This window comes from Labeo rohita, unplaced genomic scaffold (genome assembly GCF_022985175.1).
Source record: "Labeo rohita strain BAU-BD-2019 unplaced genomic scaffold, IGBB_LRoh.1.0 scaffold_542, whole genome shotgun sequence".
NCBI classification, from domain to species: Eukaryota; Metazoa; Chordata; class Actinopteri; order Cypriniformes; family Cyprinidae; genus Labeo; species Labeo rohita.
In genome coordinates this window covers 1-53128 of record NW_026129465.1, presented here as the reverse complement: position 1 = coordinate 53128, position 53128 = coordinate 1, and the positions used below count along the sequence as shown (strand labels likewise).

Below are 53128 nucleotides of genomic sequence, written 5' to 3'. Positions count from 1 at the left end.
AAACAAATTTACAATGACAGATTCTTTACGGAAAGGGAATGTACCACACACCGGAAGTGACGCAGTGAAATGTGTTGTGTTGTTGTTGTTGTTGGTGAGCGCGGTAAATTCGTGTTGTGGAGTAAATGGCGTAAATAAAGTTTATGGTGACCGAACATGGACTGCGGCAGAGGGATGTTTTGCCCGTTTTGTGGCAAACACATGAGCAGCTTAACGTGGTTTTGCTTTACGTGTGATCGGTGTTTGGAGTTTCTATTGCACGCGGACCAGACGGAAACACCAGACATACTGCATCAATGTGTTCAATATTTTAACGAGGGTCACTCACCTCCGTGAAGTTGGCACCCCATAAAAAGAAATAATGACCAAAACTATGCCATGCTCGATTTGTGAGCTTTGTAAAAGTGTTTCACACTTTGTAATGTTGTTTTGCACTTCCCGGCCACTGTAGTATTGACCATTTTGAACCGGAAAAAAACAGAGTTTACGCAGACTCAGACAAGAGGAGCATTAGACGTTAAAAAGTATATAAATTGTTTAGAAAATGACCAATCTTTTTGCTAGATAATACCCTTCTTCTTCGGCTGGGATCCTTTAGAGCCATTTGAAACCGCATTTAAACCACATTTTTTAAACCACATTATAGGGGCACCATTCGGGAATGTTCTTCCCAAGATACGTAATATCTTATCGACTGAAGAAAGAAAGACATGAACATCTTGGATGACAAGGGGGTGAGTACATTATCTGTCAGTTTTTGTTCTGGAAGTGAACTTCACCTTAACTGAATACAATTGATGTTAATTATGAACTGATCACAGAATGATCCAGTTTGTAATAGCTATCAATTGTGTTTATGCAGCAGTCAATTGCAATTGACTGTAATAATTTACAGATGTAAGCTTTTCTGAAGATCAAGAGTTGTATAAAAATTGCATCTATAACACTTTAGTATCAAATTAAAAGTGATAATGTCGATATATAATGTAATGTTTTTGAGTTGTATGATTTTGTTTTTGTAATCAGCATTACAATTACAGATTGACATTTGTAAATCTGACCTTTCTTGGAGTTTGGATGCACTCATCTGTAACACAACAGAGTCAACATTCAAGTTACACAATCCTACCATTTTTTTGGATTAAATGTAAGTTGCTAATAGTGGTGGTTTACTAGTGTGTAAGTCATTAGTATTGGCAAAGTGTTATTTAGAATTAAAGCTCATTATTGAAAAATGCTGGATTCATTTACATTTACATTACATTTAGTCATTTAGCAGACGCTTTTATCCAAAGCGATTAACAACTGAGGACAATAGAAGCAATCAAACCAACATCATTTATGCTTTTTTTCTCACTTAGAAATATAAAGACATTAAGACTTCTAATTGAATGATGTAAAAGCTTTAAAACATACTCACTGTTCTTGTATAACCTTGTAAAATCAAAAGATTCACCAATAACCACAACAGCTGTTTTCTCTCGGATCAGGTAGAAGATGCTCTTTTATAGGACTCTGGATTTCATCATGGAGGTGGAGATGATGAACATGGATTTCAGACAATAGAAAAACAAAAACTCTTTCATGAAATTTCTTTGTAACTGAAGGAGAGGGTGAAGCAAAAAAGCTTCATGTGAAAACGATGTCAAATGCTGGACAGGAAAAGTCATATTTATTCCATGATTAATACATTTCTGTGACTATTTACAATGATAAAGTTTGTACATTTATAATTTATTATTGATTGAATAATAATTGTATATTTAATTATAATTTTTAATTATATAATAATGATTCTGTTTAATAACATAGATATTGTATACAACAACTTTAATATCAGAGAGTTTATGTTGGAGTTAAACTAATAGATTTCAGTAAGTAAAAGTATATTAAGTAAAAGTAACATAAAATTTTTTGTAGCATGCATCCTTTGATACTCTTATATACTCTTGCTACAAATTAAAGTCCATGTGTGTTTGTTCAAACCGTATTTATTCTAATTTGCTGTTTTGATTTCGGCAGTTGTTCTGTTACCATTACTGGAGTTGTGAGGAACCTCAGCCTGATTGCAAAAGAAGAAATGCAAATAAGCAATTAAATCAGTCTCCTTGGAACTCTCACATAAGACTCGTGGACTGTATATTAACTCAGCTTTTTGATTTTTGTTAATCATTATATGTAGTTTTGAATTAAAGAGTTGATGTGGTACTTTAAACACAAAAGTGATTCTTGTTAAACAGTATGTTTTAGTAATGCAGTCCAAACACTTTAATTAAGAATTAAAGTTCAGTGAGGAAATACCAAATAAAAAAATCCTGCTTGTTTCCACAATCACACAGATTTTTGTCACTGAGCACATACTATTTTGCATTCACTGTGAATTCACAAAATGTCTACAATAAATGTTGCATCTGCGTATTATTGACAACAGACTTAGAATTATATTTAAATTTTAAATACATTTTAAATTACTGATTTCCCTTGGTTTCGTATTTTGTCTTGGTAAAATGTTGTTGTAAAATACATTTGAAAATATGCGTTGTCACCTATTCAAACAAATAATAATAATAAAAATAAGTTTAATAAAAGTATACTAAAAAAAATGAAATATGTAAAAATAAAAGTGCCACAATAAATAAATAAATAAATAAATATTCTAAGATCAATATTCATGGCACAGATATTAAATCAAATAAAATTTAATTGTAAGCATATACATTTTAACATTTTTATAAATTTTATAAATGTATATAACATTTGAACAACAAACTATTAGTCACCTATAAAATATTTAATTATTTTTCTAATAATTCCCAAATGCTTTAGAAACATCTTTTGAATCTTTCGCTTCCTGCCTCGGCCAGTTTTGGTCTCCACCTTGTGGGTCTCTTCAAACTTCCTAATAATTCTTCTCATGGCAGTTCTTGACACTTGAAACACTTTGATAGTGTGTATATTCTTCTCCTCCTTTGTGAGCATTATCAATTCTTTTTCTCAAGTTTGAGCTAATTTCTTTTGTCTTTGCCATGATGGCAGTACATATTATTTTATGAGCTGTTTTGCAAGATACTAATCTTCAGCTTAAAGTGCATTTAGAGGATTAATTAATTAGGCAAGTCATTGGACAACAGTGGTTTGTTCCATAGCCAATCAAAAAGATCATTTCTTAAATGGGCTAATATTTTTGACTTTAGGACTGTGGCTGTCCAGGACTGAAGTTGGCCACCCCTGGTATAAAAGGTCCATACCTATCCCCTCTAAAGTTAAATCTACTACTTGAAGATATCCGCCTACTTGTGGCATAAGCTCCTCCCACTTTTGTGAAAGCAAAAAGATGACGTGACATCAAATGACCAAAGTCCAACTTTCTGCTTGAACACCATAGATCAGAGATAAACTGTAGAATGGCAGTATTAATTTATTATTTTGTATGGATTTGTTTTTTGTCATGTTCATTGCAGTATATAGTGAAATAAAATGTTTAAAATGTTGATGAAATTAAAACATTTATGCATATATGTAAAAACAAACAACCCCACAAACACTATACAGTAGGTCAAGTGGTTTGGAGAATGGATGAAATGTAAAAATATATATATAATGGAATATCAAATGAAAGCAGAATATACAAACATAAAGAAAATACATTCATATATTAGCATATATGCCAGCTGCATGCCATCATTTTTAAATTAACCTTCTTGTGGATACTGTGTTTCAATTTGCGGTTTCATCTTTTCTGACCATCCTGTCATACTACTGACATATGGTTCAGTATAAAATCCCTGATTATTTCTGTACACAAAATCAACTGTTGTTTCCCCAGGTAGGGGTCTCGATACTGAACCCCCCCCCATCTTCCACTTTTAGGAGTTAGTATTAGCGGTTAGTAGGGGAGCGTGGGGCACAACCTGACACTTTTTGAATCTCTCAGTTTGTATGATATTGCTTGTTTTCTTGCCCTTCCTATTTCTCTTCCATGTTGTTGTCATGGTCGTCCTCCTTCTTCCTCTTTCACCTCCTACTCTTCCTCTTCGAAATAACACATTACTGAATGTGGGATATTAATTTAAAAAGGACTGGATGGGATTTACAGTTACACTTTTACTAATGGTCTGACAAAAAAAAAAAAGATCAAGATTACAGTTTTTCTCAATTGCTTAAACACATTTCTTGAAATTATGCCTCGCTTTTGTGAAACTCTAAACACAAATCAGTAACTTCTAACTCAATTCCCCGAACTTACTATATTCAGGTCAAAATGAAGTTCTCCACTCAAAACAACTCAATCTTGCTGAAAAAAACAAACTTTGCTTTCAGACATGAAACACAAACCCTCAAAAACACCCACACTACAACACAGTTTTACACACTGATGAGATCAATTCAAAACAACACTATGAAAACTGGTAATAAGTGTTGACTGGAAGAAAAAAAAATTCACATGATGAATACAACAAATGTATGCATTTGCAAGTGTTTTAATCCTTAATTTATTGTACTGTAGTGTACAGCACAGGACAGCAAACAACAACAAAAATAATTATTCTGCCCCAGCATCCTGTCTTTGGTCTGCGACAGGCCAAACAACCTCCTCAACATCACAGACTAATTGGTTATAACCCTGGCATGCATCAACTAAAATATATAAGACTGCTTGTTTTCTTGCCCTTGCCCTTCCTATTTCTCTTCCATGTTGTTGTCGTCGTCCTCCTCATTCTTCTCCTCCTCTTTCTCTTTCACCTCCTACTCTTTGCCTTTAAAATTGCATATTACTGTATGCGGGATATTGATTGAAAAAGACCAGGGCCCGTATCCCTAAAGATTCTGAGAATCCTCTCAGAGAGCTCCTAACTTAACCTAAAAATTCCTTGCCAGGAGTTTTAGCTTAGAAGTGATTCCAGAACATTTTCAGTGAACTCTGAGCAAGGAATGGATGGAAAATCCTATCTTAGTGAGGAGGTGTGGTTGACCCCGTTGCTTGGTATGAGTCATCATTTCAAAAGCCGTGATTGGTTGATCCTACAAGTTTGATGAAAATGAACTTTTGGTGATAATGAGCAAAGGATGTACCCTCAAATCAATAAACATAATTATACACTCTAATCTTATGCAGACTGTAATTGTAAATAATATTTCACATTCAAGAAAATATCTGGAAAATGAATAGTAAGCTGTAGGGGTTATAGCCTAACATTAGAATCTAAAACTTAAGATCATTACACCCTGTTCAAATAATGATTCGTATCTTATTTGCTCATATTAATATCCTAGCTGGCATATTTTGTACTTTCACTCCCATATGGACCCCATTGAAAACAAGATGGCCTATCTCAAGGGGCTGTCCTTAATGAAGTAGAAATTACAACGTTACAACTCATTGTGGTCTTACAGTTTTTCTCGATTGCTTAAACGCATTTCTTGAAACTATGCCTCGTATTCTCAAAACAGTAAACACAAATCCATAACGTCTCACCCAATTTCCCAAACATCCTATTTTCAGGTCAAAATGAAGCTCTACACTCAAAACCATTCACTCAAGCTGAAAAAACAAACTTTGCCCACAGACATCACACACAAGGCCTCAAAAACACATACACTACAACATAGTCTTACACACTGGTGCAATAAATTAAAAACAATATTTCCAAAACTGGCAAGTTATGTTGCTTGTGGTTCTTCCCCTCAAAAACCTTTTCACATGATGAACACAAAAGACGCAACCAATGTATATACACTGGCACATTTTTATTCATGTACTATACAGTACAAAAAAATTATTCCACCTCAGCATCCTGTCTTTGGTCTGGGTCAGGCCAGAGAATCTCATCCACATCACAGGCTATATTGGCCCTAGCCAGGCAGCGGGGGTAAAATCCTCTTGCATGCCTGATCCACCCCTGGCATGCATCTACCGATATGTCTAGGCAGGCTTCTTCCATGGCCTGGAGGAGGTGAACACGAACATAAGGTTCTCTGTCATACACTTTCCACCGCCATGCCGAAAAAACTCCTCTATCGGGTTTAGAAAGGGAGAGTATGCCGGCAGAAAGATGTTAGAAAACCTTGGGTTATTGGTAAACCAGTCACGAACCAGAGCAGCACGATGGAAGCTGACGTTATCCCAAACAACAACGTAGTGAGGCTGCTCTGGCTGTGCTGGTTCCCTGTAGTCCAGCTGGAACATATGTTGTCTTAGACCATCAAGAAAAGCAAGGAGAAGCATAGTGTTATAGGGTCCTAGAATGGCATGGCGGTGGAGTACCCCTCGTTGGCTGATGGCTGCGCACATAGTGACATTCCCTCCACGCTGACCAGGGACATTTACAATAGCCCGATGGCCAATTATGTTCCTCCCCCTTCTCCTCCTTTTGGTCAGGTTAAAACCTGCCTCATCCACAAAGATAATTTCATGGGGAACAGGCCGTCCTTCAATGTCAAAGATTCTCTGCAAAACACAAAACACAGTAGAGTAAATCGCTACCCTGAACCACAATTCAAGAGGGCACAAATGGCAGCATAAATTGCCATGCTGTGATGGAACACAATACTTCATACAATATCAAAACTCATACCTGAACATATTCCACTCGTTGGTTTTTCACTCTGTCAGAGTTTCGTTCAAAAGGGACGCGGTATGCCTGTTTCATCCTGAATTGGTTCTTTCGGAGGATGCGATCAATTGTGGAGAGGCTGATGGCATTTATCCCTCGAAAATGAGGATCATCCTCAATCACTCTCCTTTGAATCTCTCGCAGGCGGATTACATTATTGGCAATTACCATGTTTACAAGCTCCCTCTCTTGCTCCTCCGACAAAAGCCTTAACCTGCCTCCACCAGGTGGTCGTCTCTGTGTCCTACAAAAATAGAAGCACTCATTACTGTAACTGTCACACATCCTTTTTACAGGAAAAAAAGGAAACATACTGAAACTCGAGAAACTTGAGTTCAGTAACTCAAAAGTTCCTGTACAGAGCAGTCTTACTGCAAGTACACCTACCTGTTTTCCTCCCTGAAGGTTCTGATGATGGAGGCAACAGTAAAGCGACTCAAATTTGGCTGTACTCGTTGCCCAGCCTCCCTCATAGTCATACCATGGACAAGGACATGGTCAACTAAAGTGGCTCGAATTTCATCCGAGACCGCTTGTCTCCTTGCCCTTGCTCTTCCCCTTCCTTGTTGCCATCGTCCTCCTTGTCCTCCTCGTCCTCCTCGTCCTCCTCTCTGGTGTCCTTGACCTCCTTCTCCTCCTCCTCTACCTCCTCCGTCACCACCTCCTCTACCTCTTCTTCCTCCGCCTCCTCCTCTCTGGTGTCCTTGACCTCGTTCTTCTCCTCCTCTCCCTCCTCCGTCACCACCTCCTCTACCTCTTCTTCCTCCTCCTCCTCCTCCTCTCTGGTGTCCTTGACCTCCTTCTCCTCCTCCTCTACCTCCTCCGTCACCACCTCCTCTACCTCTTCTTCCTCCTCCTCCTCCTCCTCTCTGGTGTCCTTGACCTCCTTCTCCTACTCCTCTCCCTCCTCCTTCACTACATCCTCCTCCACTCCCTCCTCCTTCACCACCTCCTCTACCTCTACCTCCTCCTCCTCCTCCTCCTCTCTGGTGTCCTCGACCTCTTCCTTTGCATCTCTTTGAATCCATTGTTTCAAACCTGAACGAGCTGACTTTGGCCCTTTTATCTATCCATCAAAGGTTCTGATTGGTGTGTGATAAATTTTGACTCCTAGTGTTTCCACTTGGTTAATTGTGTGCTAACTGAGCTCAAGCTGTGCTGACTTAAGTTAACATTATTGAATGCTAGTGCTTTCTAAATGACCACATGGTGTAAGCACTGAAAAATGTAGGGATTTGTGTGTAGAGTTTTGCAGTAACAGTTCACCAAATCTGACTCATGTGTCAAAGCAGGGAATAGTGTTTATAGTTTAGGGAAATGGGTATGCTTTTTAAAAAATGGCGTTATAGTTTTGAAATTTTAGTTCAAAAGACTGGTTATAGTGTTTTAGCAATCGAGAAAAACTGTAACGAGGGTAACACGGCTCAGCTTTTATCAATGTCTGTGATTGCTGGCTGGTCTATTTATGAAGGCTTGTTAACAAATATCCTACAAACACAGAAAATGCACAATCCAGTCTGTAGCGTCTCAATAATTCCCTGTCATCCAGTGTTTGCAGGACATCTTTCCTGCCTCCTCTGTTGGCCATTTTGTGCAGCTGCTTAGGGGAACACCTAAGCCACTAAAAGTCCTCTTCCCTGCTCTTAGCAGATCTCGCCTTATGAGCCCTTTTAAGCGCTAGGAATCTTGAGGAATAGCTTTTATATTAACTGGGATTTTCGTGTCACTTTTAGGGGAAATTCTAAGAAAACGTCATGACTCTGAGAATTTTTTTTAGAATTTGGCCGCTAGGAGCCACTTTTTGCACAAAAATTCTTTAGGGATACGGGCCCAGATTCACAGTTACACTTTTACTAGTGGTCTGACAAAAAAAAAAATCCCCCGTCAATTCTTCCACAGTTTCGCGCAGAATAATAGTCCTCCTCCGCTGCAGTTGAACGGATAATTAACGCATTTATTGCAACTACATTTAATCTTTTTCTCATTAAACAACCACACTAACGAATAGCTCGACACAACCCTTACCGGGCACAGCTTTATTCTGTGTGCTATTCACAAAGTGCCAGGGGCTGCGCAAATTAATTTGCTATAGCCTACCGTATTTTCTGGACTGTGCGTCACGTTTTTTTTTTTTTTTTTTTTTTAAATCATAAAACATGCTGTGATTTATTCCAAAGTAACTTATATAATGCATTTAACGTCAAATAATCTTAGACTGTTAAAAGTAGACACGTCAGCTGTGTTATGGTTCATGTTTGTGGCATACGCCAGCAAGATGGTCAAGGAGAGGAAAGCAGCACATTCTATTGTTTTCTATATTTTTCAAAGGGTTAAATCTTGCCGTCATTTTGGTTTTACACAAATAAAAAGATTTTTTTTTCGTTTCGAATGATGTCCTGCTCTTATACGTATGACTTTAAATAACAGAGTATTAAGTTGTTTCCGCTGCTGAATAAAGAAATTCAACTGATGGCGCTGGTGCCTCGCGTGCTCACAATCAGAGCACTGTTTATTATCAAAGCAAAACGCCGTCAACCAAACATAAACGTTATTAAGCTTAATTAAATGTATCTGTTGTACTATAGCCTATAGGCTAAAGGTGTCATCACTTTTATAGCTGCTGACTGTTATTTTACTTGCATATTACTGGGACCCGACTGAAGAAGCCTTCTTTACAAAAATATTTTAGCAGGTAAATCGCATTTATTCTTGTTTGTTTTCTGAATACCATTAATTTAAGGATTTGCCATGAAGTGAGGTGAAGTAAATGGTAATGCTAATGTGTACAATGGCAGCGTGGAGAGAAGGCACAACTAAATAAACTCAGCAAAAACAAAGTTATGACTGCTGTGTAATTACACTTTACTACTGGTCTGCACTTGACAGGGTGCGTTTATCTGCTTAAAGTTTATTTGACCCACTGCAACTTATTGGAACTGTATGAACTATAGGTTAGGCCTACTCACCTTAATTGTTATTATGTGATTTATTTATTAATTGATTGATCTATTTATTTATTTTAAATAAATAAATAAATGTCCTGCTTGCACTTTCAGTGGCAGAGAATCATGATTTTCACTTTTTTTAATGTGCCATCAATCCCTGCCATTTAGCGGAGGACTATTATTCTGCGCGAAACTAAGGAAGAACTGACGGGGCATGGTTTGATCCTCGGCTGACCAATCAGCAGAAAGGGGCGTTTCGTTCCGCCCACGTGTAGAAATCGAATATTTAGGCTGTTTATTCATTTTTCCACCCCTGAACGAAAAACAAAAAATCTAGCTGAATTCTTGTTTTTCTTTTTCTGGAAAAAATGAAAAAACGAAAAAGGAGCCGTTTTCTCAGGTTTCTTCTTTCAATATTAAATCAAAAAACGAATGGACGAATGATACACGGATTCTTGTGTTGTCTTCTGTCTATATATGCTTTACAATTGAATGTTCATGAGATGTTGAGATGTACCTTTGAGCTATTTCAGAGAACTGCTTTATCATTGGTTGGTCTGTAGTCTCTACATTAGTGAAAGTCAATATTCACTTGAACAATTCATGGAAAATTTACAAAAAGTCTAATAGAAATGTATAGAATATGCTTGACAGTTTATGACAACTAGATAAAAAAAAATTAGCATTTACTGCAAAGACATATACGATGAGCTAATGACTTGATGTTTTGAGGGGAAAGACTATAGCAACATGACAATAGGAACTGATAATGTAGGAAACAGCAGACAAATCAGTTGCATAATCAGTTGCATGAATGTACCAAAGCAAACACAACTTGTTAAAAAAATTTATGGAGGTATGACATTAACGAATTTAGGTAAGTACCATGATCAACAACTACAGGAAATGAGGCTTCACTGGGTTCCAGTCCTCAGAGTTTGACATCACTGCAGCGTGCTAATAATTAAAGTATAGATTTATAGGCAGTCTGACTGATCCATTACTTATGTTGCCAAGGTCACATGACCTGAGCTCTCATTGGAATACCATGTAATCCCACCAAAGGTGCCAAAATAAGTTGTACATTATACAGTGGAGACTTCCATGGAAGTATTGCACTAAATCACAGGAATGATTATTTCATGATTCATTTCCCATTTGGGCTTTTGTTGAATTCGAGGAACACACCCTCTCTCACTCTGTTTCTCTCTTGAATTTTATCACCACAAATTGAAGATAAAAAGTGACTGACCCAACTAAAGGTAAGTCAGTTTCCACATTTGTAAATAACAGTTTTCATGAATTCCTTGTGTAAAATGTGAAATAAAATGGTACCTGTAACAGTAGACTTTAAGATTAGCATAATCAGGTCATCAATATACCGTACATGTGATCCTTAAATCACTAAACTCACCTGAAAATCTACAGTAAAGAGACATTCAATGATGTGCCTAAATAAAGCGCCTGAAAATTAAAAGACTGGTTATAGTGTTTTAGCAATCGAGAAAAACTGTAAAAAAAAAAAAAAAAAAAAAAAAAAAAAAAAAAAATGAAAATACATTAAAAAATCATTGGGAAAATAGAAAAGAAATAAAAAATATGGGCAAAGGTGGAAATATAAATTAGAAAGTGCACTGTCAGATTTTGTAACTCTTGTGTTGTCTTCTGTCTATATATGCTTTCCAGTTGAATGTTCATGAGATGTTGAGATGTACCTTTGAGCTATTTCAAAGAACTGCTTTATCATTGGTTGGTCTGTAGTCTCTACATTAGTGAAAGTCAATATTCACTTAAACAATTCATGGAAAATTTACAAAAAGTCTAATAGAAATGTGTAGAATATGCTTGACAGTTTATGACAACTAGATAAAAAAATTAGCATTTACTGCAAAGACATATACGATGAGCTAATGACTTGATGTTTTGAGGGGAAAGACTATAGCAACATGACAATAGGAACTGATAATGTAGGAAACAGCAGACAAATCAGTTGCATAATCAGTTGCATGAATGTACCAAAGCAAACACAACTTGTTAAAAAAAATTTATGGAGGTATGACATTAACGAATTTAGGTAAGTACCATGATCAACAACTACAGGAAATGAGGCTTCACTGGGTTCCAGTCCTCAGAGTTTGACATCACTGCAGCGTGCTAATAATTAAAGTATAGATTTATAGGCAGTCTGACTGATCCATTACTTATGTTGCCAAGGTCACATGACCTGAGCTCTCATTGGAATACCATGTAATCCCACCAAAGGTGCCAAAATAAGTTGTACATTATACAGTGGAGACTTCCATGGAAGTATTGCACTAAATCACAGGAATGATTATTTCATGATTCATTTCCCATTTGGGCTTTTGTTGAATTCGAGGAACACACCCTCTCTCACTCTGTTTCTCTCTGGAATTTTATCACCACAAATTGAAGATAAAAAGTGACTGACCCAACTAAAGGAAAGTCAGTTTCCACATTTGTAAATAACAGTTTTCATGAATTCCTTGTGTAAAATGTGAAATAAAATGGTACCTGTAACAGTAGACTTTAAGATTAGCATAATCAGGTCATCAACATACCGTACATGTGATCCTTAAATCACTAAACTCACCTGAAAATCTACAGTAAAGAGACATTCAATGATGTGCCTAAATAAAGCGCCTGAAAATTAAAAGACTGGTTATAGTGTTTTAGCAATCGAGAAAAACTGTAAAAAAAAAAAAAAAAAAAAAAAAAAAAAATGAAAATACATTAAAAAATCATTGGGAAAATAGAAAATAAATAAATAATATGGGCAAAGGTGGAAATATAAATTAGAAAGTGCACTGTCAGATTTTGTAACTCTTGTGTTGTCTTCTGTCTATATATGCTTTCCAGTTGAATGTTCATGAGATGTTGAGATGTACCTTTGAGCTATTTCAAAGAACTGCTTTATCATTGGTTGGTCTGTAGTCTCTACATTAGTGAAAGTCAATATTCACTTGAACAATTCATGGCAAATTTACAAAAAGTCTAACAGAAATGTGTAGAATATGCTTGACAGTTTGTGACAACTGTCACGAATCTGGTCGGTGGCTTGCGGTCCGCTCACCACCAGATGTCATTCTCACCTTATCACACACTGACTGCTGCATTACACCCCGGACTTCATATCCCAGTATCCATTGCGCTGATTGCGTCAGCACCCGTGACCAATCAGCAGCGCTATAAAAGCCCCGGTCTTTCCCCTCGCAAGCCACAGAGTATTGTGGTGTTATTGTTATTGTTAGCGTTCCTTAGTTTCCGAATTCCTAGTTCCCTGTGTTTAGTTCCCTCGCCTGGCTTTCTTGTCTCGACTGTTCGCCGCCTGCCCACTGGACTCTGCGCGTTTTCAAGGATTATTCTCTCGTCTCGCCTCTGACATTCCTGTCTGCTGTTGTTTGACCCTGCCTGTTCGACCATGTATCTGTCTCATCCCTTTAATAAAAGCTCGCAAGTGGATCCGCTCGCCTCCCGCTTCTCACTCACCGTAACAACAACTAGATAAAAAAAATTTGCATTTACTGCAAACACATATACAATGAGCTAATGACTTGATGTTTTGAGGGGTAAGACTATAGCACAGAGAACTATATACATGTAATACATTTTGAGCAACATGACAATAGGAACTGATAATGTAGGAAACAGCAGACAAATCAGTTGCATAATCAGTTGCATGAATGTACCAAAGCAAACGCAACTTGTTAAATAAAAAAATTAGAAACCTGAGCAGGTCACATGACCTGAGCTCTCGTTGGAATACCATGTAATCCCACCAAAGGTGCCAAAATAAGTTGTACATTATACAGTGGAGACTTCCATGGAAGTATTGCACTAAATCACAGGAATGATTATTTCATGATTCATTTCCCATTTGGGCTTTTGTTGAATTCGAGGAACACACCCTCTCTCACTCTGTTTCTCTCTTGAATTTTATCACCACAAATTGAAGATAAAAAGTGACTGACCCAACTAAAGGTAAGTCAGTTTCCACATTTGTAAATAACAGTTTTCATGAATTCCTTGTGTAAAATGTGAAATAAAATGGTACCTGTAACAGTAGACTTTAAGATTAGCATAATCAGGTCATCAATATACCGTACATGTGATCCTTAAATCACTAAACTCACCTGAAAATCTACAGTAAAGAGACATTCAATGATGTGCCTAAATAAAGCGCCTGAAAATTAAAAGACTGGTTATAGTGTTTTAGCAATCGAGAAAAACTGTAAAAAAAAAAAAAAAAAAAAAAAAAAAATGAAAATACATTAAAAAATCATTGGGAAAATAGAAAAGAAATAAAAAATATGGGCAAAGGTGGAAATATAAATTAGAAAGTGCACTGTCAGATTTTGTAACTCTTGTGTTGTCTTCTGTCTATATATGCTTTCCAGTTGAATGTTCATGAGATGTTGAGATGTACCTTTGAGCTATTTCAAAGAACTGCTTTATCATTGGTTGGTCTGTAGTCTCTACATTAGTGAAAGTCAATATTCACTTAAACAATTCATGGAAAATTTACAAAAAGTCTAATAGAAATGTGTAGAATATGCTTGACAGTTTATGACAACTAGATAAAAAAATTAGCATTTACTGCAAAGACATATACGATGAGCTAATGACTTGATGTTTTGAGGGGAAAGACTATAGCAACATGACAATAGGAACTGATAATGTAGGAAACAGCAGACAAATCAGTTGCATAATCAGTTGCATGAATGTACCAAAGCAAACACAACTTGTTAAAAAAATTTATGGAGGTATGACATTAACGAATTTAGGTAAGTACCATGATCAACAACTACAGGAAATGAGGCTTCACTGGGTTCCAGTCCTCAGAGTTTGACATCACTGCAGCGTGCTAATAATTAAAGTATAGATTTATAGGCAGTCTGACTGATCCATTACTTATGTTGCCAAGGTCACATGACCTGAGCTCTCATTGGAATACCATGTAATCCCACCAAAGGTGCCAAAATAAGTTGTACATTATACAGTGGAGACTTCCATGGAAGTATTGCACTAAATCACAGGAATGATTATTTCATGATTCATTTCCCATTTGGGCTTTTGTTGAATTCGAGGAACACACCCTCTCTCACTCTGTTTCTCTCTGGAATTTTATCACCACAAATTGAAGATAAAAAGTGACTGACCCAACTAAAGGAAAGTCAGTTTCCACATTTGTAAATAACAGTTTTCATGAATTCCTTGTGTAAAATGTGAAATAAAATGGTACCTGTAACAGTAGACTTTAAGATTAGCATAATCAGGTCATCAACATACCGTACATGTGATCCTTAAATCACTAAACTCACCTGAAAATCTACAGTAAAGAGACATTCAATGATGTGCCTAAATAAAGCGCCTGAAAATTAAAAGACTGGTTATAGTGTTTTAGCAATCGAGAAAAACTGTAAAAAAAAAAAAAAAAAAAAAAAATGAAAATACATTAAAAAATCATTGGGAAAATAGAAAATAAATAAATAATATGGGCAAAGGTGGAAATATAAATTAGAAAGTGCACTGTCAGATTTTGTAACTCTTGTGTTGTCTTCTGTCTATATATGCTTTCCAGTTGAATGTTCATGAGATGTTGAGATGTACCTTTGAGCTATTTCAAAGAACTGCTTTATCATTGGTTGGTCTGTAGTCTCTACATTAGTGAAAGTCAATATTCACTTGAACAATTCATGGCAAATTTACAAAAAGTCTAACAGAAATGTGTAGAATATGCTTGACAGTTTGTGACAACTGTCACGAATCTGGTCGGTGGCTTGCGGTCCGCTCACCACCAGATGTCATTCTCACCTTATCACACACTGACTGCTGCATTACACCCCGGACTTCATATCCCAGTATCCATTGCGCTGATTGCGTCAGCACCCGTGACCAATCAGCAGCGCTATAAAAGCCCCGGTCTTTCCCCTCGCAAGCCACAGAGTATTGTGGTGTTATTGTTATTGTTAGCGTTCCTTAGTTTCCGAATTCCTAGTTCCCTGTGTTTAGTTCCCTCGCCTGGCTTTCTTGTCTCGACTGTTCGCCGCCTGCCCACTGGACTCTGCGCGTTTTCAAGGATTATTCTCTCGTCTCGCCTCTGACATTCCTGTCTGCTGTTGTTTGACCCTGCCTGTTCGACCATGTATCTGTCTCATCCCTTTAATAAAAGCTCGCAAGTGGATCCGCTCGCCTCCCGCTTCTCACTCACCGTAACAACAACTAGATAAAAAAAATTTGCATTTACTGCAAACACATATACAATGAGCTAATGACTTGATGTTTTGAGGGGTAAGACTATAGCACAGAGAACTATATACATGTAATACATTTTGAGCAACATGACAATAGGAACTGATAATGTAGGAAACAGCAGACAAATCAGTTGCATAATCAGTTGCATGAATGTACCAAAGCAAACGCAACTTGTTAAATAAAAAAATTAGAAACCTGAGCAGGTCACATGACCTGAGCTCTCGTTGGAATACCATGTAATCCCACCAAAGGTGCCAAAATAAGTTGTACATTATACAGTGGAGACTTCCATGGAAGTATTGCACTAAATCACAGGAATGATTATTTCATGATTCATTTCCCATTTGGGCTTTTGTTGAATTCGAGGAACACACCCTCTCTCACTCTGTTTCTCTCTTGAATTTTATCACCACAAATTGAAGATAAAAAGTGACTGACCCAACTAAAGGTAAGTCAGTTTCCACATTTGTAAATAACAGTTTTCATGAATTCCTTGTGTAAAATGTGAAATAAAATGGTACCTGTAACAGTAGACTTTAAGATTAGCATAATCAGGTCATCAATATACCGTACATGTGATCCTTAAATCACTAAACTCACCTGAAAATCTACAGTAAAGAGACATTCAATGATGTGCCTAAATAAAGCGCCTGAAAATTAAAAGACTGGTTATAGTGTTTTAGCAATCGAGAAAAACTGTAAAAAAAAAAAAAAAAAAAAAAAAAAATGAAAATACATTAAAAAATCATTGGGAAAATAGAAAAGAAATAAAAAATATGGGCAAAGGTGGAAATATAAATTAGAAAGTGCACTGTCAGATTTTGTAACTCTTGTGTTGTCTTCTGTCTATATATGCTTTCCAGTTGAATGTTCATGAGATGTTGAGATGTACCTTTGAGCTATTTCAAAGAACTGCTTTATCATTGGTTGGTCTGTAGTCTCTACATTAGTGAAAGTCAATATTCACTTAAACAATTCATGGAAAATTTACAAAAAGTCTAATAGAAATGTGTAGAATATGCTTGACAGTTTATGACAACTAGATAAAAAAATTAGCATTTACTGCAAAGACATATACGATGAGCTAATGACTTGATGTTTTGAGGGGAAAGACTATAGCAACATGACAATAGGAACTGATAATGTAGGAAACAGCAGACAAATCAGTTGCATAATCAGTTGCATGAATGTACCAAAGCAAACACAACTTGTTAAAAAAAATTTATGGAGGTATGACATTAACGAATTTAGGTAAGTACCATGATCAACAACTACAGGAAATGAGGCTTCACTGGGTTCCAGTCCTCAGAGTTTGACATCACTGCAGCGTGCTAATAATTAAAGTATAGATTTATAGGCAGTCTGACTGATCCATTACTTATGTTGCCAAGGTCACATGACCTGAGCTCTCATTGGAATACCATGTAATCCCACCAAAGGTGCCAAAATAAGTTGTACATTATACAGTGGAGACTTCCATGGAAGTATTGCACTAAATCACAGGAATGATTATTTCATGATTCATTTCCCATTTGGGCTTTTGTTGAATTCGAGGAACACACCCTCTCTCACTCTGTTTCTCTCTGGAATTTTATCACCACAAATTGAAGATAAAAAGTGACTGACCCAACTAAAGGAAAGTCAGTTTCCACATTTGTAAATAACAGTTTTCATGAATTCCTTGTGTAAAATGTGAAATAAAATGGTACCTGTAACAGTAGACTTTAAGATTAGCATAATCAGGTCATCAACATACCGTACATGTGATCCTTAAATCACTAAACTCACCTGAAAATCTACAGTAAAGAGACATTCAATGATGTGCCTAAATAAAGCGCCTGAAAATTAAAAGACCGGTTATAGTGTTTAAGCAATTGAGAAAAACTGTAAAAGACAGTTGCATGAATGTACCAAAGCAAACGCAACTTGTTCAAAAAAATTATAAACATTTTATGATGTGCACAAGTGACTAGGTGATGTGGAGGTTGAATATGTAGTTTTGAGAATTTCATTACTGATCTGAGAAATGCACCAAACTGTAAGCTGACTTTGGCCCTTTTATCTCCATCAAAGGTTCTGATTGTTGTGTGATAAATTTTGACTCCTAGTGTTTCCACTTGGGTAATTGTGTGCTAATTGAGCTCCAACTTTGCGGACTTGAGTGAACAATATTGAATGCTAGTGCTTTCTAAATGATCACATGGTGTAAGCACTGAGAAATGTGGGGATTTGTGTGTAAAGTTTTGCAGTAACAGTTCACCAAATCTGACTTGTGTTAAAGCAGGGGAATAGTGTTTATAGTTCAGGGAAGTGGGTGTGCTTTTTGAAAAATGGCATTATGGTTTTGAAATTTTAGTTCAAAAGATTGGTTATAGTGTTTTAGCAATCGAGCAAAACTGTAATGATGTTTTAATAATGCTTTTTATATATACCTATATCATAATTTTTTAACATTGTAAAGTATGTTCTTTGCTGAATTTTATTCAAACAAATATATAATAATATATTTGAAATATATATATATATATATATATATATATATATACACACACATACAGTACTGTGCAAAAGTTTTAGGCCACTAGTATTTTCACCAGCTAAAAATGGTTTAAAGTAAGTTATTTCTATCTTTTGCTGTAGTGTGTCAGTAAAAAATATCGGTTTACATTTCCAAACATTCTGTTTGCCATTAATTGTAATAATCTAGTGAGATTTTTTGTTTGCACAGGCAGTCTGACAACAGCCAGTGCTCCACACAGATCTGATCTCACCATCATCCAGTCTGTCTCTGGAGTGACATGAAGAAACAGAAAAACTGAGACAGACTAAATCCAGAAGAACTGTGGCAACATCTCCAAGATGTTTCAAGTAATCTACCTGCAAAGCTACCTGAAAAACTCTGCACAAGTGCACATAGGGCAAAAGCTGCTTTAAACGCAAAGGATGGTCACACCAAATGCTTATTTATTTTAGTTAATAGAAGTTCTTTGACAAAGAAAATCTATTTATGACATTGTTTTTGACAGCATCCTCATTTTACGTGCCTAACTGCCTAAAAATTTTAACAGTACTGTAGCTTTGTAGGTGTAGGTCTCTTAAAGCATCTTGGAGACAGTTCTTCTGGATTTAGTCTGTCTCCGTATTTTCTGTTTCTTAAGACAGACTGGATTGAATGATGGAGAGATCAGATCTCTGTTTGCACAAGGAGTCTGACAACAGCCTGTGCTCCATACAAAAATATCACTGGATTATTATAATTAAAGGCAAAATGAATGTTTAGAAATGTAAACTGATATTTCCTACAGACACACTACAGCAACAGACTGACTTTAACTGACTTTAAACCATTTTTTAGCTGATGAAAATACTAGTGGCCTAAGACTTTTGCACAGTACTGTGTGTATATATATATATATATATATATATATATATCTTATATCTTATATTATAGAATATATTTTCAAAAAAATATATATAAAAAATACAATGAATGGTGACTGTAGAAAGCAATAGTTCCTCTATATATGGCATCTCACTGAATGTGTCTGTTATTAGATAAAGACAGACTATTTCTGTAAGTGTTCAGAAAGGGTAATGAAAGGTTTTAGGGAAGAGGAATCCAGTAACACTCAGTTTCCCTCCATCACAGGGAAGAGCCTGATATATCTTCACATGAACACACACTCCATCCCCTTTTCCACCAAGAAACATCTGATAGAGATAGAAATCAATTTTAATATAAACAAACACTTCAGGAGTTTGACAGTGACAGCTGCCGACTACATTTAGGCATGTCCAGCAATGCTACAAAGTTAAGAAAAGCTAAATAAAAAGCTGTGAAAATCTTAAATACAAATACAAGAAACTTGACTTGATGCATTTTAACTTAAAGTGAGGATGGACAAATTACTTGACACATCATAAATCCATGTGGCGTTCAGAGTATAATTTTTTATCCACGTTAATTTCACACTTGTCTAGTACAAATATGTAGATTTGTTTTATAATTACAGTGTGTACGTTGTTCGTTATTTACCTCAAAAGAAAGGAAGTGAAAAGTGACAACACGCCCATGTGGGGTACATTGTAACATGTGAGGGGCACGTTGTAACATGACCATATGACAGCTTAAAATGTTGTCTGATCAAATTAAAAAAATATACACCACAAACTAAAATATTTTGTCAATAAAATAAAATAATGGTGTTTTTTAAGAATTAAAAATCATCTAATTTTTTGAGTTTCACAATGAACACATCACAACCACGCGTGGGACGGCCCTGATCGCAAAACACAGATACAGTATAGTTGAAAACAATGTGTGCAAATAGATGAAACACATTCAGACATTCAGAAAAACACTCCCCTCCCTCCAAACACAGCTCTCATTGAACACGAGACACATAAACATACAATCCATCAAAGTAAATAGTGAAAATTACATAGCTAATGCCAGAGAATAGCATAGTTTGATAATAGCGGGGTAGATTGTAACGCAGTGTTACAGGGTTTCCCATCAGCGCAACTGAAATTTAAAACTGGTTCGTGTCTTCTGCTGGTTTGCCAAGCATTAATAAACTATCTAAACTGATAAATAACAAATTGGAGATTAAAATAATAGCAGTTTTGTCTCATTTTAAATAAATACTAAAAACTGAGATTAAAAATTTACTTCAGACAGAAATTTACTTTTACTATGGTAAAATAAATATTCAGCAATATCTTCAAAAGGGTTTTGAATTTTGGTGCACTTTTTTCTCTGTATGGTGTTGCTATGGCAACTAGTAAACACCGTATATTTGGTTACGCTAGTGTGTGTGGAAATATTTAAACCAGGCGTGTTACAACTAACCCTGCGTTAGTTTGTGCCCTGCGCACCCCTAAGTAGTGTAAATTTTCTGCACTCTATTACTCAACCTCAATTGTAGTACATGTATCGTATTGTGACTATGGGTGATGGTCCTATATTTTGGCTCACACAAGACTTTACGTCCTGATTGCCACTAAATCACCTTCTTTTGTTTGGGTGCTTATCTATTTCTTTTGGGCTCTCGCCAAACTGCATTCGGGTCGCCCCTAAAGCACCTTCTTTTATGTGTAACGCCACGCCAGCAGAGGGAGCCCTCACCCATTGACTGCCTGTTGCTGCTCCCTCTGCTGCTTCTCTGGTAACTTGAAGTAACTCTGGTAACAGCAAAACAATACTTCGCAGCTTCCTGTTTGGCATGGCCTGCCTTTTATGGCTGCCAAACAGGAAGCTGCGAAGTATTGTTTTGCTGTGCGGACTCTACTAAGTGTTTTCCTGATTTCATTGCCTTGTTTTGCTATTTCCACGGTTTTGTTTTGTAGCCATCGTTTTGTCTAGTTCTGTGCCATAGTTTTTGCCTAGTCTCATAGCCTTGTTCATTTGTTACTTTGGACTGCTCTCTCTGGTATTTTGACCCATTGCCTGTTTTATTGGATTTACGCTCTCGTCTGGCCCTGGATATTACTGTTTGTTTGGTGATCGACCCTGCCTGTCTTGTTATAATAAAGCTCGCATTTGGATCTTACACGCTTCCCACGAGTCCCGTTACATTGTCACAATATATCAACATGCAGTAACAATTGAAAAACAAATACCCACAAACATGTGAGTATTATTATTATTTATTTCCTTTTTTTAAATTTTTTTTTTATTATTATTCCCGCAAAATAATTTTACGCTGCCACGAACAGTACTGTATATCCAATCACTTTACTGTTGCCAGCCGAAGTGTGACAACAATGGAACAAAAGTTCCACTAACAACTAGTGATTAACCAATTAGGAACCTACAAGGGGCAAGCGCCGTAATTCCTTCAAGAAATATCCCAAAACACTTACCTCTTTTATCATAGGCTCTTGCCAGATCACCGGCGCGGTCACTCAAAGGGTACTTTATCTAGAGAGGACTCGAATATATATAGTAGATACAGGGAAGTGAAAATATTGCTTGTCAGCAGAAATATAGAAAGATAAAACATCACATCCATTTATGTCTCATGTCTCATGATTCTCCAGATTAGACTTACGTCTTGTCTGCTGTCTATCTTCCCAAGTTAGTACGAGAGGGACATAGGGGCACAGGATGTTAGGATTCTTACAATCTCACACTACTGTAAAGCCATATTTAAATTATTATGGGATCTCATTCAAGCAGTGTATGACGTTTTAATGATCATTTTTTTGTTGATTTGTTTTGTATTTTTAAAATGAACATTTTAATGTAATACTAAAGTGTATACTTTAAACAAACATAAATGAATTTATAAAATACACAATAAACAGAAAATGGTACAATCTTTCATGATTGTTTTGCACAGGTAGCTTTTAACTTAGGATATTACACAAAACTTTACTTTTATTATTTCTTTACCCACAAAATGTGTTGCTCCATCAATGTTCAATAAGAATATTATATATTTTATTCCATTAATGTTTCAAGTTATCATCAGATGATGATCAAACAGATTTTTTTATGTGATAGGTGTAAACATGATGGAAAAAATTAAAGAAATTGTGAAAGTCTTTTCTAAAAAAATCCACAGGGTCAAACACCTGTAAAGATATTAAAATATGCACATATAATAACTTTATATAATAGTAATATTCTAAATAATATATTTAATAATATTTATGTTCTTACATTTTCTCTATATAATAAATAAATAAATTAATTAATACATTATTCCTATTTTCTTTACATTTATTTCTTCTACTGTGACTTGAATTCATTTGAAATAAAAATTTTTTGGTGTTATTGTGAAATAAATGTTCTGCATCATCATCACACTCTGACTCTGAAATCTGACAACACAATTCATAACTTCTTACACAATTCACAACATTGCTCCCCAAAAAATTCATTATTTTAAAGTTTTTGACAACTATTATTGTTTTAACCACCTTCAACAAAACTTGGAACAATGTGAACAAAAGTTTGGAATATTTCATTTTAGTTTTTTTTTTTTTTTTAAATTAAATTTAAACAAGGCTGCATTTATTTTGTAAAAAATAGAGTAATTTTGGTAAATATTATTACAATATAAAAAGTATGCTATAGTAATATTGTAAAATGTAATTGATTGCTTAATTTTCAGTCTTTAGTGATACTCCAGTAATACTCAAGTCTTTAGTGATCCTTCAGAAATCATTCTGATATTAAATATTGACAAAATATGAGCAAAAACATTTGTGCTGCTAAATGTTTTTGTAGAAACCGTGTAACTGTCAAAAGTTTGGGATAAGTTTTTTTTTTTTTTTTTTAAGAAATTAATACTTTTATTTAGCAAGGACTTTTAAATGTATACAAAAAACCTAGTGTCTTTAACCCTGAGTACACAAAATTAGCAAAAAAAGATTGTGTAACATAACCGCCACTGCAGGGAACAGATCGTGCATCTGATAGAGAGACAAACACAGAGATTGAGGTGTTACTGTAACACGTTTCAACATCTGTAACATCTCGCCTTTTTTTTCGGTGCAACAGCAGATGTGTTAAAAAACAACACCCACCCTTGTGAGGAGAGTGTTCTGCAGGGCAGATTAAAGCAGAGTTGATCAAACTGAGTTCTAAAACATTCTGTTGGATTATTTTACAACGTTATCTTATTTTCTGAAATATGTTTTAAAATTATGTTATTTGTTTTCTTTAAATATCTGTCAATGGAATCAGAAAAACAATCTTGTTTTTTCTTTGACTTAATTAAATTTTTCTGACCCCACAGGCAAATATTTGTTCTTGCTCAAAGTTATGTTGCATATAATGTTTACATATTTGCACTGAAAAACAAGAAAAAAAAAAAAAATACTGAGGAAGATTTTTTATCTTTCTGTTTCACTTTAATTTTCTTTTTATTAATTACAAATAGGTTTAATATTTGTGTAATATTAACACATTAATAAGTAGTTTCTGGTCATGTTCAGTAGCACATAAGCAACACTTAATGCATTAAAATGATGTTTCAGTGTTAATATGGCTCACTGATTGTGTTAAAATTCTGCACAATGCTTTGATGTGTTTATATTTTTAATATGTACATTTGAAATGCTTTAATTTTACTGTATTTGTGCATTTTATTTGATTATACAGTTTACTGAACATTGACAAAATGAATTGCTAGCAAAAAATGACTTATATTTATGTTTATAGTTAAAAGGCAATGACATGAAATATCACAATCAGCTATTTATTAGTTCCTAAAATAAAAAAAAATGTTAAAAAAAAAAAAATAATAAAAAATGTTGTGGCCTTCATTTAACATCAAGGCAAATGCTGAAATATGTTTGTTTAAATCTAAATTAAACTCTGAGAGATAATGTTATACTACTGTCTGTTGACCTGGGCAACATTTGAGATCATGTTTTACTGTAAACAAGTTTTTCCTTTTATAATATTTTATAGGAAATTTTCATTTTTAGCCCTTACCCACACATCTGGTGGCTTGACCTTCAGTAATTATTTCTAGATACAAGGACATTTTAGAGAAGAAGGTTGTGCGCTCTCTATGTGTGATTATATATGTTCACATTCATCCAGTGCCGGCCTGTAGGTTTGTGGGGCCCGAGGCAAGATAATGAAAATGGGCCCCACTAGTGTCATAGTCAAACTGTCATAGAAATTTGACTAGTGAAGAGAAAGCACATAACATGACTATTTCAATATTAAAGTGTGAATGTGTATTAATTGTAACACATTCAACAAACATATGTAAAAATATTTATACAAAAAAAAAAAAAAAAAAAAAAAAAAAAAAAGGAGTGCAAGTGAGTTTGAGTAAACAGATACACATGCATCACAAATAAATAAAATATAAATAAAGTATACACAAAAAGAGCATAAACAAAATAAACACAGGCCTACTGATATTCATAAATGACAAGAAATGCAGGCTATTTTGACTGTTTTGTTTTGTTTTGATTGATGAAAAAAACTTTATTGCGTTAGACACTGAATCTGGGTCTGATCATGGGCATCATTGCATGTATAAAACAAGCACTACAGCAATAAATATTATGTATATAGCAGTCAAAACATCTTTTTTTTCCAGCTCCGGAATGATATCGTTTGTACGGTGACCGGGAGGGGACACCTTCGGTTCACTTGTTTGTCTTGGCCACGAGATATAAATTCGTGGGAACGTCATATCAACTCGTGGGAACGTGATATTATGTCGTGGCCACGAGATCATTTTGTCGAGGTACCGACATCCTTATGTCGTGGCCACGAGATGCTATGATGAGGAAACGACATGCGCTTCTCGTGGCCACGAGTTTAATGCGTAAACAAACCTGCGTGACCATAGTAACCCGGGATTATCAGAGATAGATTTATTAATATTTTATTTTGAATTAAGAAATTATTATATTAATTATTATAGAAATTAATACAATATTAAATGATAATATTATGCGATGCTGTCTATGTGAATGTTGTCTGTGCCCGATGTAGACAGCATTCAAAAGAAGTTGATCATTAATAAATATTACATAAAGTATATCAGATAGTCCTACAAACATTTCATGCATCCCACAGTCTTGTAAGTCCATTAACTGATCCTCTTTTTTTTCTGTAATATTTGTATCATTCCAGTAAAAATCCCAGTCGTATAGCATATTCAAATTTTTACTGTATCATTTACATTCAAAACTTTAAGTAAAGAGAAAAAAAACGAATACAAAGGAATGATACAAATATTACAGAAAAAAAGAGGATCAGTTAATCCCGGGTTACTATGGTCATGCAGGTTTGTTTACGCATTAAACTCGTGGCCACGAGAAGCGCATGTCGTTTCCTCAACATTATAAGACGTGGCCACGACATAAGGATGTCGGTACCTCGACAAAATGAGCTCGTGGCCAAGACATAATATCACGTTCCCACGAGTTGATATGACGTGGCCACGACAAACTTAAGTGAACCGAATGTGCCCCCTCCCGGTCACCATACGTTTGGATTCCATTTCTACCACAAATTCACTTTAATCTCTCTATCATGCTTTAATTTCAAATCATTTAAAAATGATTGTGTAACAAGACTTCATTTCGAGAGACTATTCTGAGAGGCAATATTAAGTGAATTCAAAAATCTGAACCTTAACAAGAAAGGTTTTCAAAAATAACCAAAAATAATAAAGAACACTGAGTTTGTTGTGCCTGATTGTAGGGCTGCACAATTAGGCCAAAATGTTGTTTTTATTAATATGACTAATTCTGATTATTGTTAGTACTAAATAAAAACATTAAACAAAACAATATTGTTTTATCAATATATTTTGCAACTGCAGCATGACCTGTTAAATGTTTAGAACTATAAATGTTTAGAAAGGTATAAGCATGTATTATAATATTATGATTAAAGATCTTTGACAAAACAAAACAAAACAAACAAAAAAAAAACTTAGAAGTATTATCATTATTTTTACCCCAAATGTGTTGTGAGCATTAGTGAATGCACACATGTAATATAATATTTCATTCTTCTTCTTCTTCTTTTAGTTTTATGGCGGCTCACTTATGTCCATACCTCTATAATGTTTCTTTCATATAGGGAATTCCTAATATGGACAAAGGAATACACTTTCACATAGCTGAATAAAACTCAGATAGGCGTTTTAACTGATGAAACATGGAGACATATCTGTAAGATTGCGACTAAATGCTTTCTCTCTGTTTTTCAAGGCACATCGGGTATTTTTATATGAAGAAACTACAGATGCAATGCAATCAACAGCCTTTATCACTTTATAAAATAATAATTTTGCTTCATTCAGGGATGTGAAACCACATCAGATCACAAAAGGAAGTTATTTCAAACGCTCTAGGCGACCGCCTGTATCGCCTGTTGGATGGGCCGGCACTGCATTCATCACCTCCACCCTTCGTGATGATCCAGAGCCTATAAAAGAGCATCATCTGCTCGGTATGAGACACAACGGCTGCTGTTGTCATTGGTGAATCTCAGGATTTTACAAGACAAGTCAAGAACAGTAAGTACATGTTTTAAAGCCTTTACAACAGGCAATTAAATGTTTTAATGTCATTATAAGTGACAACAGTAGCATGAATGACTTTTAACTCTAATTAATATGTGAGAAATAGTGAAAACTACACTACCAAATACACTTCAGAAGTTTGGGATAATTAAGATTTTTAAAAATGTTTTTTTTTTTTTTTTTTTTTAAAAGAAGTCTCGTCTGCTCACCAAGGCTTAATTTATTTGATCAAAAATATAGTAGAACAGTAATATTATGAAATAATATTGCAATTTGAAATATGTGTTTTGTGTTACTATCTGTTGAAATGTGATTTATTCATGTGATGCAAAGCTGAATTCTCAGAAATCATTCTAATTTTCTAATTAAGATTTCTAATTATTTTTTCTTATTACAAACCATCATATACTATTCATCTTCATCAAATAATCCTGAAAATATATATATTGCCGTTTCCATAAGAATATGAAGCAGCAATAATAGATTTTAACTTTACAGTTAACTCTATTGTTTTTTTGTTTTTTGTTTTGTTTTTTTTAGATGGGAACGTGTCCATCTCATGAAAGGTATGTAATCCTAATGTAAAATAAGATAAAAATCTTTCATTCTGTCCCAATTAAACAGGATTCAGTAGAATTTTACAGTATCGTACATTTAAAATGATTTCATTTAGTTTGTAACCCTTTCTCTTTCGTGTAGAAACCCTTTTTTGTACAATGCATCTAATTACACATTCTCTTGATTTGTAGGAGAAATATATATATATATATATATATATATATATATATATATATATATATATATATATATATATATATTGAACTTAAATCTCTCATTTAAAAATATACAAAATATGAGCATGTGATGTTCAATTCAGTCTATTTTTTCTTTTTTTTGCTACAGCAGTGGTAAGGTGAGAATCAGTCCCTCTCTACATAAGAAGGAAAAAGAATTTGTAGCCAAAAGAAGAAAATTTGTTCTTAAAAGCCTGCAGAAACTCAACATAAACTGCAGTAAGGTAGAACATCTCATATACTTCACATCTATGACTACTATTCTTTCTCCAAATGGTGTTTTAAGCTGATGAACAATGTTTGCAAAATCAAATTGTGTGTGTTTCAGGATAAAGTGCCAAACATTGCATTGCTGGGTTCTGGAGGAGGACAAAGAGCCATGGTGGGTTTGCTGGGATCTCTGGTTGAGCTTGATAAAGCAGGTCTTCTGGACTGCATCCTTTATCTGAGCGGAGTCTCTGGATCCACCTGGTACGAACCCTGAGAAACAACAAACACATAGAGATTAAATTGGGTTGAATGTCAAAAATGACAGCAGTATGTTCTTCTCTGAAGGTGCATGGCCTCCTTATACCATGAACCAGACTGGTCCACCAACCTAGACACTGTGAAAGACAAAATCATCAAGAGACTCAATGGACCAGGAGTCAACGCGGGAGATGCATTTGCCCAATTGTGTAAATATCATAGGAAAGACTTCTTCAGCTTGACTGATGTCTGGGCAGTGATGGCTGTCACAGAATTTGTGAAAAAGGTCTGTAAATAGTCATACCACAGCCAGACTTAAAAATTAAAGTTCTTTATTGGACTTTATGCTTGCATGAAAAACCTTGAAATTTTCTAAAGAAATTGTACCCAGGCATGTACAATAACATAATGCTGCAAAAAAAAAAAGTATTTTCTCTTCAGATCGACAACTGCACACTCACAGATCAATGGAACAAGCACAAAAAAGTTCCGTTTCCCATCTACACAGTGATCGACAAGCGATTCAAACAGCAAGGAGAAGAAGATCTCAGCGAGAAAGAAACTTTCGGTAATATGTTACAATACGCATGCACAAATATGCATTAATTCATGCTTAATTAATTCACAGATAATCACGACTTAATGTATAATTCATGAAGAGCTAAACCATTTAATAATGATTACTACATCAGCAACTAATGAACATTCTATATGATTCATAGATTAAGTAATCAATAAATTGTTATTAGTTAAATGTGCCATAATGTATTAATTCCTTAATAACTTATTTTATTAACTAATGATGTAAATTCATATGTTAATTACCAGAGTGGTCAAAGCTATGTACTTCAACTTCCAGTTGTCTGCTTTAATTAATCATTAGCGAAAGATTAGCACATGACTGACTAAATAACTCTAAATCCATAACCAATGACATATTACATAATTAGTTAATAGTTCTGTGCTTCAACAAGTAAAGTCATAACATAATGATTTGGTGGCAAATCATTAGCTAATGATTAATTAAAGCAGACAACTGGAATTTGAAATGCATGGCTTCAACACATTGTGGTAATTAATACATGAATTTACACTATTAGTTAATAAAATAAGTTATTAGGGAATTAATACATTATGACACATTTAACTAATTACAATTTATTGATTACTTAATCTATGAATCATTTAGAATATTTATTTGTTGCTAATGCAGTAATTATTAATAAATGGTTTAGTTCTTCATGAGTTATATATTAAATCATGATTATCTCTGCATTAGTTAAACATGAATTAATGCATATTTGTGCACCCATATTGTAAAGTGTTACTAGAGTTTCTGTGCTCATATCAGCTGTTATATGTGTTTTTTGTCTGCAGATTCCTGGTTTGAGATCAGTCCATATGAAGCAGGTTATTCCCTCATCGGAGCATTTGTGGACACCCCCAGCTTCGGCAGCCAGTTTGACAATGGCTGTAAGATCAAGAGCCAGCCTGAAATGGACATGCTGTACCTGCAAGGTAACAAACACTGTCGGAGGAGAGTTTACTAATGTTTGCAATATCATCTTACACTGTACACTCTGAACTCTGTACACTACTGAGCTGCTGCTGACCTGAATTTCCTGTTTGCTGATATCATGTAGCTCTGTGTGGCAGCGCTATGGCTGATGGTTATAATAACATGAATTACATCTGGGAACAAATAAAAGGTGCAACTGCATTTGTTCAGAAGATTCAAGTCATTTTATTATCACATGAACTCTAATTTCATTCTAATCCTCCCCAACCCTCACCCCCACAGTTTACCTGTCTGATTTAATATCTAAGATCAAAAACTGGTTACCTAAGGAAATAGACGAAGGTAAAGTATTTCTTATTGCTTTTATTTAAGTATTTACTTTTATTCACCGAGAGAGTTAATCTATGTTTCATATTTTCACGCTACCCAATGGCAAGCCCATATGGCGCAAAAAAAAAAAAAAATTGTGGACAAAATATATTTTACATTTATGCTAAATAGTATTATATACCAAAATATATTTCTAAATGTATTTCTGTGGTAAGAAAATGCATTTTTTTTGGCTGAAATATACAGAGGTCAAAATATATATTTTTACATGCTTTTTAAAAAAATATTTATATATAGCCAAAATATATTGCTGAAAATATATGTATGCATTTTTTTTTTTTTTGCCATTTTCTGTATATTTTGAAACATTTGAAAAAAAAAATATATTTTTTTGCTGTATGGGACATAAAAGAAGTATATTATGATTAAGATTATCTTTGATTTGATTTTAAAGACAGTGACCTATACCACAGCTAGAATGAATACATCATGAGAAATGCTTTAATTATACAAGATAAGATTTGTAGATTTGTACATGTACATTACTAGTCAAAAGTAAGATTTGGAATGTTTTTTTTTAAAGAAGCTCACCAAACCTGCATTTATTTGAATTATTTATTATCCAAATCACAGCAAAAACAGTAAAATTCTGAAATAGTTTTATTTAAAATAACTGTTTTCTATTCTATTTTTATCATTACTGCAGTCACATCCTTTTGAAATCATTCTAATATTCAATATAATAATCATTCTATGCTGCTCAAAAAACATTTATTATGTTGAAAAGAGCAGAGTAGATTTTTTTCACGTTTGTTTGATGAATAGAAGGTTCAGAAGAACAACATATATCTGAAATAGAAACCTTTTGTAACATTATATATGTCTTAATGATCACTTTTGATCAACTTAAAGCAAAATAAAAGCATTAATTAATAAACATAATAAAAAAATATATATACTGACTCCAAGTTTTTGAATGGTATAGTGTATAACATTACAAAAGCTTTTTATTTCAGATAAATGCTGATCTTTGGATCTTTCTATTCATCAAAGAATCCTAAAAAAAAGTACTCAATTCTTTTAAATATTATTATTAATAATAATAATAATAATAATGATAATAATAATAATAATAAGAAGAAGAAGTGTATCTTGAACAACAAATCTTCTTATTTGAATGATTTCTGAAGGATCATGTGACACTGAAGACTGGAGTAATGATGCTGCAAATTCAGCTTTGATGTCAGAAATAAATTACATTTTTAAATATATTCAAATAGAAAGCAGTTATTTTAAATAGTAAAAATATTTTACAATTTTACTGTTTTTTAAGAATGTTTACACTAATCTGGTCAGGCCGGGAGGCCTGGGAGAATGGAAACGCAAACGAACATAAATCTGACAGGGAAAAGTGATTGCATTGAAGGCCTTTTTTTCAGTATTTAGTGTTCATTGTGTGTTTTCTTCAAAAGTTTTAAACTCACTTGTACAGAAGGGAACCAAGGTGCTCATGGATCTTGTGGACATGAATCTCTCTGTTTTGAGTGGCAAAGATCCTTCTGAATTTCACGAATCCATCAGAACAAAACTGAACGGTGAGGTTTTTCTAAAGTGTGATAGAATAGAGGATGATATTTTTTAATATTTGTCACACTTAATCCAATGAAAACTTCTCAGGGGTAGAACTGACAGTGTAATTTAAATGCAGTGTAACATTTCCACCACTACAGTCCATGAAAAAGATACAGTGAGGGTAAACATCATAATTAATTTGTTATATTATATGCATTAAGTTACAATGAGAACATGTTGTTTATGCTTACTGATGCTGAGAATGCTTTAAAAATATTAAATATTATCTTAAATTAAAAAGGCCATATTTCACATCTCTCTCTCGCTCTCTAGCCTATAATAAACTCTATCAGTCAAAAGTTTTTAGACAGTAAAATGTTTTATGTTTTTTAAAGAAGCCTTTTCTGCTCACCAAGCCTGCATTTATTTAATCCACAGTACAGCAAAAACAGTACAATTCTGAAATATTTTTACTATTTAAAAAAGCTGTTTTCTATTTAAATAATCATGTAATTTCATTCATGTGATTTCAAAGTTGAATTTTTAGCATCATTAATTCAGTCTTCAGTGTCACATGATCCTTCAGAAATCATTCTAATATTTGCTGCTCAAAAACAGTATCATCACTTTTGAACAATTTAAAGCATCCTTGCCAAATAAAAGTATTAATTTACACCCCAAAATAAATAAATAAAATACAAATAAAAATATTGCACAGGAATAAACTACATTTTAAAATATATTCAAATAGAAAGCAGTTATTTTAAATAGTAAAAATATTTTACAGTATTACTGCTTTTGCTGTATGTTGGATCAAATAAATGCAGACTTGGGGAGCAGAAGCGATTTCTTTAAGAAACATTAAAAATCTTACTGTCCAGAAAAGTTCGACTCGTGTGTCATTATCATGATATGTAATTATCACAGTGGATTTCTGGGAAACAATTTCAGCTGTATAACATATACAACATGCAATAATATCTATTTTAGTCAACAACAACAAAAAAAGTAATTAAAATAAGATACACACATTCAGTAATGCTCCCCTTTTTTGCAGAGATTGCTGAAAAAGGACAGCAGATGTTTCAAGTGAAAATACTGAATTTTGCTGACAAAGAAGCTACAAAATGGCATATTAAGAACTACACCTTGGATTTAATTGACTATTTTAATGGTTGGCTCAATTTCTGGCCATTCGGTAAGTTTCCAGTCAGAATTTAAAATGCCATCACAAAGATCTAAGAAGATTTATTTAGAAGAGTGTTTTTATATTACAGATGTTTTCTTGAGCACATGTAGGTGTGTGTCTCTGTTCACCTGGGGCAGAAAATATGACTTTCTCCACAACATGAAACGTAAGAATAGACCTGTTTGTTACCTGGCAAATAAATTAATAATAAACACTGATTTCAAGTTGTGATTTCTCAGATAAAGCAGTGCCTGCTGCTCTTCTGGAAAGTGAGACGAGAGACTATGAAGATGCAGGACTGTTGCTGAACTCACCCTACTTCTCAGTGCTGAGAGAAGAAAGAAACATTGACCTCATCATTTCCCTGGATTTCAGTGAGGGCGATCCTTTCGAGGTAATATACTTGTATATAATTCACAATGCATACATACTCTTATAAAAGGCTATTCAAAATGGATCCCCAAGAAATGTTAATTCTTTTATCATTTCTTTCCTTCTGAACTTGTGTGACTTGTGATGGAGTGCTTGCTTCTTGCTTCTTTTTCTCATGACATTTAAAGTGACCACCTGAGGTCCCACTAATCTAAAATACACAGAATGAACTGAACTGAAATGTTTTATAACCCTTTTAATCAAATCATTTCTGTAATTTTTTCACTGTAGACGGTGAGAAAAGCTGCCACGATGTGTGAAAACCAAAACATCCCTTTCCCTGATGTCCAGATTCCCAGTGAAGACCTGGAGAAACCAAAGGACTTCTATGTGTTCAAAGGCAAAAACGCTCCAACTGTGATTCACATCCCTCTGTTTAATAAGCACAACTGTGGAGGCAAGTGAAGATTGTCTAGTTAAACAAAACTGAAATATGAATCATGTTCTGATTTAAGTGTGTTACTGTTTCTTCAGACCAACTTGAGACCTGGATGTCCGACTATAAGACGATGCAATTTTCTTGTTACAGTGCTGAGAAGATCACTAAACTTATGGAGGTCGCTGGAAAAAACATCTCAAAAAACAAAGCCCATCTGATTGATCAGATTCGTGCCATCATCTAGGAAAAACTTAGACATGAATAAATTAAACACAGTGACTAAAGAGAATCTAAATGTAGACTAAACTGCATATCAGCCATTGTACAATGCATTTTTCACTTTCTTTTTCCTGTCCTAATAATCATGATTTTTTAACCTAATGATCAAAAATCAGCACTATTACACTTTTTTTTTCTAAATATGATCTGTGTGGCAGTATAAGAACATCTGAGGTTAGTCATGTTTGCGTTTTATTTCTGATGTTCAAAATATTTTTGCTGTTTGTCTGTTTTTAACCTTTTTTTTTTTTTTTAGCAATAAATAGCATCATTAATATTATCAGCACACACTGCACTGAAACCATGATTGCTTAATAAAATAATGTACTACTTCTATTTTGTTCCAATCAATTAACAAACTTCTCTAAAAATGTTTTTGTCTTAGTACTTTGATATAAAACAGCACAAATGCTAATTAAAACTGATAAAGAAAAATGTTGGTATAAATTTTACAAGGATCAAGAAATGTAGCAATGTTCAATTAGAAATTTTGAAAGCCACTCAAATATAATAGAAGGCAATTAGAAAAGCAATATTAGCAATATTATTAAAAATAGAAAAACACAATTTTGAAATGTAATTTATTCCCATGAAAGCTGAATTTTTTTGCATCATTACTCCAGTCACATGATCCTTCAGAAATCATTCTAATATTCTGATTTGCTGCTCAAAAAAATATTTATTATTATTATGTTGAAAACAGGTGATTAGAAATGTTCAGGTTTCTTTGATGAATAGAAAGTTCAGAAGAACAGCATTTTATCTGAAATAGAAATAATAGAAATAGAATTGTAACATAATAAATGTCTTTATCATCACTTTTGATCAATTAAAAGCATCTGTAATGTTACAAAATCTTTCTATTTTAGATAAATGCTGATCTTTGGATCTTTCTTTTCAAAGAATCTTGAAAAGTAATGTACTCAACTATTTTAAATATTGATAATAATAATAATAATAATAATAATAATAATAATAAATATAGCTGCAAGCAGCAATTGCGGGGCCAAGCACTAAAGAGGCAGAATGAGGACCTAAGCATGGCAAGGAGCAGCAGACCGACTACAACAATGAGTAATTAAAAGCCATTTTAGGATGATATCAGTTGAAATGGCTGAAAAATAATAAAGACAAGCACTAATAATAGAATTTATTGGCTTATCCCTTTTGACCAATAGGTGGCGCTCTTATCAAATTGATGTCGTGTGTTCAGTGTGAGTTTACAATGACACACAGAAAGTTTGGTGTCATTATGTCAAAGCTTTACAGAGATACAGCCTCAGAGTCATTTTGGCATCAAGTCTAAAATTTGTGGTGGCGCTGTACGAAAACAGCTTTGTCTATCGACACGAAATCCATAACTTTGTGTCAGGACAGTCTGAAGATGATGTGAGTCAAAATTGGACTAACGGTCTAAGAAGAGTTTAAACAATTAGGTGTTGTACATTAATCAAAATGGTGGAAGGAAGTTTGGTCAACTATGGTATAATTGGTATGTATGTTGTCAGCATTATCCAAGGGATGTTTTGGGACCATGTTTTCATTACAATAGGCTAATGCAATCAGAAATTATTAGCATTTTTGGAAATTTCATTATTAATGTTTAATGAATGGTGTATTACTTTTGACCAATAGGTGGCGCTGTTACCAAATTAAAATGGCATGGTCAGTGGGAGGTGACAATGGCACATACAAAGTTTGGTGCAAATATGTCAAAGCTTTGCAGAGATACAGCCTCAGATGCAGTTTGGCATCCTTCAAGCAAATTCGTTGATGCACTAAACGAAAGCCGTTTTCTACTAAGCATCGACACAAAATCCATAACTTCTTGTCAGCACCGTCTGAAGATGATCTGAGTCAAATTTGGTGAACAGTTTAGGAGGAGTTCGCAAAAGTAGGTTTTCCACATAAATTAAAATGGTGGACAGGAAGTTCATCCAATCATGGATGATTCATAATTGGTATCAATGATCTCGGCATGATCCAAGGAATATACCAAGACTAGTTTCATTAGAGTAGGCCAATTAATAGTGTTGGGTTCGAGTCCACCTAAGTCGAGTCCGAGTCGAGTCCGAGTCTTTAACCAGTCGAATCCGAGACGAGTCCGAGTCCAAAATGGGCCGAGTCGGACTCAAGTCCGAGTCCCAAAGGGCCGAGTCCGAGTCGAGTCCGTCCGTGTCCAAGGAAACAATACTGTTTGTCAGTAACTTAACATTGTTTTATCCCAGGGGTGCCCAAACTCTGTCCTGGAGGGAGATGTCCTACAGATTTTAGATCCAGCCCCAATTAAACACACCTGAACCAGCTAATCAAGCTTATACTAGGCATACTAGAAACCCCCTGGCAGGTGTGTTGAGGCAAGTTGGAGCTAAACCAAGGACCAGGACTGAGTTTGGCTCCCCTGTTTTTAACCTTTACAACTAGAAAAATGCAATGTCAGTTGAAATGTAAGAAAAGCAAACCTCTATTGGATCTTGCTATTTTGATTTCACAATATGTCATAATTAGTGTCCATGCACTGCTTAGCAAACTTAAAGTATGCAACAGAAGTTATGGCTGATCTATGTAATGTGACATATTTTAGAGTGAAACAGGTTTTAGAATGTGATAAATTATAGGGTGGGACTTGACTTTATTCATCAATGTAGTAAATGTATAAATTCAAGGGTGGGGGTAAAGGAGTAGGTATATTGGTGAATGGGATCTTAAAGGGGTCATCGGATGCTAAGTTCACTTTTTCATGTTGTTTGAACATTAATGTGTGTTGTCAGTGTATGTACAAATCTACCCTATAATGATAAAAATCCATGCAGTGGTTTTTAATTAATCTGTAAAAATATTATTCCCTTTTTTACTAATCGAGCTGTTCTCAGATGTCTGTCGTTGTGGCGTCACATGACAGAGGCCACTCCCACAATAGTTGATTGACATGAGCGTCTTACCTCAGATCAGCTGTAACAGTCCGCCCTCTTTGTTTCGATATTGGAGCAGGGATGTAAGTTAGACAAGAATATCTCAGATTGAGCGATTGAGGTGTTGTGTTGCTGGATGTAATAATGAACATAGTGGTCGTCATTTACTCCCGACATCTGAGCCGCTGAAGATGCAGTGGATTATGTTTGTTTGTGAAGGGAATGAACCTCCTGATCTACATATATCCGTCTGTGTTCACGCAAATCATTCGTGATCCAGCTTCACTTACAGCAGAAGTGAGTATAAGGGTTTTTTTTTATTATGAATCTTTGCGATCACCTTTCCTTATAACATGGTAGTTATGAAGTTTAGCGGCTAAACGCGGCTAATCTAGACAATATTGTCTTTCCAGAGAGAGAAGAGAGGGGCGGGGTGAGCAGAGCTCATTTACATTTAAAGGAACAACCCCTTAGAATGAGATGATTTTTGCTGAGCTCATTTTGACAAGGTAAAAAGTGTTTTGTTTTACAAAACCATTGAGAATTTTTAATCAAAGTATATTAGAGGCTTTTTATTAAGACCCTAAAGAATCATATCAACTTGTGGAAAATGGGCATCCGATGACCCTGTTAAGAGCAGAAAATGCACCTCTTTTATTTCTGATTGTGCTGTGTGTGTTTTGGTTTGTATATGACTTTTTTTTTCTTGAATGAAAATGAGGTTGTGAGGGAAAAACCTAGTCTTTACAATGGTACACACAGTGTGTATAAAGCCCTACCTATACTTTCCATAAGTCACAGCAAACTCAGACCTGTTTTATTTTTTAATGCATTTATAGTTACATTAATTACAATAAATTACATTATATAAGGAATAATTGATGATGGGCCATTTAATTATTAGAAAATAATGCACACCCAAGATGGTTTTGGACCCATAAAAACTATTGCTGCAAAGATGTTTAGAAAATTATTTTTCTTTCAAGCTAGAAACTGCCACCATGTTTAAATAATAATAATTTCAATGCAGAAAAAACTAATCAACTAATGTAAGTAAAACATTCTCAAGCTCAAGGCAAGTAACTCCAAGTATTACTTACAAGCAAAAGTATTAATACATATATTAATCTACATTTTTTATGTAGGTCAATATAAAGGCTATTACAGAAATAGACTACAGATATTTCATGAAGTAATAAATGTTAAAATAAAAACTGCCAAATCTTCACTGTATACATTAAAGATAATTCTTATTACAGTTAATAAGTGATTCAGTCAAGAACAGTGAGTGATTTTCTCTTTTTCTTTTGTTGTTTGATTAATATTTATGACGCGGTCTGCTGCTGCAGGTTTACGCTGCTGTCGCTTTAAGATCTGACGCACAGATCAAATATTTTGACGCATCAGTATTTCTACCAGCTGTTCAGGTTTACTTAAGACAAAACCGACTTCATTTACATGAATAGTCTCCAATACGAGCATGCGTGTGGCAATAACAGAACCTATTAAAAGCGAAAGAAAACTCGGCATTCGTACACTGACTGAGAGGCGCGTTCTGTGATCGCATAAGTCAGTGACATTTCCGTCAACTGTCTGTGGACTCGGACAGACTCGGGATATTTTTAGAGTCCGAAAGGCTTGAGTCCGAGTCAAGTCCGAGTAAAAATGCATCCGAGTCCGTGACAAGTCCGAGTCGCGTAAAAATTGTACTCGAGACCGGACTCGAGTCCGAGTACGAGTCCGAGTACCCCAACTCTAACATTTAGTAAAGTGCTGTATTTTTAATACACTGACCAAAATTATAAATGGAACACTTTTGTTTACGCCCGAACTCTTATATATAACTTTTTCTATGTACACAAAAGGCCTTTTTCTCTCAAATATTGTTCAGAAATCTGTCTAAATCTGTCTGTGTTAGTGAGCACTGCTCCTTTGTAGAGATGATCCATCCACCTCACAGGTGTGGCATATCAAGATGCTGATTAGACAGCATGATTATTGCACAGGTGTGCCTTAGGCAGGACACAATAAAATGTGCAGTTTTATCACACAATGCCACAGATGTTGCAAGTTTTGAGGGACCGTGCAATTGGCATGCAGACTGCAAGAATGTCCACCAGAGCTGTTGCCTGTGAAGTGAATGATCATTTCTCTACCATAAGCCATCTCCAAAGGCATTTTAGAGAATTTGGCAGTACATCCAATCGGCCTCACAATCGCAGACCATGTGTAACCACACCAGCCCAGGACCTCCACATCCAGCATCTTCAGCTCCAAGATCGTCTGAGACCAGCCACCCGGACAGCTGCTGCAACAACTGGTTTGCATAACCAAAGAATTTCTGGACAAACTGTCAGAAACCATCTCAGGGAAGCTCATCTGCATGCTCACATTCGATGGCATCTGGCACTTTGGAGAGGTGTTCTCTTCATAGATGAATCCCGGTTTTCACTGTAGGGCAGATGGCAGACAGCGTGTAAGGTGTTGTGTGGGTGAGCGGTTTGCTGATGTCAACGTTGTGGATCGAGTGGCCCATGGTGGCGGTGGGGTTATGGTACGGGCAGGTGTAGGTTATGGACAATGAACACAGGTGCATTTAGAGATACTGTGATGAGGACCTGAGGCCCATTTTTGTGCCATTCATCCACGACCATCACCTCATGTTGCAGCATGATTTTGCATGGCCCCATGTTGCAAGGATCTGTACAGAACTCCTGGAAGCTGAAAACATCCCAGTTTTTGCATGACCAGCATACTCACCGGACATGTCACCCACCGAGGATGTTTGGGATGTTCTGGATCGACATATAAAACAACGTGTTCCACTTCCTGCCAATATCCAGCATCTTCGCACAGCCATTGAAGAGGACTGGACCAACATTCTACAGGCCACAATCAACAACCTGATCAACTCTATTTAAAGGAGATGCGTTGCACTGCGTGAGGCAAATGGTGGTCACACCAGATACTGACTGGCTTTTGGACCCCCCGGACACCCCCTAAAACAGTGTCCTTTTATTGGGGCCAGTCTAAGGCACACCTGTGCAATAATCATGCTGTCTAATCAGCATCTTGATATGCCACACCTGTGAGGAGGATGGCTTATCTCAGCATAGGAGAAGTGCTCACTAACACAGATTTAGACAGATTTCTGAACAATATTCGAGAGAAATAGGCTTTTTGTGCACATAGAAAAAGTCTTAGATTTTAGAGTTCAGCTCATGAAAAATGGGGGCAAAAACAAAAGTTTTGGTTTTATAATTTTGGTCAGTGTAGATTGATGATCGTGGGATGCCAAGGAACACAAGACATATAAACACTCACTGCAACATTCTTCTGATTGCAAATGACTGCAAATCTATCTGCGATAGGAAACATGCAGTGGTGTCTAAAATCTGAGATTACATTGAAAATAAGAGATTCTAAAGTGGAACTAAACAAAATTGTAGGACTTATAAATGATAAATAATTTATTTTATAATAATTTGTTAATGTACATTATCCCATATCATACATGCCACAAAAGTAAATAATTCGACACAAAATATTTAAGTTGAAATATTTTATTAGCTTATTAGGGAAAACTTTCCATGAAGAAAAAAACACTCTAGCAAGTGGTTTGCAAGCTAGACAAACAAACACACAAGACAGTAAGTGACAGATATAATTTCCTTTTCTAAAGATTGATGAACACACACTCACAGATCAGTGGGACCATCTCAGTGAAGACCCGTTTCCCATCTACACAGTGATCGATAAGAAATGCAAACAGAAAAAAGATGGAGGTCTGTGTTGGTGTGAGTCTGAAAGTATTAAAGTTAGTTACTGTGCTTATGTCAGCCGTTATATGGTTGTGTTTTCCGTCTGCAGAGCCCTGGTTTGAGATCAGTCCACATGAAGCAGGTTATTCCCTCACTGGAGCATTTGTGGAAACATCCAGCTTCGGCAGCCAGTTTGACAAAGGCCATAAGATCAAGGAGCAGCCTGAAATGGACATGCTGTACCTGCAAGATAACAAAATCTGTCACAGTAAAGTTATTTAATATTTGTAATATCAATGTACACTGAACTTATAATGTGTGTTAAATCTGAAATATACATAATTACAATTAGGAATATTAAAAATAATTTTTAACAGCACATTGTTTTTCAACATAAAACATCTCCATACACAATGATATTAATAAAAGATCAATCATGCTGAACAATTTTAAGGCTCAAATCTGACAGTCGAACAATGTGATGCTTTAGACTATTATACATTTTGTTTCAAAAATTATTTTCGTTTATTGAAAACATTGTTGCGTTTATAATTTTGGTCAGTGTAGATTGATGATTGTGGGATGCCAAGGAACACAAGACATATAAACACTCACTGCAACATTTTTCTGATTGCAAATGACTGCAAACCTATCTGCAATAGGAAACATGCAGTGGTGTCTAAAATCTGAGATTACATTGAAAATAAGAGATTCTAAACTGGAACTAAACAAAATTGTAGGACTTATAAATGATAAATAATTCATTTTATAATAATTTGTTATCCCATATCATACATGCCACAAAAGTAAGTAATTGGACACAAAATATTTAAGTTGAAATATTTTATTAGCTTATTAGGGAAAACTTTCCGTGAAGAAAAAAACATTCTAGCAAGTGGTTTGCAAGCTAGACAAACAAACACACAAGACAGTAAGTGACATACACTACCGTTCAAAAGTTTGGGGTCAGTAAGACTTGTAATAGTCTTTAAAGAAGTCTCTTATGCTCATCAAGGCTGCATTTATTTGATTAAAAATATAGAAAAAAACAGTAATATTGCAAAATGTTTTTACAATATAAAATAATGTTTTTATTTTAACATACTTTAAAATAGAATTTATTCCTGTGATGAAAAGCTGAATTTTTATCAGCTGTTACTCCAGTCTTAAGTGTCACATGATCCTTCAGAAATTATTCTAATATGCAGATTTATTATTAGAATGATCAATGTTGGATAATATCAACTGTTGTGCTGCCAAATATTTTTTGGAACCAGTGATTTTTTTTTCTTCAGGATTCTTTCATGAATAACAAGTTTAAAAAGTACAGTGTTTATTTAAAATATAAATATTTTATAGCAATGTAAATGATTTATTATTAACTTTTAATAAACTTTTAATTATTAACTTAATACATCCTTGGTGAATAAAAGTATTAATTTCTTAAAAAAAAAAAAAAAAAAAAAAAGAAACAATAAAAATGTACTGACCCCAAACTTTTGAACGGTAGTGTATATAATTTCCTTTTCTAAAGATTGATGAACACACACTCACAGATCAGTGGGACCATCTCAGTAAAGACCCGCTTCGCATAGATGGAGGTCTGTGTTGGTGTGAGTCTGAAAGAATTAAAGTTACTGTGCTTATGTCAGCCGTTATATGGTGGTGTTTTCTGTCTGTAGACTCCTGGTTTGAGATCAATCCATATGAAGCAGGTTATTCCCTCACTGGAGCTTTTGTGGAAACATCCAGCTTCGGCAGCCAGTTTGACAAAGGCCGTAAGATCAAGGAGCAGCCTGAAATGGACATGCTGTACCTGCAAGGTAACAAACTCTGTCACAGTAGAGCTATTTAATATTTGTAATATCAATGTACACTGAACTTATAATGTGTGTTAAATCTGAAATATACATAATTACAATTAGGAATATTAAAAATAATTTTTAACAGCACATTGTTTTTCAACATAAACATCTCTATGCACAATGATATTAATAAAAGATCAATTATGCTGAACAATTTTAAGGCTCAAATCTGACAATTATAGATTATTATACATTTTGTTTCAAAAATGATGTGTTTTTGTTTCACTTATTGAAAACATTGTATATGTATTTTCTGCAGCTCTGTGTGGCAGCGCTTTAGCTGATGGAGAGGAGAATGCAAAATTCATCTGGGAAAAAATAGAAGGTGCAGCTGCATTTGAAGTTTCAGTTCTGCCTAAATATGACAGTCATTTCATTATCATGTGAACTCTGATTACATTTGATTTTTTCCCCCTGATTTTTTGCAAGATTTAATGCCTACAATAAAATCAGAAATGATTGAGGAACTGAGGAAAGGTAAAGCATTTTTTGCATTTATGCTTTTATTTATTGTCAAGTTCTATCTTTTGCATCTGTTGATCTACTGACAGTACTAAATGAATAAATGCTGTAATGTATTGCTCATGCACCTTACTGTAAAGCATTACCAAATAGATAATGAGTATTGCATCAGTTTCTTTTTAGCTTCAAATCAAAACATTGATTTGACACTGTTGTGTACTTGTTTGCTTGTGGGAAACACCCCGTATCTAATAAATTTAGGGTTGAAAAGCACTTACATTCAATTTTGCATTGTGCTGTTGTTCATGTTCATGATGTTTGTTCAATGTGTGTTTTTTTTTTCAAAAGATCCAAACTCCCCATCTGTTTACCAGGTGCTCATGGATCTTGTGGAGATGAATCTCGCCTTTTTGAATGGCAAAGATCCTTCTGCTTTTGATCAAAAAATCAGAGAAACACTGACAGGTGAGCTATTTTTTTTTAGTTCATTTTAGAGTCTACAGTGAATCTGTTCACTGGGTTAATGATCTGAGGATTGAAAATTTCTTTTTATATATAAAATACTCTTTGAAATATAGGCTGTATTTTATATCTACCTGTATTTAAAATGTATCAAAGTCTTTTGGCTACATAGACTAAAGACAGATGTGTGCCGTTGCATTGATTGCGAAACACAATCAGCCAATTACGGTTACCACATAAAAGAAAGAAAACAGAAACTAAAAGAGTGATCAAACCAGATCTTCGACAAAACAATAACTCAAAATGTATGTTTGTTTTCTTTTGCAGAGCTTGCTGGAGACAAACATCACATGATTTTTCCAGGGGAAAAACTGAATGTTGCTGATAAAGAAGCTGCAAAACTGTATATGAAGCGATTCACTGAGGATGTATGTACTGATTTAAATCAGTTACCTTCGGAGACTGCAGGTACATTGAAGATTAAATAAAATTATAAATTTCCAGAGAAACTGACTGGTGCCACAAATCTTTGCTTGAGATAACCAATAAAGTATGAATCATAAAACATCATGATTATTTAAAGTTCACCCTATCATCATTTACTCATCCTCATGTCATTCCAAACCATAAGACTTTAGTTCATCTTCTGAGCACAAATCAGGATCATTTATAATTTTAGTGAAATCTGAGAGATTTCTGTCCCTCCATTTAAAGTCTAAAACTCACCTAAACTCTGATGCTTCAAAACATTTATAAAGAGATCACAAAATAAATCTATGAGTCTTCTGGAGAGACACGATCACTTAATGCCATGAATATGAACATGCCAAGCCAATGAATGTACGAAAGAGCAGAGCTGTAAAGAAAAGCAACTAAATGTGGCACAATAATCATTTTGTCTCTATTATTGTGTTTTCGTAATTGTCGAAAGCCAAAATTGAAATTGAAACTAAAATTTGATTCAAAGCATAAATGCTGCATGAGAAACTATAATGAAACATCAAAAAAATAATCTCCAAAGAACCAGTCAACTGAAAAACAAGATACAGAATATAGAACAAAATAATTCACTACATTTAAGAATCACTGTGTATTTGTATTTCAGATATTATCTTGAGAATTTTTGTATGCATATGTCAATGGATCTGGGGCAGGAAATATAACTTCCTCTACCAAATGGCGGGTGAGAACATCTTCAATGTGAAATTGTGCAGTTCAATGTGAATAATATAATAGAGTGATTTCATACTGTGATCCTTCAGATAAAGCCGTGCCTTCCGCTCTTCAGAAAAGTGAGACGAGAGACTATGAAGATGCTGGACTGCTACTCAGCTCATCTTACTTCTCAGTGTTAAGGGAAGAAAGATACATTGACCTCATCATTTCCCTTGATTTCTGCAACAAGGAAGCGTTCAAGGTATTACACACATTTATAAGACAACATACTCCATTAAAAGTTGAATGTTTAGTTCACTTCACAGTGAAAATTCTGTCATCAATTACTCACCCACATGTCGTTCCAAGCTGACAAGACTTTGGTTCATCTCCGGAACACAAATGAAGATGATTTTAATGAAATCTGAGTGATTTTTATCCCTTTTTATCCCTCTGTTGAAAGCCTGTTCATGAAGAGAGATCATAAAACAAACCCATATGAATAAAGCAGTTTAATTCAAGTCTTCTTCTTCAATAGACATGATCAGTTCACATGAACAGATTTAAATCTGGCTTCTGTTTATATATAAGAATTGATTAGTGAACAATGTTTATACACTGTAAAAAAATAAAAAACACAATTTTTGAGTCAACTTAAAATAATTTGTTACCCTGCTGCCTTAAAATTTTAAGTTCAGTCAACTAAAATAAGTTTAGTCAACTAGAAACGTTAGATATTTGTGTTTGCTAAACTTAACAGATGGGTAAGTAACCCAGCTGCCTTAAAATTTTAAGTTGATTCAACTCAAATATCTAATAAATAAGTTGTCACTTAGTATAATTTAACCTTTCAAGTTGAATAAACTTTTTTTCCGAGTTGACTGAATTTAAAATTTTATGGCAGCCAGGTTTCAAATTATTTTAAGTTGACTCAACAATTACAGTGTAGCATTAAAATTTGGTGAGGAAAGCTCAAGCGTGTTTGTTTGACCTCACTGATTCTCGCACGCAAGTTTGCACAAGAACCAATGAGGTTTTTCTCATAGTATTGTTGAGCTTCAGTTTATGTTTGCTGGTCAGTATTTAAATGTGAAAATTAAATCTGTTTATCATGTAAAGTGATTGTGTCTCTTCAAAAGATTCATAAACCACTTGATTCGTATGAATTTATTTGGCAGTCTCTATACATCAGAGTTTGGGGTGAACAGACTTTTCATGTGTACTCGGAAGATGAATGAAAGTCTTATAGATTTAGAACAACAGGAGGGTGAGTAAATGATGACAGGACTTTCATTTTTGGGTGAACTGACTCTTTAAGAGAACAGATCACTACAAATGATCACAGAAATGATCAAGACTTTCTTTCTTTACTAGAAAACGCTTTTTTTCTTGTGATATGCATCATAATCACCAGAGGTTGCACTAACCTTAAAAACCATTGACAGATAATTTCAAATGCTGTGTATCATTTAAACAGATAAACATTTAAGATAAGAGCACATGCTTTTATTTTAACAATATTTATATACAATACCTGGACAGAGCATCCACTAGCATTCCCATTCATCTCAACCTGACAGTTTCAGTGAATAACAACTTTAATTTAAACTGAAATGATGCTTTTTCACTACAGACAGTGACTGACGCTGCTGATATGTGCAAAAAACAGAACATCCCTTTCCCTGAAGTCAACATTCCCGATGAAGACGTGGACAACCCGAAGGACTTCTATGTGTTCAAAGGCCAAAATGCTCCAACCGTGATTCACATCCCTCTGTTTAATGTGGTCAACTGTGGAGGCAAGTTAAGATTGTCCAGTTGAATAAAACTGAAATACCACCTGTTCTAATATGTCTATTCTAATGTTTCTTTAGAGGCTCTTAAGGAAATGAAGCACAAATATGAGACCTTTCAAGCTCCTTACAACACTGAGAAGATCACTGAATTAATGAAATTAGCTGGAAAAAACATCTCAAACAACAAGGAGAAACTGCTGGAACAGATTGGTGCAGTCATTGAGCAGAAAAGGCAACAGCTGGCATCTGAAAATCAGTGGTGCACAGCGTTCTGAGATGAGGCAAAGTCCTCACTGTTTGTTTTAATGTTTTTCTTGATGTAAAATTATGTTTCAGTTACTGCTGGAACATTTTTCAGGTTAAATAAATGAACATCACTTACACTTTCAAGGAAACAACAACTATGTAACTAATGTTCTCTTTATTAAAACAAAATATAATTATCATCAAGCTTTTTAAGCATGGGTCATATTGCATGCATACTTTATACTGTTCTTACCAATAGTCAACTTATTTTGGAACTATTAGTTTTCAGATTATGTTTTCTAGTTATTTCAAGTCTGAATGTGATTTTAAGTGGTGATATCTAAGTGAGTTGCTGGCTTACCTTTTAATTAATCTTGTCATGAACACATTATTTGTTCATTCAGATGGATTTGCAGATGCAGAACGTGCATGGAATTGAGAGGTGGGGTTTAACAGGACAATAACAGCGTGATTTGTTTAATGTCTTGCATGTTTCAGTCTCTTCCTTCATGCACAACTTTCATTAAGCAAACATTCATAATCATTAATAATCAAATCAGCCATAACACAGATGTGATTACAGTTATGATTGCTGATTCAAATATTGTATTACTCCGTTTCTGTACCAATTAATTAATAAATTGTTCTTTTAAAACAGGATTTTGTCCTGCCATAAATCTGATAGTTGTAGTTCTGGATAACATTTGGTCAACCCAGAGCTCTGGTGAATAACTATAACCTGTTTCTAGGAGCCTGATGAAGCTCGTTTCAAAATCTGTCCAACACAAACACATAGATTTCAATGAAATAAAAACAAACAAACAATACCTTCATCAACAGAGCAAAACCATATGCACGTTTTGAAACACTTAAAAACAAAAGGTTAAAAAAACAAACAAACAAACAAACAAACAAAAAACAATAAACCAGTAAAAATCTGCTGAGAAGAGCCACATTTAAGCCACTGTCTAAAGTTGCTGATATAAAGGCTTCTGTGTCAAATCAACCAAACTTAAAAAAACTTCCCCCGGAAAATGACTTCAGAAAGATGGCAGCATCATAATGTTATTTTTACACAGAGATTGTTATTCTATTAGTAAAATCTGTTGACTTTATCAATCTTTCTTGCTCTATGTGCCAATGGTGGCCATGTAAAAAAAAATGGGGAAACTTCAGGTTTGCATGCCTGTAACTTAAGAGGTATTAAAGATATCTTACTGCCCTTTTACATATTGGGTCTTAACAAATTTTCCTTTCGACATCTTTATTTTTAATGCCCTATGGCAGAGGTTCTCAACCTTTTGGAACTAAAGCCCCCCCAAACCTCCCCTATCATTCCTTCTTTGCATTCTTCAAGCATTCGCATATCTGCCCTAAATAATATTCAGTACTATTTAGGGCGGATGTTATACGAATTTGGAAGGTGTGGGGGGTCTATAAAGTCTGTAAGATTGTACATTTTACATGCTAGTCTACATTTTAATATTAAAACAATATTAAGAGTATAGTTATTAGTTAATTATTTTATTTTATTTTATAAATTAGTCCATTTAAAATGTTATAAATAAGTCCGGGCTTCGGGACAATTTTCAAGTTATAGTTCAGACTCAGGCCGGGCCTCGGGTCTGTTTTAGGCTTCTCCTTATTTTGATGTTTTATACATACACCAATTATGGTGATGAAAACAAATTTCCGCGCTGGTGGAAACACCACGAGACTTCACTTTTGCTTTCATTTTCGAGACCGACTCGGAAAGCGTTTAGTGTCTCCGCCAGCAGCAGCAAATCAGCGCAGCTGGAAGATCCGCAAACGTAATTACAATGAATGTTTCGGGGGAAATTAGGGGATATTTTAATTATTTATTAATAAACCAGTGTTTTCAGTGTCGCAAGGATGAAGTTGCCGATCCTGACTCGGACGCGCCTTTAGAGAAATGCATCTTTACAGATTACATATAAAAAGAGTTTTTGTGACAGAGTATTTGTTTTATTTCGTTAATTAATCATTTTAAGCTTTCTATAGATATATGTATCATGTCTGTGAGGTATGCATTTGCTGAGTTTCGGTTCATTTTTGTGAAGCGCTCCTGTTGAGGCAACAGAAAGCGCATCATGTTTGTTTTCTTTATTTAATAAAAGCACCTTTTGCAACGTTTTGTTGATGCTGTGAGTGCACACAAATAAAAGTTGACCCTTAACAGTTGCGAAAGATGTATTATGAGCAAAAAATGACGGAATATTTTAAATTGTTTCCACTGAAAAAAAAAAAAAAGCAAGTCATCACGCTGGCGCCTCAGTGTCCTGCAATGCGCCTTTAGCTTCCACTCTCCACACAAATTTGGGTATGAGTCTAATAGCGCACATTTCTCTAAGTTTAACATTGTTTTATACTTGAACTCTTTTGGGTCTATATCTATAGATTTTATTTTAAACAAGTCGTGATGATTTGAGAAGGCAAAATTGATCAAACAGTCATTACTTTAAAAAACAAAAACTTTAGGCTATATTTAATGAACAAAAATGCTCCAAACGTTTTTTCTAAATTAACTTAACAAAAAAATGAAACGAAATAAAATCACTTTACCATTACATACGAAAACTGAACTATTTCAATAGTTGAAACAGTAGTATAAGTTGTTTTGGGAGAAGGGGGGAAAGACGGGCTCGGGCCGATAATTCTGATAAGCTGTCGGACAAGGGCCGGGCTAGGAAATATATATGAGGCCCGTGCAGGGCTCTAATGAGCATTTATCTGAATACTTTAATTATTATTCAGTGTTTGCAACACAGACATGTAACCTATACCGTGTATCCTGGTCGTGAAGCTTGTTCAAACAAAGCTTAACTTACATGAGCAGAGCTCTCTCTGAATCAGCGGTTGCGCGAAAGCAGGTTTCAATATTCCGATGTGATTGCGATTTCAAAGGTTTTATAGACATGGCGAAATCATCATCATATAGCAATAAGATTGCGTGTGTTTGAATCGAGATCGCGACCTTTCAATGAATAATCCATATGACTCTATAGCCTATGTATTTTTGTATGTCATAATTTGCACCGGACGTCAAAAGTTACCCGCGCCCAGGCCCAGGCGGCCCACCGGTTCCACGATCCATGATTTGCGCCCCCCCTTCCGATCCCTCCGCGCCCCCCCTGTTGAGAACCACTGATTTAAACCTATTACTATTAACATTTTACCGAACTTTTTTCTCACAGTTCTGACTTTTTTCCTCACAAATGCAAGTTTATATCCACTAATTCGGACTTTATAACTCGATTTAACAAAACTAATGAGTTTGTTAATTATGAGGGGGGGTAAAGCCAGAAGTGTGAGATATAAGCCGAGGGGGAAAGAGAGAATGACGAGTTGTTTTTGTCCATGGCTCCATAGACTGCCAACTGAACCCATAACATCGTCATCCCTGTTTCGGATCTGTAAGACTATCCCACTATCTAACGTCAATTTCTTTGAATAACAGTGCATATCGCTGGGTGACAAGCTCTTGTAATATGCGAATAACATTTTGAAAATGACATCTAATCAATATAATCTATACTCTTATTAAATCTAAGTATTTTGTGCCTTATTCTTGTAATTCTCTAGCCGTAAAGGCGAGCTCTCCTGGGGTTTTTGCAACCATGCTGCGCACGCATCCCGAATGTTTACAAACAGATAATAGGTCTATACAAATTAAAAAAAAGTCGCCCACCAGAGGAAGCATTATGTCAGCCTTGGTTTGCAAATGCCATTGGCTCTTACGTGTCTGCTGACCGATTGCGTCATGCTAATGTTCGGGAGTATCTTTTTAAATGAGATGTGAGCGCGTTAACGGAGCACGATCATTTTCAGCGATTCAAAACGTATGTTTTCTTCTCTTCTTCGCATAAAGATATCGTATGGCTTCAGAAGACTCGGAATGCAACATGACTTGTTTGTAATGCTTTTATACTGCTTATGGTCAGTTTCTACAATAAATACTTATATTTGCCTGTTACGTGTTTTATATTGTTCAGAAGTGGGTAAGTTTAGTGTTTAGGTGCTTCAATTAAAGTATAAATTTATATAAAATTATTTAATTTTTTTTTTTAACAAATGCATGCAAACCATTAAATTAAGGCAAACAACTGAAATCAATGGAGGACCCTGCACGTCCAGAAGTTACTCTAAAGGGGTACCTTAAACGTCAAAAAGCGACGCCAAGTGGATATGACATGTATACATGTGTCTGCAATGTGCAGAAGTGAAATGCATTGTTGTCCACACCCGAACTAAAGCACAAGAAACTCATTTAGCCCTTTCCAAAACACATCTTTACAAAACACAGACCTCTGGGAATCCATGGTCTCATAAGACCAATTCAATCATTTTGTGGATATAATGGCATCTAAAATGATACAGAGTTGATAAAAGAAGAGCTTTAAGTGAAATTCGGTGGTAGTAAAGTTCTTATGGCATGTATGAGTGCTGAAGGTGGGAGGGAATTGTGCTTTATCAATGCTGTCATGAATTTATATATCATACAAAAACTTGAAACAGAAAAACCTCTCCTCATTCCCTGCATTGCTGGATGTTGTTTCAACATGACAATCAATACATTCTCCCAAGGTGAAAGTCCTTCAGTAGACAAGTATTTAAGCATTTCACCGAGCCGTGACATTCTTGAGTTTGGGGAATTTTGTAGAGGTGAGTTGAGCAACAACCCCCAAGACAGGGAGTTTAAGTAGGTTTAAACAACATTGGCAAGTATAAATATTTTACAGGTAATTATACACTTTTCTGTCTTTTTTATTAGTATGTATTAGTGATCATTAACAAAAAAAATCTTTTGGATTTGTTACTAAAGGAAACAGCACATTAGAATAAAAACATTTATGAACTTTACATTTGTAGCAAATAAACACAAAAATATCAAAAGCTGGATGTTACAGACATGGCTACAAAATGTGAGATACTATTATAACATTTTGAATGTTTTAGAAACTGTACTTCTTTAGAAATTACTGCTTTTTAATGTCTACTTTTTAATGATTATTTTTTCAGTTTTAATTTGGTCTCTTGGTACATCCAGTTAAACTAAATTAAAATAAAAATCTAAGGTGAAAGAGAATAAGTTATAAAATAAATAAGAAATAAATACTTTTCAAATATTTTATTTTATTTCATACAATGATATATATTTTAAGTTTTATTTACCTTTAACAACCCTGGGCCAGATTCACAAAAATCTCCTACTTAAGATGGAATTCCCTATTTTCCCTATTCAATTTATGCATTCATGGATAAAATGTGAGTTTATCTGTGCAAGCCTAACCTGTGCAACAATTCACAGCAAGTCACCACACAAGATTTTTTGGATGTTTTCTGCCTGATCTGTGAGAAAAGAGCAGCTGAGTTGTTGTTGGTGAATCTCAGGACTTTACAAGACTAATCAAGAACGGTGAGTATATTATTTAAAGCTTTCACAACAGGCAATTAAAAAAAGCTTAAAGTTATTACATTTATAGTGACAACAATAATGAATTTAACTCTAATTAAAACCTGGCCATTACCAAAGACCTCCAAATTAAAGGCTATATACACAGTGGTTTAATAATAAGAACATTTTTTCTTAATAAGAATAAGAACATTTTTTCTCGGACGTGTCACGGACTTCAATGAACTCGGACTTGAGCCTTTCTGACTCGGAAAATGTTTCCGAGTATAACCGAGTCCAGGCACAGATGACGGAAATGTTACTGAACCGATACATTATCACGATAGTGATATTCAGTATTTGCACGAGTTTTTTGTCCAGTACCTGAAAGCTGATGTCAAAATATTTGATATATACGTCAGATCTTAAAGCGACAGCGGCCGCCGACTATGGCAAGCCGTTTTAACATTTAATCTAAAAGCCCTATTATTATACCCCTATATTTATTTTGAGGATCCCACATAGAAAAGATGCAATCATTTGTACTCAAGCACTTAGAAAACATATTTTTGTCAGTTTTGTAGACACAAATTTCATAAACATAGTAGCCTGTTTGTTGGTCATCGGGTGACCTCTGGTGGCAGGATGGAGATAAGACACCAATTTTATCATTTATTATTTTCCTTTTTCCTCCAGTAAAAACAATAAATATCATATCAGGGCTGTGTGTTAACTTTTTTTTGCATATAGCATTGGTGCTACAGACACTGAATGTTTTTACATTAATTTTTTTGTACAAGAAAACAGATTAAAATCCAAAACTAATGGTTTTCAGACAAACTTAGAAAAATGATTTTTCTAACATCTTTGCGGCAATAGTTTTATGGGTCCAAAACCACCTTGAATGTGCATGATTTTCTAATAATTCAATGGCCTGTCATCGATTATTCCTTACATAATGTAACTATAAATGCATTTAAAAATAAAACATTTGTGAGTTGGCAGTGACTTTTGGAAAGTACATGTACGGCTTATGTGACATGTCCCTCACAACCTCATTTTCATCCAAGAAAAAAATTCAAAATGCCCTCTCTAAGGTCTAACCTTTTTTTAAATAAAACACAAAACACATATAATAAGAGGTGCATTTTCTGCTCTTAAGGTCCCAATCACCAAGATACCTACTCTATTTATTGTATCGATAAATAAAGTCCCGCCTTATATTTCACTCTGAAATTTGTCACAAT

At 34.8% G+C, this 53128-nt stretch overlaps 1 protein-coding gene across 3 annotated transcripts; it reads left to right on the top strand.

Annotated features, from left to right (window-relative positions):
- Window positions 1-26771: 26771 nt before the first annotated feature.
- LOC127161098 (cytosolic phospholipase A2 gamma-like) lies at window positions 26772-47125 on the top strand. 3 transcript variants are annotated; one of them, XM_051103749.1, is made up of 24 exons: window positions 26772-26841; window positions 27388-27413; window positions 27751-27865; window positions 27970-28112; window positions 28197-28395; window positions 28551-28677; window positions 29487-29627; window positions 29753-29818; window positions 29911-29970; window positions 31431-31553; window positions 32588-32728; window positions 32808-32885; window positions 32959-33113; window positions 33383-33548; window positions 40592-40750; window positions 42165-42305; window positions 42607-42672; window positions 42777-42824; window positions 43158-43274; window positions 43599-43739; window positions 44377-44454; window positions 44534-44688; window positions 46060-46225; window positions 46301-47125. In XM_051103749.1, the coding sequence occupies exons 2-24, from the start codon at window positions 27388-27390 to the stop codon at window positions 46495-46497; spliced, it is 2808 nt and encodes a 935-aa protein (XP_050959706.1). In that variant the 5' UTR covers window positions 26772-26841; the 3' UTR covers window positions 46498-47125. The 3 variants fall into 3 exon arrangements, with proteins under 3 accessions (XP_050959706.1, XP_050959708.1, XP_050959709.1); XM_051103751.1 differs by lacking the exon at window positions 31431-31553; XM_051103752.1 differs by lacking the exons at window positions 29753-29818; window positions 29911-29970; window positions 31431-31553.
- Window positions 47126-53128: the final 6003 nt, after the last annotated feature.

Bases quoted from the DNA above. Each gene is read 5' to 3' on its own strand.
- LOC127161098 (XM_051103749.1), top strand. From the start codon at position 27,388: ATGGGAACGTGTCCATCTCATGAAAG. The intron at 29,971-31,430 runs GTAAAGTATTTC...TTTCTTCAAAAG, and splicing joins ACCTAAGGAAATAGACGAAG to TTTTAAACTCACTTGTACAG. The intron at 32,886-32,958 runs GTAAGAATAGAC...GTGATTTCTCAG, and splicing joins CTTTCTCCACAACATGAAAC to ATAAAGCAGTGCCTGCTGCT.